Here is a 70,375-nt window from a genome sequence, read left to right as displayed (position 1 = left end):
TTACTTCTGTGTTTAAAATTGGATGTGCATTTTTAATTTTTTTTAGTTTGTGTTGCCACTGTGATCTACTGTTACTCTTTAGTACGGCTGGGTGAATATTAAAATGTTATAAAATTCAGTGAATCCCTTTTCTTTACAGCGGTGCACTTTTGCTTGTTTGTGCTGAGTTACTGACTGGAATATGTTGAATATACAGGTGCATCTCAATAACTTAGAATATCATAGAAAAGTTAATTTATGTCTGTAATTAAATTAAAAAAGAAATAGAAATAACACATTATATAGATCCATTACACCCAAAATGAAACATTTCATGTCTTAATTTATTTAATTTATTCTAATTATAATGATTATGGCTTACATTTAATGAAGACCTAAAATTCACTGTGTCAAAAAAAATGTAATATTACAAAAGACCAATTTAAAAAGCATGTTTAATATGTAAATGTTGCCACTGAAAAGTATGTCCATCTATATAACTCAATACTTGGTTGGGGCTGTTTGATTTGAACTGCTGGAAATGGACTTTTCATCATATTCTAATGTATTGAGATGCACCTGTATTTACCAAAATCTTAAATATATTGTTTATGAGTTCTCAATAGATTGTGGCAGGGTCCTACAACATGTTTGATCTTTTTTTATTTATTATTTTGATATATTGAACATATGATCACTCGTTTTCAATAGGTTATATGGACAATATAGATGTCCTTATTTATCTATTTATTTTTATTTGATATGATATTAATATATTTTTAATATTAAATATGGATCTTTATATAGTTTCTTTCTTTTTTTTGTCACAAAAACACATTTTTTAGCACGATATATTTTCCCAGAAACTATCACGATAAATATCACGTATTGTATCGATGTTTTAGTTTTATAACGATATTTGAGCCTAATAAGTTCATCTTTTTCCACAGCAATGGATTTTTATATCTCGAGAATATTAAAAATCGAAATGTGGAAAAGAAATATTAAAATATCCTAGATAAGTAAAAACATACATATAGAAACTACAACGAAAACAAATAAAATAGACTTTCAGGCTGTTAACTAAACATTGCACTGAGATAATCATTATGTATTATATTATTTTATTATTATAGTAAATATAGTATATAGTCTGTCAAACATTTGCAGCTTTAAACATAACACAAAAAAGCACAAAAAGGTACGCATGTTAATGACAATATATTGAGTCCAGAAAAAAAATTGTTGTGTCCATTTTTATATATTGAACGATAAGTGGATATAGTAATTATTGTGACAGGCCTAGTCTAGTCTAACACACTGCCGCTGTCTGTGTTTCCTGCAGAGGACCTTCTGGCGGACCTCCCTGAGGACGCCACCCTGGAGCTGGTGTGGAAGAACAACGAGCGGCTGAAGGAGTACGTCCTGGTGAGCTCCAAGGAGCTGGAGTATGAGGAGGACCCCGGCTCTCTGAGTGAGACAGCCAGAGCGGGACACTTTACCCTGGAGCAGTGCCTCAACCTCTTCACAAAGCCAGAGGTGCTGGCACCAGAGGAGGCATGGTAGGATCTTTATTGTGGGATTCAAATCTAAAGTCTTCTCTCTCTATTATTCTGCTTTCACACCACATTTGTGCAGTAGTATATAGAATTTTTTTCTGTTTTCAGTGGCCAAATACTTAGCATTTTGACTCGGCTACTCTCTAAATGATAATACCGAAACTCCTTAAAAATTTTTCTCCAAAACCTCAGTGTAGACTTCATATATCAGGTCACATAATATGAACCAACTATAATATATAAGCCCAAGATAGACTGTAGTGACATGTGATAGCAGCTGGCAGTTGTTCATGATTGCAGGTGAGACTCACTGAAAGAATGAGAGCAAACTGTAGTTTGGACTAATGTTCATATTACTTAATAATTATTTTTAATTATTAATTGCTCCCTAGATTATTTTCATGGTTACTTGGTCTATGAAATTGCTTCTGTGAGGCCGAACTCAATGTGACTTTCATGGTACCCTCTCTTTTTCTTTTTGAGATATTCAGCATTTTCGTCTCCCTGACGCTTCGCCATTTTTCTATTAGCTCTGTGTTTCTGTTGTTAGATGAGGTTACCACTAGGTGAGGTTACCACTAGGTGAGGTTTCCTCTAGGTGAGGTTTCCTCTAGGTGAGGTAACCACTAGGCGAGGTTACCACTAGGCGAGGTTACCACTAGGTGAGGTTTCCTCTAGGTGAGGATACCACTAGGTGAGGTTACCACTAGGTGAGGTTACCACTAGGTGAGGTTACCACTAGGTGAGGTTACTGCTAGGTGAGGTTACCGCTAGGTGAGGTTACCTGTGTATACTGCAGGAGGGATGTTACATGTCCTTATTCTTGCGATATAGCCTTTATTTTTAAACTTTTCTATGGTGATTTTTCTATTTAAATAAATGAATAAATGTTTAATGTAGCCCTTATTTAGTTGTTTTTGTCCCACTAATGAATTAAATGCTGACTCATCTATATTTAACACATTAGATTTATTACATCCCTTAAAATCAAGAGGGCTTCGTGACCCCCCATGGATCTTTGGCGGCTGTTGGGAATCACTGACCTAGTGTACACTTACTGTTTTGGATCCTTTTTTCACTGTGGGGTAGGTCAGTGTAGAGCAGTGGTTAAATCACCACTCTGTGTGTTTTTCAGGTACTGTCCAAAGTGCCAGCAGCACCGAGAGGCCTCCAAGCAGCTGCTGCTGTGGCGTCTGCCCAACGTTTTGATCATCCAGCTCAAACGCTTCTCCTTCAGGAGCTTCATCTGGAGGGACAAGATCAACGACATGGTTGACTTTCCTGTCAGGTAAATGCACAGTAAAAATGTTGGATTTCCACCACATATCAATCTGCAGCACATAACCTTCCTTTAATTTAATCCAAGGAAGTCTAAGCATTCACATTACTTAGCCCTTTTGAATTTGAGTCTCTTTTGTCGGTTTTGGGCTCCTTTTCATTCTGCCTGTATAAACCACTTAAATAAATCTTTATCATGACGTTGGTGTCATTGTTTTCAAGACAACCTCACCTATATGACCACAAAAAAATTACAAAAAACACACATAAAACATCAAAAACACACACAAAATTACAAAAAACACATACAAACACACTCAAAACACACCAAAAACATAATAAAAATACAAAAAACACACAAAAATTACAAAAAAACAGTAAACACAAAAATTGCATTACAAATGCAAAATGAACAAAGCTAAATTAGAAAAATCCCTGCAAAAAAAGTAATATGTTAATACACTTGGTCAAGGTGTTTTTTTTACCTCTGCTAAAAAAGGGTTAATGCATTAAATTGGACATGGAAACTTGTGGAAAAGCCAAAACTTTAGAGAAAAGCTGACACCAGAGCTCCATGCTGCTTCGTTTTTACGTTGTGACGTCATGAAGAAGTCGTGCTCCGGTGCTTTCGTGGACTCCAGAGGGTTAACAAGATGTGATTCTTTTCACATGCATAAGGACCAGTTCCATAACAAAGCCTTTATTATGGTCCTGTCTTCTAGGAATCTGGATCTCAGTAAGTTCTGTATTGGCCAGAAGGATGAGATGCAACAACCTCCTATATATGACTTGTATGCAGTCATCAACCACTATGGAGGGATGATAGGAGGCCACTACACGGCATACGCTCGCCTGCCAAGTGACAAGAACAGCCAGCGCAGTGATGTTGGTGAGTGTGCACTCCATTAAGTTTCTTCCATCTCTCTATAACAGTTGGAAATTCTGACAAGTGTTCTTTCTTTTGTTTTGTTTTTCTACCACCCTGTATCCAACATCTCCTCCCTTCCTCCTCCTCCACCCATCCATCCATCCCGTCTTACAGGCTGGCGTCTGTTTGATGACAGCACCGTGACAATGGTGGAGGAGAGCCAGGTGGTAACACGATACGCCTACGTCCTCTTCTACAGGCGACGAAACTCCCCCGTGGAAAGGCCGCCACGCTTCCTCAGGCCGCAAGGAGCTGAGTCGCCCACTGCTGCAGGAGCTACTGCCAGCCAGGTGAGGGCGCCACAGCAATAGGAGACAGGCTCATGACTAGACAAGGGCTCATCACATTGGAGTGTGATGGCCATGGTTGAGCTTTTATCCAAGGTTGAATTATCCCTTGGCTTACATTATTCACCTTTTTCTTTTTACGTTGGCCACTGAGAATGTATTTACTTTCTAGAATTTCATCATACTTGTGCACATCACATTTCTGGTGATCAGAATCCAATTGAATATGTTAATAAAACAGCACTAACTCTTTAATATGTCTGGTGGTTTAGTGCAGGGGTAAATGAAGGGTGTATAAATGGATTTACTTGGGCAAATATACTAACTGCAGCATCACAGTTAATAGGGAAACCTGGAAAAATGGGCTTGAAGTAGTTTGTATCCCAATAAAGGAGCAGTGTGTAGGATTTAGCGGCATGATGTTTACAAACAAAATACAAGTTGAAAAGCAAAATCCCATTTGCGTATTGAAGAAAACTTACAACTGGCTAGAGAATGATGACTGGTTTTATATGATTATACTATAGCTCAGTGTGTACTGTCTGGACATAGGGGTGGGCGATATGGCCCTAAAAGATTCTCACGATATTTTAGGGTATTTTGCGATAACGATATTCTTGACGATATTGAAAAATACTAAAAAAATATATAGAAAAATCTTAACAGTTGCCAGATACAAAAAAATTACTCTTGAGTATTAGCAAATAATAAAAAATAACTAGGGGGTTCGGCCATCTTATTTTGACAGTCTTCTTGTAAATTCTGTGGTGGATTACACACTGTGCTTTTTGTGATTAACACAACTTTAATTGTTAGCTAACGTTAGCTCGCAGCTAACGAACGGCATAATGCAACAGTGTGTTTGGAGCTGACGGCCCGAACAGGTTGATAGTATTTAGTTCGGCGTGTGAAGTTTTTATCTTGATGTCTCCACTTTGTGACTTCTGCTTCACTGAAGAGGACAGATGGGAATTAAACAAATGCTGTGTTCTGTTTATACAGTTTGTTTTCTATCACACAGGTTGTCAGTTATAACCTTGTAATGATGATAATGACATGTCTGTGATCTTATGCTTAGTTCACACTACCCGGCTTTTAGAGTTGTTGGATCGCTGTACTGTTCTTTGCACTGTGTTCAAACTGCACACCTTGTTGTCTTGTGATCAAGAGTCTTGACATCTTTAAAACATGACTGACTGTGACAAGGGGGCACGATCTACAAGATCTTTCTTTTTTTTTTTTGCTCTCCAGTACACACATAGACTTTCTTTTTTCTTAAACACGTACACCACCACGGTTCACAATATATCTGGAATGTGTCAGCAATGCATTGGCAAGCAACTTGGCAAGCAACAGCTAACACATGGCGAACATCGCTCACAGGTACGGCTGGGCGATATGGACCAAAAGTCATATCTCGATATATTTAGGCTGAATATCAATATACGATATATATCCCCATATTTTTATTGCAAAGATAGAGCAAATGTTCAGTCAAAGTCAAATATGACATGTCACAAGTAGTTTTATTGAAACCGTTTATTTAAGTGAACATTAATACTGTATAACAACAGGAGTACCTTAATGAAAGCTCCATAAAGTGCACATTTAAACAAAAAAAAGCCTTAAATAAAAAAAGTCTATGAAATAAAATAGGCCAATCTTTTTCTGAAATTAATATATTTATATGAAAAAAGAATAATGAACATTACAAAACAACTAAATATGACAAACCCTGGTGAGGGCAGCATTTACATATAAAGAGAGCTATATGCGATACAGTCTAATTCCATATCACATATAAAAATATATAAATATATCTTTTATATTGATGTATATCACCCAGCCCTAGACATTCGTCTCAAAAATTGTGGTTTTCAAGGGGACATTTTTCTCCTTGTAGAATTGTTATAGTAGCTGAGGTTGAACTTCACCAAACTTTATTTCACATTTAAAAATATATCGATATATCGGTATGTCACCCAGCCCTACTGGCAGGAGAGAGCTACGAGCCAACGCTGATTTGACTCTGATCTGGGTCTTTTGACGGTGAGCTCCAAAAACTTTCAGTGAGCGGCAAAACCAAGGCTTAAGTCATGTAGTGTGAACTATCCATTATTAGATAAAGGGAAGGGGAAGAACGGTTCTCCTGTTAAGTCCACTTTCGAGCTAAAACATACGCCGCAACCTTTTTAAGTGTTGTAGTGCGTATGGGTAAAACATACATTTCTTACCATGGGATTGGGACGGAAGTTAAAATGTTCTTTGTTCTGTGTGTTCACTTTACATCATACCGATATCCACAATACTTAACCATCAGATTTGAAAAATCCAAGCCTTTCAAACTGTCCAAGTTTGTTGCTAAACTACCAACAGAGAAGGCATGTCTTTAGCTTGTTACAAATCACTGTTGATCTCAAACTGTGGGGTAAATCTTTTCTAAATATCATCATAGTATTTGTTAGACAACGCCTTTTCCCAGAAGCTGACACCGGTTTCCGCCAATCGCAGGCCTCTCTAATTTGGCGGGAACTGGAGGAAGAAGAGGAGGGGCTGGAGGAAGGCCCCCGCGGACTGTTCCGCTCTGCGCTTCGGAGGCGACAAACACAGAGGAACCGGCAGGACGAAGACGAAGGCGCAACTGAAGGGTCGTTGCGACGGCACCGCAGGCACAGGATGTCTGATTATCCCGACGATGACTGTGTCCGCTATTTTGTTCTGGGAACTCTGGCAGCTGTGTTTGCTCTGGTCGTCAATTTGGTCTACCCTCTTCTTTACAAATCCAACTGGAGCTGAGCAGTAGCTAGTTGGGGACTGTTTGACTGTATGAATGTGAGGTAGATCAAACAAACAGAAGGTTGGATAGGAAACTTGGATAGAGGTAGTTTAAATTTTAAAGCCACTGGAAACCCAAATCCACAATAGTCTTCTCACTTTGCATTTAGGGTCTTAAATTCAATCTTAAGTTTACGGTCCAATGTTGAAACATTTTCATTTAGGTTTTAAATGTTTTCCTGCCGTTGGTTTTGAATTGGGCTTAGTTCATGCTCGACCATTTATCCATCCATCCATCCATTTTCCGCCGCTTATCCGGGGCCGGGTCGCGGGGGCAGCAGGCTAAGCCGGGCATTCCAGACGTCCCTCTCGACCATTTAGTTATGCAGTTATGCAGTAATCATGCCATTAATTCTGACAACCAATCATCCACATAAGTTGTCCCACCTAAACTGTTGGATTGTGCTGTCCCTGAGTGCACATCCACTGGGGAAGATGACAATGTGACATTCTTTTATTTGTTGGTAAACCATAGTGGAGTCATTGACAAAGACTTCCATATTTGCACAGCTTATTTCCAGACCGCTTCTGTTTTTGACCAGAAAGCTGTGAGTTATGCGAGAGACTACCTCTTGTAGCTGATGTATTCTTAAAATAATTGATTGTGGTCATCAGCCCTGGAGGTCAAACAACCAGACTGGCCGTCCCAAGCTGCAACCTCTGGGGCTGTAAAGTGAAGTAGAATGTAAAAAGTAGAAGTGGCAAAAACTGCAGTTCCTCATTGACACCCATGTTAAATGCCCAACCTTAGAGCATAAATAAACAGAAAAGAGAATTATTTACAGCCTCATACAGCTAATAGCTTATTCATGACAAGTGTGAGGGGTGAATTTTTATCTAACTTACTGTGTAATGTATATTAAGGCTGAAACGTATGCATAATTTAGGGCATGGCAGCTTTGAGTGACAGTGACACGCAACTGCCCTGGCAGGTGGCTTGCTGCTGCATTCAGCCAGCAATCACTTCACTCTGCTTGCAGATTTCTTAGATTAGCCTGGGAGTCAAGCAATGCCAAGATGGCGACGGCCAACATTAATTGATTTGGTCAGGTAATTACTGTTACGTAAATCATCTAAGATAACATATCAGGTAGTTTGGGTTACCTATGAAGACAAAGAACGAATGAAATGTCCGTCAAAATGTAATTTACCCTGCCTACACAGTCTTGAGAAATGGTCTTAACAGTGAGCTGATTTTTAAACAACATTTTTTATTACCTATAAATAGGGCTGGGTGATATGGACCAAAAGTCATATCCCAATATATTTAGGCTGAATATCGATAAACGATATATATCCCCATATTTTAAACACAAAGTGAGAGCTTATTCAGTCAAAGTCAAATATGACATGTCACAAAAATAGCCTATGAAATAAAATAGGCCAATCTTTCTGAAATTAATATATATTTATATGAGAAAAGAATAACGAATATTACAAAAGAATTAAAACAAACCCTAGTAAGGGCAGCATTTATATATAAAGAAAGACATTTTTTTTAACTATATCGATAAATGCGATATGGTCTAATTCCATATCACATTAAAAAATATATCAATATATTTTTTATGTCGCCCAGCCCTAGCTATAAATGTTTATTTTCACATAGGTTTTTGAGGATGATTAATAATACAGTCCAAACCAAATTTCCAGTGGCTTTAATACTTAAGAACTGAGTAAGTCATCAATTGGGCGCCAGCTAGTAGAATGGTTCTCCATTACACTAAAACCCTGATTCTACAAGTTTGGATACTGTGTTAATAAAGACACAAGGCGTCAAGTCTTTGTGCGGTACTCTATTGATTGTAGGTCGCTAAGGATCGGCAAGTCATCGCATTGTGTTTTCGTCTCCCAACCCTGTTGGAATCAGGCCTTACAACACTTAAAATTTATTATTCTTGTCTCAACCCTTTAAAATACTTTAGCCACTACTTTACACATCAGAAGACACTGAGGTGACAGCAAATATCCTGGTCATCATAACAAAATCTAGTTAAAGCTGCAGTAGAATGACACTATCAGCCCACAGTCCCAGTATATTGAGTTTATTCTCTACATTGCCTCTCTGAATTGTATTGACTCTTGCTTCCAATGAGTGTGCTGTTTTTTAGTGTCACGTTTTTGAAAACAGTTCTCAGATGATGACAGCCTTAATCACCCACACTATTGTTAAATCATGGAACCACAGGTGCATCTCAATATATTAGAATATCATAGAAAAGTTTATTTATGTCAGTAATTCAATTTAAAAAGTAGAAAGAACACATTATATAGATCCATTACACACAAAACATCTCATGTCTTTTATTTAATGTCTTCTAATTATAATGATTATGGCTTTACTATTACAAAAGACCAGTTTTAAAATGTGTGTTTAATATGAAAAATGGACTTTTCCATCATATTCTAATGTATTAAGACGCACCTGTAGATTCATTCTTCACCTTGGAAACAGTTTGACAAAAAGGACCAGGAATGTAAAGTATAATTCAAATCATCTTTTTTTTTTGTTGCAAAAGAAATGGATCAAGTTATTTATAAACTGAGAATTGAACAATTCTAGTACAAGAAGAGACTTAATCTGGAGCTACAGATGAAGTCTCTCTTGTTTTGATTGCACTACATTAAAAGCATTCTTTTTTGCAAATTCTTGCAGTACAAATATAAGAAAGATGAATGGAGTATGTGGGAAGAGGCAGTTCAACAGTGACTCATTTTAAATGGTATATCATGAAGCAAAGACAATGCTGTGTTTTTTGTCTGTGACTAATTGCTGTTGCCTTTTCTGTCCTTAAATTGAACTAATTAATTTATGGGCCTTAAAATTGCTCTTTGCCTCCAGCCACCATGTCTTTTGTGTTGTTGTTTTTTTACTGCAGTTCACTGTAATTCGATTTGTTTAAATTTTCCATGATTTTCTTGACTGTCAGTCTGTTTTAGTTGCTTTATATGTAATATTTTAAAGCCATAGCCAGGTGAGGATTTTACATTCTCAGGATGAATTGTAGTGAACGTGTTGCTCTGTCTATTTTTAAAGTCCTACAACACAAGATGAGAAATTTACTGACAATGTTGTCTTGTCACAGCCATGTTTAACTATGAGTGTGCAATTATTGAATAAGGAATTACCGCCCACCTGTGAATGTCATTTTTTTTCAATGTTTTACTATTTTGAGTGGAAATCTATTGATTATGGACAGTTTTGGAACACTCAATGCTTTATTTTATATAAAACTGTATAATACTCAATTACATTTACAATTATAATTCTTAATTTCTGTTCTTTAATTAAGCAAAACTACATAGAAGTGGTATTTTTTGTGAGTTAGCAGATTCAGGTCCTGCGGTCCATAGCTCCTGTGCAAGCGGTGTAAACACCATTTCTAGCAACTACAGAAAGAAGCAATTGGCTTTACTTTAGCAACAAATATAGCATTCTTTCCATCAAGGAAACACCATAAACCACATAGAGACGTGGCAGAGCAGCTGGAGGACATTCAGAATAGGGCTGTTTCCATTACCGCCCAACACCCGAATGAGGCGGGTCTCACTCGCCGAAACACCCCTAATTTGAATATGAGCCGTCCGGAGCAGAATTTTTTCGGGACTTTTTTCGTCCTTGTCGAATAGCATGGCCTTTTTTCTCCCCTGAAAAAAGTACTGTTGCTGATTGGATAGATCGCTAAGCAGGATTTGACGTAGTACTCTACGGCAGCCATTCTCAACCTTTGGGTCCCGACCCCAATTGGGGTCACGAGATGATTTCTGGGGGTCGCCAAATCATTTTGGAAAAAATATAAATGCACAAAATTAAAATTAAGTTACATAATTTCAGACAGGGAGATGTTTTAGTTGTTGTCTGCTTCATTATTTGTCCAAAATTCGTCGTATCAACTGATTTTGTATGATCTGAACTGTGCTCATGAGAATCTGTTCAGTGAGCACAGCAGAAAAAGGGGGTGGGAGGTCGGTGGGGGTTCTTGGGGTAACATGCATGTTAAATTGGGGGTCGCAACTCAAAAAGGTTGAGAACCACTGCTCTACGGGACAACAGCACGCGCCATTTGTAAAAGCTGGCCAACCAGTGCTGCCAACTTAGTGACTTTGTTGCTAAATTTAGCGACTTTTCAGACCCCCTTAGCGACCATTGTTCAAGAAAGCGACTGGAGACAAATACTACTACTAGTTTTTCTGGTGTTATTGGAGACTCCTTACTCTTCTTAACGAGCTGCGGGGCTGAGGACACCTCTGGAGTCTCTAAATCCCTCTGGGGACTAACTTGTAATGGAGACACGCAGAGTGAACGGACTTTTAAGAGGGCGTGGCCTGAGACTTTCCCGGTGGACACTTTTCCCCCTTGTGGAAACACGGCTAATATGAGAAAACTTTTTTGCCATAAAATTGCGGGAATAGGAATAAATGTGGCACCATTCTCCTCATTACAAGTCGGTGTAGCATCATAATGATTTTGAAGCTTTTATTTTTAAGGTAAAATGGTTCAAGCTCAATAATTAGACTCAACGGCTTAAAGCTTGCGAAATAATTTATTGCATCATGGTCAGCAGTTTGATATTGAATCTTAACCACTTTGACTCCAACCTGTCCATAGATCAATGGTTTTCTGTGCTGCTGCAGGCGTTGTGAGTGTGAGTGGGTCTCAGGGAAATCCTCCTGGCATCACGGCAGTGTAGAGTGACCTATGTTTGCCTTAAATGCTCGGCAAAGCTCAGAGCACCGTCAGACTGTGTATACTTGACTCTAATATATATGCAAGGAGCGGGATGTTAAACTCATATCAAGACAGTTGAATATTAACTCAAATATGTAAATGCTGTTGGCTTTTTGTTGAGTTGACTGGTTTAAATGGACTGTACTGAAAGATGAGACTGTATGTGTGTAGTATCTGCTATGAAATGTTAAATGGGAATAATCATGACTTGTATTTTATCAGGAAGTAATTTAAGGTCTATCTGTAATATATTTTGAATCAGAGTTGTTGATAATTGCAAGTGTTTAAGAGACACTTCTAACCTTTTAATTTCCCTGCAATAATGTATCTAGATACCTCCATCTAAATGCTGCTTTCTAATATATATATAAAGCATTGCACTCTTTTTGGAAATAAAATCTCCATCATTTCATAGTCTTCCTGCATGTTATTTAATGCACATCAACAGATCATAAACACTCTCCCAGATAACTAAAGCAGCCAAATGAATCGTTAACACTGGTTTATTTTACAGGCCTCTAGCCAGTCACTATTTGGGACAGACCTGGATCCTGAAGGACCACCCACGTTGACCCCAGAGGTTCCCTCTGACCTCTTCCCTCACTCAGGAGAGTGTGCAGCACCATCCTACAGCAACATGGAGGAGGTGGACTAGTCACAGAGAGGACTGAAGGAAAATCCAGAAGCTCCTTCTCATTAATAACACAGGCGTCTGAATCTCAGAATAACAACGGTGCAATGGAAGATCTGGAGGTGGTCTTTGAGGATTCCACTGCACTCACTGGTGACAGACCTTCAGATGCAGATATACAAGTGTACTAACTCGACACGTCATTGATATACTCACATGAATATACTCACCCATTGATAAACAAGCTGTACATGTAGTTCTAGCCATTCGGTGTATATAGAGACACACAGACGCTAACACACGTGTGTAATCTGAGCTGAGTCATCCTCAACCCACCTGACAGAGTTGAGTGGAGCCGACGGGGTCCCCACACCAACGCACCTTTGTGGTCTGGCTAAAAACCTCAACCTTGACCAGACCTGCTAATCCCTGGCTAAAGCTACGGTCGATTATTAGGGTACATTTGGGGAATTTGAGTGATTGTTGTAATGTGTGTACATTTTTTGTTTTGTTTTATGAGGTATTGCCTGGGTTGTTTTCTTTGTGGCAGGGTAACTTGGATTGGAATTGTAGCAACTGAAAAACAATGAGAAGGGTGCTGACATGCTACTTTTTCTTTTTTTTTTAATACAGAGGGCACACTTCTGCTTCTGTCTTTCGTCGCTTTATGAACTTCATTTGGCTTCCGTTGCTGTAGCGTATCTTCTTATTTTTTGTACTTGTTTAGATATTCGATCCTGTGGATGCAACTGTCAAAGGCTTCAGTATAAACTGAAATGTGCATGACTGCATGTTCAGGCTGTGACCCTGTTAAATACCCCCTCGCCCTCAAACTTTTTCATTTCATTATTTCAGTTCTGCGTGTGTTGTCCAGTCTCACCCTCCTCTCCTTTGTAATAGACTGCTTATATAAAGTGGGGATTGTTAAGAATGCTGCTGTGGATACATATAAATGGTTAATATAAATAAAACAATTTTGAGAACTGCTTACAATTGTTTTTTTTAAATTAGATTTTTAGCTTGTGTGTTTTAAACAAACAAGTATTTTTTTTACTTTTTGTCTTACTTTTGTATCTGTGGATTCTATTGTTTATTGTTTTATTTGGATCCCCATTAGCTGCAGCACAACTGCAGCTATTCTTCCTGGGGTCCGACATATATTATACAGTACATACAACTTACATTAAAACAAACAAAGAGTTAACAACGGGAATAGTGAAGCAAAAGAAAAGCAAAAATGAAACAAAGCTTCAAAATCAGGATCTTTTATACATTCTACATTGTTCTATTTTAGAATTTCATTCTTCATGTTTAATATCCATTACTTAAAGATAGATTTCCAAAATAGATGAATACACTATAGCTATATTTATTATACATACTTTTCTAGTCGATTTTTATGACCACTCAAAGCTCTTTACACTACAGACTGCGCTCATTCACCCGTTCACACACACATTCATACTGGTGGCAGAGGCTACCCTAAACGGTGCCACCTGCCACCATTGGGAATTCATTCACACACCGATGAACACAGCATCGGGAGCAATTTTGGGGTTTTTGCTCAAGGATACTTAGACATGTGGGCTGCGACGGTCAGGGATCGAACCACCAACCTGGGGGTTGGGGGGCAACACGCTCTACCAACTGAGCCGCAGTCCATACCAACAAGGCTGCTTAAAGAGGTTCTACCTTTAACTGGTACTTCTTTCTTAGATGGAATCAACCTGTCATTATTAACAGGCTATGTGCCACAATCCTTTAAAGTAGCTGTAATTAAACCTCTTCTCAAAAAGGTTAATTTAGATCCTGGCGTTTAGCATCTAACCTCCCCTTTATCTCTAAGATCCTGGAGAAAGCAGTCACAAATCAGCTTTGTGATTTTCTACAACACAATAGTTTATATGAGGACTTCCAGTCAGGATTTAGAACTCATCATAGCACAGAAACAGAATTGGTAAAAATTACAAATGACCTTTTAATTTCTTCGGACAAAGGACTTGTCTCTGTCCTCGTCTTACTAGATCTGAGTGCTGCATTTAATACAATTAAAATGTAATTTCAGTGTGCCACTCTTCCACAGTCTGTGCCCCGAGCGTGCCCCTACAGAAGAAAATCCTAGACACGCCCCTGGTGTTTCGGCAGCGGAGGAGGAAAGGATTGGACGAAGGTGTGCTTGTTTCATTCTGTGTGTAATAGATCTATATAATGTGTTATCCTCTATTATTATCCACTTTATTTACTATTGTTACTGAAAACAAATGATCATATGTTCAATGTATCAAAAATAATAAATAAAAACAAGATCAAACATGTTGTAGGACCCTGCCACAACCTATTGAGAACTCATAAACAATATATTCAGGATTTTGGTAAATAATAAAGTGCATCTCAAAACATTAGAGTATGATGTAAAAGTCAATTTCCAGTATTTCAAGTCAAACAGCTCCAACCAAGTATTGAGTCATATAGATTACATCATTTTCAGAGGCCAACATTTACATATTAAACATACTTTTTAAAATTGGTCTTTTGTAACATTAACATTTTTTTTAAAAGACACTGAATTTCATTAATTCATTAATGCTAATCTTATTAAATGTAAGCCATAATCATTATAATTAGAAGATATATAAATGAAGACATGAAATGTTTTATTGTGTGTGTAATGGATCTATATAATGTGTTATTTCCACTTTGTTAATTGAATTACTGACAAAAATAAACTTTCTATGATATTCTAATTCAGGGATGGGCAACTAGAGGCCCGGGGGCCGCATACGGCCCGCACCGTCACTTGACGTGGCCCTCAGTACAACTACATGCATTTGAGCATGAAATCTTAAAAGTGCAGTGTAAAAATGCACCAAACCACTTAAATTACTAGTAAGTGGTTATTTTTTATTTGCTTCAAACCTTTTGTATTCCTATTTATACTGTTATACATGCATTTGAGCATGAAATATGTTAAGTTACTGCACTGTAATAGCCTGGCTAACACCAGACTATTCTCAAATGAGGTCTAGTCTGGCAACGAGCAATGGATTTCTCCGTAGAGGAGGTGTGGTTTACGATCCTCCAGAGCCGTTTATTGGGCGCTTAGAATGTCTATCAAAGCGTCTGTAGGTAGCTCTTAGCCAATCAGATCAGTTATACCAGATGACGTAGTAGAGCAACAGAAATGGATGTTTGTTGTGTGTGTGTCTGTGAGAGAGTGTTGTTTGCTGCTTTGCTTCTCCAGTTCTCGCTTTCTGCAAGATTTATTTTCACGCTTTATTCCCCCTCATGTCATTCAGCCACACACATCCACTGATTTTATGGGCAATAATCAAGCTGCTGCGGGCCTCTCGGCGGCACCGCTGTCCCCCGGCTCGGAGCGAGATCACCGGCGGTGACCAGCGGTCTCGCCGGTACAGCGCTAATCACCGGCGCTACCGGTGATCTCGCTCCGAGCCGGGGGACAGCGGAGCCGCCGAGAGACCTTTCGCCTTACAACTTTCGCTCTAAACTATTTAAAACACCATCTACAGCTAAAGAGAGTTTCGTGTCTGCAGCAGCCATGTTGGATCCGGAAAACTACAAGCTTCCAAGTGCCGAGTAGTACGCGTCATCGTCTTGCCGTCCCTCCCCGCTCTGTGATTGGATCCCTAAAACAGGGCTAAGAAACGGTCCTGGATTCCAGACCCTTTCGCAGTTCGAAATTAAATTCGAGCAGGCAAGGCAGTCTGGGTATACCCAGGCTAGCACTGTAAACAAATAGACACAAAATAATCAAATAGACACAAAATGAACAAAAAAAGACAAAAAAAGACACAAAATGAATAAAAAAAAGACACAAAGGGACAAAAACACGCCAAAAAATTCCCCCAATGTCAGCCTATGGAGAGGCTAGAGTGAAGACATCACCAAAAAAAGACACAAAATGACCAAAAACATGAAATCTTAAGAAATGCAGTGTAAACATGCACAAAATTACTTCTTGCAATTAATGTTGGTCTGCTGTTCTTTCACTGAAAAAAAAAGAAATCACAGTAAGTAATGTGCTGCCCACTGCTCCTTGCATGGTGTGTTCACTTGTGTGTAAAAATGGATGGGTTAAATGCAGAGGTTGAATTTCCCCATTGTGGGATTAATAAAGTAATCTTCTTATTCTTCTTCTAAGTGGTTATAGTGAAGTGTAGCTACAATGAGGTGTTACTGCACTGTAAACATATTTAAAATTGCAGTTTCATCATATCTGGTTAAGTGCTCGCTCCTATATGTGGCCCTGTGGTAGTGACCATGAAAAATTGTGGCCCCTCCAGCATTTAAGTTGCCCATCCGTGTTCTAATGCAGCTATTCTCAACCTTGGGGTCGGGACCCCAGTTGGGGTCGCAAGATGATTTCTGGGGGTTGCCAAATCATTTTGGAAGTCAGCTCTGTGTTAAAGTGTTTATGTGTTAATGTGTTTTAGTCTTTTGGGTAATTTTGTGCCTTTTTTTTTAATAATCATTTTGTGTCTTTTTTTTAAAATCATTTTGTGGTCAATTTGTGCCTTTTTTGGTCATTTTGTGTCTTTTTTTTAATTTTGTTTACTTTTTTGGTCCTTTTTTTGTCTTTTTTGGGCTTTTTTTGTCTTTTTTGTGTAATTTTGTGTCTTTTTTTTTTTGTAATTTTGTGTCTTTTTTTGGTCATTTTGTGTCTTTTTTGCTCAATTTGTGTCTTTTTTTGGATAATTTTCTGTCATTTTGTGGTCAATTTGATTCTTTTTTGGGTAATTTTCTGTCTTTTCTGACAAATGCCAAAGTAGCAAGTTATTACTTTACAAAGAGTCTCTGGATTGAAGCTGACTGTTTTTAATTGTTGTCTGCTTCATTATTTGTCCAAAATACGTCATATCAACTGAGTTTGTATGATCTGAACTGTGAAATTCTGTTCAGTGAGCGGGGGTCGCAGACAACATGCATGTTAAATTGGGGGTCGCGACTCAAAAAGGTTGAGAACTACTGTTCTAATGTATTGAGATGCACCTGTAGCCTACTTATTTAAATGTTTCCAGCAGCGGTAGATGGCGCTCTCTCCTCTGCCAACAATTGAGCCGTAGAAGAAGAAGGAGACGGCATGGAGAAGGAGGAAGTACCGGTTAATAACAATGAGTCAGACAGCTGAGCCGGTTAGGTAGCAAGTTTTAGTTGAAACATTTTCCAACCTATAATCGTCTTTAGTTGTGTTAGAGTGATGGAGGAGCTGGGGGAGAACAGCGGCCGACAGGCGGAAGAACACGACGGGACAAACAGTAGAAATGTCCCGGAGCCTGTGTGTGGGACAGGTGAGCCGGCGGGGACGGTCCCTCTGGGGCTGAGCTCCTCCAACCAGGACCAGAGGAAGAAGTTAGTGCTGCATATCGACCTGAACAACACCATCCTGGTGTCGGACACTGTGATGGGTCAGGGTGTAGTAGCTGCCCTGGATTATTTCATCTCCACGGTGACCTGGGGGAAGATGAGCAGACAAGGTAACATCCACCTGAACTGACAACACTTTACTCACCACAAAAGAAGAAACTGTATTCGCTCAGTCAGCGGAGTTATTGTTCCTTTTTTTTTTGCCGAATCCCATTTAAGAGCCTAGTAGGGCTGGGCGATATGGACCAAAAGTCCTGTCTCGATATATTTAGGCTGAATATCGATATATCTGATATATATCCCGATATTTTTTTATCGCATGTGTTTATGTTTGTTATATGGTTAATGTAAGGATGTATGGAAGAAAAAAAACATTTGAAATTGCTTCAAAAAACAGTTCAACACTTCTGGGAATGTTTACTTTCACATTAGCCAAACGTTTATCATAAAAAATTAGTTTAAGGTACTTATAGGGCTGGGCAATAAGGACCAAAAGTCATATCCCAATATATTTAGACTGAATATTGATTTATGATATATATCCCGATATTTTTATTGCAAAGTGAGAGCAAATGTTCAGTCAAAGTCAAAGCCAAATATGACATGTCACAAGTAGTTTTATTGAAACCGTTTATTTAAGTGAACATAAATACTGTATAACAACAGGAGTACCTTTTAAAAAAAAAAAAAAAAAAAAAAAAAAATCAAAGTTCCATAAAGTGCACATTTAAATGAAAACCATATTAAATAAAAATAGCCTATTAAATGAAATAGGCCAATCTGGTTTCAAATTAAATATATTTATACGAGAAAAGAATAACGAACATTACAAAAGAACTAAATATGACAAACTCTAGTAGGGGCAGCATTTATATATAAAGAAAGAAAGAAAATTTGAACTATATCGATATATGCGATATGGTCTAATTCCATATCACATTATAAAATATATCGATGTGTCTTTTATATTGATATATCGCTCAGCCCTATGAACTTAAAATATAAAAATTGATGACCTGCTATTTGGCATAAAGTGCCATTTTTTTTTTGCAGTTGATTTCAATAACAGCAAATAAGGGCTGGCCGATATATTTAGGCTGATATTTTTATTGCAGAGTGAGAGCAAATGTTCAGTCAGAGCCAAATATGACATGTCACAAGTAATTTTATTGAAACCGTTTATTTAAGTGAACATAAATACTGTATAACAGCAGTAGTACCTTTTTAAAAAAAAAAAAAAAAATCAAAGTTCCATAAAGTGCACATTTAAATAAAAAACATCTTAAATAAAAATAGCCTATTAAATAAAATAGGCCAATCTATTTTCAAATTAAATATATTTATATGAGAAAAGAATAACAAACATTACAAAAGAACTAAATATGACAAACCCTAGTAAGGGCAGCATTTATATATAAAGAAAGAAAAAAAATTGAAGTATATCAATATATGCAATATGGTCTAATTCCATATGACATTTAAAAATATATCGTTATCTTTTTTTTATCATTGATACATACGTCCCTCGCCTCCTTTACTTTTCCTGGGGATATGATTAACGAAGAGCTATCAATCTATCCAACCAATAATATTTGCTGTTATTGAAATGAAAAGTGTACCTGGAATAGCAGGTCATCAATATTTTAATTATAAGTACCTAGGGCTGGGCAATATATCGATATAGCGATATATTTTTAAATGTGATATGGAATTAGACCATATCGCATACATTGATATACTTCAAATTTTCTTTCTTTATATATAAATGCTGCCCTTACTAGGGTTTGTCATATTTAGTTCTTTTGTAATGTTCGTTATTATTTTCTCGTATCAATATATTTATTTTGCAAAAAGATTGGCCTATTTTTTTTTTCCATTGGCTATTTTTATTTGGGATATTTTTTTATTTAAATGTGCACTTTATAGAGCTTCGATTTTTTTTTAAAAAGGTATTCCTGTTGTTATACAGTATTTATATTCACTTAAATAAACGGTTTCAATAAAACTACTTGTGACATGTCATATTTGGCTTTCACATTTGCTCTCACTTTGCGATAAAAATATCTGGATATATATCATAAATCAATATTCAGTCTAAATATATTGGGATATGACTTTTGGTCCATATTGCCCAGCCCTATAAGTACCTTAAACAAATTTTTTTATGATAAACGTTTTGCTAATGTGAAAGTAAACATTCACAGAAGTGTTGAACTGTTTTTTGAAGCAATTTCAAATGTTTTTTTTCTTCCATACATCCTTACATTAACCATATGACAAATTTACTTACTTTAACCCAAACCAGGATCTTTTTCCTAACCTTGACCCAGTAGTTTTGTTGCCTAAACATAACCAAGTAGTTTTTGTTTGGATTCACAACATTAAGTTGAACGTTCCAAGTGATTATAGTAGAGCGTCATAGCTTGACACGGAGGGCTACACAGTGACAAATCCTCCATATGTGACGAGGTGGGAATTAGAATCCACCACTCATTATATGCCATTTGTTCTGTCTTTATATAAAAGCTTTCACACAAACCCTCTTTCTCCTCACCTCCATGCAGGAAAGTGGGAATGGCTGAGTGACTCGGCCTCCCTGCTGCCACCGTGTGATGATGCTGTTAGTTACCAGTCTCACTTTGGGCGGATCCCGGGTTTTACCTCTGCTGCGGGGAGACGTTTCCGCGGGATTCTGGATGAGCATCTGGATCTGATGCGCTGGCCAGAGGGCACCAAGGCAAGCATCATATAAGAGAGAATGGATAAGAAGTAGGGGTGCACCGATTGCAATTTTTTGGCCGATCACCAATTTTTAAAAAGCCTGACATTCCGATTTTGGCCGATACCGATTTTTTTATAACTCACAGCATACACCTTCAATGTTTGAATCTTATTATATTGAAAAACAATAACACGGCAGTATTTTTCTTTAACAAATAAAGGAAAAGAGAACTGCAACCATAAATAAAGTGGATTTTGTTCTGTACAACATACAGACAACTAGGGAGGGCATCGATTTTCGAATATTGGAACAGTCATTAAATCATAAAAATAGTTCTTGAAAAATAGGGGGTCTGAAAAGTTGCTGAATTTAGCAACAAAGTTGGGAGCACTGCTTTGCCGGTGGGGGGTTATTATCTAGGTAGATAAGATCGCTAGATAAGATCGGTTTGACGTAAAGAAATCGGCCGATCGCCAATCCTGCAAAATTAAGGAAATCGGCGCTGATCAATCGGCCGGCCGATCGATCGGTGCACCCCTAATAAGAAGGCCATCTATGACACAACAACAAAAAACAACAGAGTGCTCACTTAGAGTGGCGTGGGTTTTGGGTAAACACAAGAAGCCACTCTCAGATGCAGAAATAATAAGAAAATGCATGACTGAAGTGATGGACACAATGTTTGAAGGCAAACAAAAAGAGGAAAAATAAAGCTCAATTTAAGCAAATCCCTCTCTCAGATTCCACGAGACCCCCGCTCACTGAACACAATCTCACACGCACAGTTCAGATCATACAAATAATGAAGCAGACAACATCTAAAACATTTCTCTGGCTGTGCATTTATATATTGTTTTATATTTTATTGTTATTTTTAATCTAAGTCCTTTGCTATAAGTTTAAAGGTCCATTCTGACCTCCTGAGTGTGTAACAGTCAGCTTCAAGCCAGAGACTCCTTGGAAAGTAAGAACTTGCTACTTTGGGATTTGTCAGAAAAGACACAAAATTACCCAAAAAAGAATCAAATTGACCACAAAATGACACAAAATGATTTTAAAAAAAGACACAAAATGACCAAAAAAATAACATAAAATTAAGCAAAAAAGGACTCAAATTGACCACAAAATGACAAAAAAAATGACCACAAAAAGACACAAATTGACCAAAAAAAGACACAAAATGACCCAAAAAACAAACAAAATGACCCCAAAAAGACACAAAATGACTAAAACAAGACACAAAATGACCAAAAAAAGGAAACAAAATGACCAAAAAAGACACAAATATAACACAAAATGTAAAAAAATAAGACACAAAATGTTAAAAAAAGACACAAAATGACCAAAAAAGATGCAAAATTACCAAAAAAAGACACAAAATGAGCTGACTTCCAATATGATTTGGCGACCCCCCAGAAATCATCTCGTGGCCCCAATTGGGGTTGGGACCCCATGTTTGAGAATGGCTGATCTAGTTAAGCAGCTGTGTGATGGAATAAAACATGCAGAGTGCATCGCCCTAGCTGTGGATGAGTCCACTGACACCACTTATAATGCTCAGTTGATGGTGTATATATATACAATATATATATATATATATATATATATATATATATATATATATATATATATATACATAAATAAATAATTATATTTAATTTTAGTTCATATTTTTGTTATTTTGAAGAAAAAGGACATTTTCTGTTGAAATGACTGGACCTTTGAGTCATTGAAAAAAAATCTGTGTGGCCCTTTAAGATTTGTATTTGAGTAGCCCTGCTATAAAGTGTCCTTGATCCCTGATGGAAGAAGGTGTGACTGACTGCTCCTTACTCTGTTCCCTGCAGGCAGACAGAGAGCTGACTGTTAAAGGAGAAGGTGGACGGCTGTACCACTGGATCCTCCCCTCCTTCTTCCAGCTGCTCAAAGACCTGGTGCAGGAAGGACGGGAGTTTGCCATCATTTTTCGTTCTTTTGGAACCGACCTACCTCGTGTGCTGAGTGCTGTGTCCAGAGCGCTGAATGAAGGAGTTCATCCACTGTTCCCTGACCTGCCTGATCTCAAGGTGAAATACAATCACACTTATACATTCAAGAAATTAAAACACTTATAATATTAGAGGGGCAATTCACCAAATTACGAGCTGATAGTCTGGGTTAATTTACCAGGGTAAATCATGTCTGGTGTACATGTATAATATAACCCAATAGGACACACATTGTTACTTTTAATCTAAGTCCTTTGCTATAAGTTTAAAGGTCCATTCTGACCTCCTGAGTGTGTAACAGTCAGCTTCAAGACAGAGACTCCTTGGAAAGTAATAACTTGATGCTTTGGGATTTGTCAGAAAAGACACAAAATTACCCAAAAAAGGACTCAAATTGACCACAAAATGACAAAAAAATGACCACAAAAAGACATAAATTGACCAATAAAGAGACAAAATGACCAAAAAAAGACACAAAATGACCCAAAAAAGACACAAAATGACTAAAACAAGACACAAAATGACCAAAAAAAGACACAAATTTACCACAAAATGTTCAAAAAAAGACACAAAATGACCAGAAAAGACACAAAATTACCAAAAATGCATGCACACTTAAGTAAGTAATATTATGCATAACCCCGATTCCAAAAAGATTTGGGGAGCTGTCAAATAAGTTAATAAAACTGAGTGTGAGAATTGAAGAATCCCTTTTTACATGTATTCTATTGAAAACTGTACAATACACTTCATGTTCAGACTGATAAACTTTATTGAAAACATATAGGGCTGGGCGATATGGACCAAAAGTCATATCTTGATATATTTAGGCTGAATATTGATATATATACGATATATATCCTGATATTTTTATCGCAAAGTGAGAGCAAATGTTCAGCGGATGAATGAAGAACACAGTCATCTACTCATTCCCCTTTGATATAGATAAGAACATTCACTACAAAACCTACACGGGTAGTAGAATGAACAGACTAAGGACACTTTCATTGAACTTTATCATTTTATTTTATTTTTATTTTGTTTTAAGAGCTCTATTTTTGTTTTGTTTTTTTCTAATTGAGTGCACTGCTAAATAATAATTGTTGGTAGGTAATAAAAGGATCATTGCTAACTTCCAGTCAGAGTCCAGCTTTCTGAACGTGAAATTATAATTATCTTGAAATAACATGATAAGATTGTGGCTAACATTAGCATGCTATTGATCGCGGCTAACATTTGCATGCTATCAATCGCGGCTAACATTAGCATGCTATCGATCGCGGCTAACGTTAGCATACTATCGATCGTATTTTAACGCTAGCATGCTATGAACGTTATAACGTTATAATGTGAAATATGAATTATCTTGAAATAACATGTTAATATCACAAGTGTGTGCAGCCGTGTGCATCACTTTTAAGTGTCCTCTGGAAACACTTCTGTTGTGTTCTGGTCTATTCGCAGCACTTTTTCTTATTGTGTTGTGTGTCTTTGCAGCACGTTTTCTAAATGCTGTGCTTGTGTTGTCAAATTGATGAAGATGTTTTCTCAATTTGCTTGTGTTTTGTGTATTTGCATGTGTTTCTTCTTATTCTTAAGTTGCAGCGCTGTGTTCAAGTTTTTCAAAAACAATTTTTCCTGAAGTACACAAGTGTGCATCAGTACAAAATCGTGCATCTAGAAGGGATGTTTTGCTCCTAAATTCATAGTGACACACATGAAAACTTGACTTTTACTGTTGATATCTTGGCAGCTTGGACATTTTACCTCAGGGGTGACAGACTGTGAATATGTTCTAACCCTAGACCCTCCCACCAACACACCCACTCACACACACATTCACAACCTTATGCATCTTCTTGACTTCCCTCCCGGAGGGTTTTGTACCTTGCTTGTTAGCTTGCGGGAGTGGAACACATGATTCTGAGAGAAGAGTGAAAGGGACAGATGACGGGCCGGGGGTGGAGGAGATGTCACAAAGTAAAGCTGTCAGGCTCAGTGAGCTGTCTGGATGAGAGCTCAGTGGAAGTCTGATTCAGACACTCTCTTGTCACATGCTTTCATATATTGTTTTAGACAGACAGAGCAGGGGCAATCAATCACAGGACATAATGTGATTGTTCAGTTTTTTAACTTGAGCTGTTTGTTTTCTTGACTCAATATTATTGTTGTCAGGTCTTGGAGATGGGTGCACTGGGACACATATCCAATTAAAGCTGAAGACTTAATCTTGTGGTAATTGTTTTTTTTTACCATTTAAGCTAAGAGATCACTGACTGAATCAATGGATGTGGACTGCTGCTGGACTCACATGATGATTATTTTCTCCAGGAATCGATTGATTGTTTGATTTGTAAAAAAAGTGCAATTTTTCATGTCCCGATTGTCTTTCCCAATATTATCCAGATCATCAGAATATGCTTTAAACTCTAAAACAAACATTATTTCAGCAATCAAAATAGTTTCCTCTAATTTTCTGTCAGTCAATTGGATTGCATTTTTGCTAGGTATAATATGAATAGATTAGAATAGAATAGCCTTTATTGTCATTGTATATAATATAACGAATTAGAGTGCAACTCCTATTGGTGCATAAAACAATAAAGAACAACAATACAAAAACAACTTAAGGACAATAAATGTATAAAGGCATACAAGGTATAAAAAATATCACAAACAAGAATAAATAATTGAAATGGCATGAAAATATTGGAATATAGAATAAAAAGCTGTGCACATGGAAAAGGAGGAGAATGAGGAGGGGTGGTAGCATACAGAGGTAATGTTATTAGATAATATGAATATAAATATTATTGCACTATAAATATTATTGCACTCAGACGGTAAATGCACATGGTGGACAGTAAGTGAACAATATTGCACTGGAGTGGTAATTGCACATAAAACAATAGAACAAGACGTAGCAGATACAGAAAACTGTAGTCACACTGAGTCACACACTAGAGCAGCTGGAGCCAAAAGCTGCTTCTCCTCCATTAAGTCAGTGTCTACTAAGAGCATGATGGGGAAAAAATGAATGGTAGGTAAAAAATGCTGAAAGAATCTAGTTGTAGTCTTGTAAATAGTGACCCTGAACGATTCACAGTCTGTCTAAAGTCTCAATGTGAGACTAGGCTGGGACTTTCCCTGGAGTCTTTTCACCAAAATGATTACAGTTCATTCTGACAGTGACATGAATAATATACCAATTATCATGGCAATCCATCCAGTAGTTGTTGAGAAATTTGAGTCTACATTTCCATCGTTAGAGCCACACCACAAGACCATGACTCAAAGTGTTTTTACCTTAAAAATAATTAATTTAACTGAAAGCACCATTTTACAACAGCTGATACCACTAGTTTTAAATTGTGCATTCAGTAGAAGTAGGTGTCTTATTAAGTTTAAACTGTTTGCCAGAAGGCTTTTTTTTAAATATCTGCCATAATACAGTCAAGTCCAGAATAATGTATTGCTTTCATGCTGTTTGATTGATTTATGGGTATCTGCAGGCACCCAAGCTATTAATAATAAAGCTACAGAGTTTTTTTAGTAGCTAGCGCAGACTCTCTTTTTGTAATTTTATGTCTGAGGAAGTTTAATGCTGATATCGCAATGAATTTAGGTCAGGTCTGCCAGAGGCCATGTATTAATAACAAAATAATTTCACAGGGCTTTGTTATGGTTTCTCTGCTTCCCCAAAAAGTTCAGAGCCGACTGTTTCTTTCTTTCATTCTCTGGCTCTTCTTGTCTCTCTTGGTTCAGTTAAATGTGAACACCACTACAGGCAAGATCCGCTGCAGCAAGAAGGGAGTGGTCCTGACCCGGGGCCAGGACCGCATGTCGAGTCGAGATGGAGAAAGAGGCCTGTACCAGTACTTGAGCTCAGCCCAGGGCCTGGGGGGCTTTCAGGACCACTTTGACTGGTATACATAACACTCTTCAAGTCCCAGTTAATGTGGCCTCTATCTAGGGCTGGGCGATATGGACCCAAAGTCATATCCCGATATATTTAGGCTAAATATCAATATATGATATACACTACCGGTCAAAAGTTTTAGAACACCCCAATTTTTCCAGTTTTTTATTGAAATTCAAGCAGTTCAAGTCAAATGAACAGCTTGAAAGGGTACAAAGGTAAGAACATAAATACTGTATAACAGGAGAACCTTTTTAAAAAAAATCAATGCTCCATAAAGTGCTCATTTAAGTAAAAAATATATTAAATAAAAATAGCCTATGAAATAAAATAGGCCAATCTTTTTCTGAAATAAATATATTTATATGAGAAAAGAATAACAAACATTACAAAAGAACTAAATATGACAAACCCTAGTAAGGCCAGCATTTATATACAAATAGTCTGGTCTAAATCCACTTTTATATCGATATATCGCCCAGCCCTATGTCTATCCCTCAATCTATCCTTTTCAAAAACATTCTCTGCCTTTTTTTCTCATTCAGGTGGGCCAGTAATACCTTCTCCATCCGAGGGGGGAAGCCGTTGTGGGTCGACCCCTTTGATCAACATGTTCAGCACATCTTCATAGACGACAACATACGACAGAACGATGAGAATACCATTGTTCATCCCAAGGTACCTGTCATTACATCAACATAAATACATCAACCACTGTTGGTATTCTTCAGGATTGTGACTACAATCGCAGGTTCTTAGCACACATTAATTCAAATTCAAATTCAAAATTACATTATTAGTCATTGCCATTAGAAGGATCTTTTGAATCTCTCCGTCCTGCAACAGAGAGAGAGGAGCCGTCCACTGCTGTTTTTTTGGTCCATAAAGGTTTTGTGTAGCTGATGAATACCTTCACTTGATAAGGGTTCCTGAACGATGCTTTTTTCGATACCAATTTTATAAGGTTAATTCTAACAAAAAGAAAATTACATTACTAGGGGTGCACCAATTTTCAAATTTTCTGGCCGATCACCGATTTTTAAAAAGCCTGACCTGCCGATTCCGATTTTGGCCGATACTGATTTTTCACAGCATACACCCTCAATGTTTGAATCTTATTATATTGAAAAACAATAACACAGCAGTATTTTTCTTTAACAAATAAAGGAAATCACAGTGTCTGAGGTAGTTAATAAAATATTGAACTTAAAATAAATAGCAGAACTGCAACCATAAATAAAGTGGTTTTTGTTCTGTACAACATACAGACAACTAGGGAGGGCATCGATTTTCGAATATTCGAATAGTCATTAAATCATAAAAAAATCGAATAGTTCATCATATCTGGAAAAAAAAAAAAGTTGTATTACTGGTGCCTTCCACACAGGGGCAGCGTAGCATTTGATGATACAGTGTGGCGGCTAGATGCCAAACTGTAGAAGAAGAAACAAACGGAGAGGGTTTTACCTATTTTATACAGTCTATGGGCGGGACAAGTTAGCCCCCAGAGGGATTTAGAGACTCTGGAGGTGACGTTTGGTTTTTGCCGTCGCTAACTGTGCACAACGTCAGCAGCTGAAAGCAGCATGGCTAATTATGCACAGTCTCCACTGATCATAAACGTAGTGATCGTGATTTAACCAGCGTCACTAACTGTGAACAGAGTGTCTGGTGCTTGTTGTAAACAAACAGAGATCGCTAAGTGAACACCTCCTGCAGCAGCAGCACATACACACTGTACTGCTACAGAGCTAGCTGTTAGCCTGTTAGCACATACACACTGTACTGCTACAGAGCTAACTGTTAGCCTGTTAGCACATACACACTGTACTGCTACAGAGCTAACTGTTAGCCTGTTAGCACATACACACTGTACTGCTACAGAGCTAACTGCTGCTAACGGCGGCTATTCTTAACAAGGCGGCCTCCGGCTTGTTAAGAAGAGTAAGAAGGAGTCGCTGGATTTGTCTCCAGTTGCTTTCTTGAAAAATAGTCGCTAAGGGGGTCTGAAAAGTCACTAAATTCAGCAACAAAGTCGCTAAGTTGGGAACGCTGCTTTGCCGGCTTTTACAAATGGGGTGTGATGTTGTTGTGTAGAGTACTACGTCACATCCTGCTTAGCGATCTACCCAATCAGTAACCAGGCTGTTTTCAGGGGAGAAAAAAGACCCTGCTCTTCTACAGGGACAAAAAAGGTCCTGGACTGCTCGTATTCAAATTAGGGGCGTTTCGGCGAGTGAGACCCGCCTCATTCTGGGTATTGCCCGTGGAAACAGCCCTGCTGATTCAGACTTGTTCAGGCAGAAAAATACAACTCATATTTACATTTCTGACTGTCCTCCACAGCCATCTTGCTGATGTAGTAGTAGTTATTGAAGGCGAAGCGGAGTTTAAATGGCGGGAAGGAGGGAATGTGGATGAATAACTTACATTTTTTTAACCTAACTTCTGTCATTTACGTAACTTCCGTGGTTCACGTCACGCTCGTAACTACTTCACTTTTGGCATTTACGTACATTTATTAAACTGTCTTTTATAACATCTTACCAGGGAGTTTTTTTGCCCTAAACCTAGGTCAGTGGTTTTGTTACCTAAATTCAAAGAAACTGCAGCCTTTTTTTTACAACCCCCAACTGTACATATGTGTATAATGATGTGTGCTATATTTAAATCTACTGTAAAAACATGGTGGTGCAACAATATCAGTTTCTGTGGAAGAGAGCCTGCCCCCTATGCAGATATGAGGGACTAATTTTAATTTAACAAAAACACAACAATTCTTAGCTTTAAGTGATTATACACTTATGAAAGCATAACTAACAGTGGGATATTTCATTTCTGCTAATTGAGCTCCCCAGTTCTTACACACTGGTCTTCTAAAGTGGCTTATTTTTCGAACAAGTGCTATTTTCCCTTTTTTCATTTTCCTAATTTTCTCAGCACTCTTTAAATGATTCAGCTTTTTAATTAGAGCCAGGAGTAATATGTAAACATGCTTAAAAACCTGCTGTGTCATTTTCTTTCATGCTCGAAGAACAAAATCTCAGCACATTGTTACATAACCACTGAGTTGATTGCATTGACCTGCAGCTCTAAGAAACTTTCATGCAGATTTAGGGTAATTGTGTTATGGAATTAGATCATATCGCATATGTATAGATTATGCATTGATATAGTTCAAATTTGCACTGTGATGCTTGCTTCAGGCAAGCTGCAGCTTTTATTTAAGATATTTTTTAATTTAATGTGCACTTTACAGAGCAATTTTATTTAAAAAAAAAGGTACTCCTGTTGTTATACAGTATACATGTTCACTTAAATAAACGGTTTCAATAAAACTACTTGTGACATGTTATATTTGACTTTGACTGAACATTTGCTCTCACTTTGCGATAAAAATATCAGGATATATATCATATATCGATATTCAGCCTAAATATATCGGGATATGACTTTTGGTCCATATCGCCCAGCACTAATCAGACCCTCACCTCCTACATGCATTCAATCTAATGATCCAGTTGTGCTTACATTCTCAACCATATTTTGTGTTATTTTTATCACTTGTCAGTCAGTGTATATTTTATGGCCTCTAAAGCAGTAGTTCTCAACCTTTTTGAGTCGCGACCCCCAATTTAACATGCATGTTGTCTGCGACCCCCGCTCACTGAACACAATCTCACACGCACAGTTAAGATCACGCAAAAAAGAAACAAAATGACCAAAAAAAGGAAACAAAATGACCAAAACAGACACAAATTGACCACAAAATTATCAAAAAAGACACAAAATGACCCCAAAAAGAAACAAAATGACCAAAAAAGACACAAAATGACCAGAAAAGACGCAAAAAAAGACAAAATGACCCCAAAAAGAAACAAAATTACCCAGAAAAGATACAAAATGACTAAAAAAAAGACACAAAATGACCTAAAAAGACACAAAATGACCAAAAAAGACACAAAATGACCCAAAAAAGAAACAAAATTACCCAAAAAAGATACAAAATGACAAAAAAAAAGACACAAAATGACCTAAAAAGACACAAAATGACTAAAAAAGACACAAAATGACTAAAAAAACCCCACAAAATGACCCAAAAAAGCCAATAAATGACCAAAAAGACTAAAACACATTAACATATGAACACCTTAACACAGTGGAGACAGAGCTGACTTCCAAAATGATTTGGCGACCCCCAGAAATCATCTCGCGACCCCAATTGGGGTCCCAACCCCAAGGTTGAGAACAGCTGCTCTAAAGGAACCTTTATGTGTATTATGTATTTGTTTTTTTGGACTTCCTCAGATACAATATTAATGAAGCTATTTCTCAATAAATGTGTTTGCGTTCAAAACTCCAGAAAGCTGCGCTGACTTGTTTCTCTCTGTGTTTCTCAGGTGTTCTTGGACCCGGGTGGCTCTGAGACCCGTACAGCGTTCACCTCTGAGCTCTTTGACATCACACTGGTCCAGACCGACCTCCTGCAGGCCATTTCTAACCCCAACTACTTCACTGAGCGCGTCCACATCTGCCTGGAAAACTATGAGAGGAACCTCCAGCAGGGGGCGGGCTAGAACACAGTTTGTCTGTGTGGCTCCATCCAGTTACAGGTTCCAAACCCAGCACAGTAGGCTGCAGGTAGCGCTATTAAACACAAAGGTTGATGACTTATTAAAGGTCCGGAGTTCATCAAACCACAAATTGAAGAAGGTTACGTAAGGAGGAAGGTTATTTTGTTAAATAAGGAAGGATATTATTAAGTGAAGATGGCAGCTTGATAAGTAGGATTTACATCAATCTCAAACATTTGCAACGCCCTGACTCATTGTGTGCTCCTCGAGGGCGGCAAAAGGGTAAAAGGGTGTCAGCTTAAACAAAGGGCACTTCACAAACAGATTGTAGTGTCTGCTGTCCCGAGGTGAACCGCAGCACAAAGAGTTTTTGACTTGATTTAGCACTTAAACGGCGATGCCAGACTCTTTGATTACATCAAAGGCCGTGTGACTAATAATCACTCCACGGGATAATTACCCTGACTCTCTGGAATTTGTGTCAGACAGCATAATTGGGGTCAGATATGATTTAAAAAAAAAAAAAAAAAAACCTTCAAGTGTTGTGTTAGTTGTCTAGCAAGTAGAATCCTCTGGGGTTTTGCTTCCTTTCATTTATCATCCTCAGGGTGTGATGATGCTTTCATGTAGCTTCTCTCTTAGGTTGTTTAGCTTCTATTGTTGGTCATCATCTACATTGTTTACATCCACTCTGAAAGATAATTATGGAAGAAATATTCTATCTTTATTCAAGAGTGTAGATTTTCAGTATGAGAGCATGATTGTATTCCTTTTCAGTGAAACAGCTCCTTCTCCTGCTCACATTTATTCTCCTCATCCACATTTTCTGCTGCTATCTTTCTAAATGTTATAGTTAATGAAAACTAACTAAATAACGAAAACTAGAATTGAAAAAACATTTCTGTTAACTGAAATAAAAATAAAAACAAGAGTTTTTTAAAAATATATTAGATAACTAACTGAAACTGTATTTTGTGGTTACAAAACTAACTCAAACTAACTAAATTATAGTGAAAATGTCCTTCGTTTTCGTCTTTGTCAACTTTTTTCATACGTAAACCTTTTTGGTTGATGTGAAATCTATTTCATCTATCTGGCTTTATGACTTAATAAACTTATTGGGACTGAGATGAATCAGACAAAGGAAATAAAGAAAACATTTATTGTGACTTTTCTGAATCTCTCACCCAACAAATACCCCATTACAAAAAACTAAAACTAATAAAAACTTAACTAAAACCAAGCATTTTCCAAAAAGTAAAAACTAATTAAAACTAACTGAATTTGAAAACAAAAATTGACAACGAAATTCAAACTAAAACTGATGAAAAATCCAAAACTATTATAACCTTGGTGCTCACACTCAGATTTCTGTTGCTTTCTTTCTAAATGTTTGCTTGAACTCAAAATCACATGCTTGTGCTCACATTTCTTCTTCTTGGCCGTTTTTGAACACTTTTGGTTTTGCCCTTCATGTACCACATAATACCCATATTTGGTATCCATTTTTTCTTCACCTATAAGGTCCGACAATTATTTTTTCAATTTCACCTACTTTATCAACATATTAAGCTCAAAAATCATGAAATCCGATTTGGAAAATTTTACTTTTTACTACAATAAAAACCACAAATATGCTCAATTAACCTCTTTTGAACATATAAAAAGGTAAAATTTAAATATAATAAAACTATACACAAAAAAGTCCCATAAAAACATGTGTATTTATAGGCTTTTTTTTCTTGTTAGCTGCAACTCTTCAAAACAAACTATGTGCAAAATTACATATTATCATTATTATCTATCTTATCATATATTTGGTTTTACATGACCTGGGAATGTCAATGTTGAATGTTTTTTTGTTTAACTTCACGTGATCTGGTCAGGACAGCACGATCATAGAGACTTGACTTCAAGCAAACTTTTTGAAAGAAAGCAGCAGAAATCTGAGTGGGAGCACAAAATGTGATCATGAGGAGAACAAATCTGAGCATGAGAAGGAGCTGTTTCACTAAAAAAGGAATAAAATCATGCTCTCTAACTAAAAATCTACACTCTTGAATAAAGAGAGGACATTTCTTCCATAGATAATACTTGAATGTGTCCAGATGACTGAAAAAGAATCTGATTACTGAGTATAACTTTGTAGCTGAAGGGTAATACTTTAAGGCACTCTATAAACACACTGTGAAGGCATTTAATCAGAAAATGACTTCAGGTACTGTCTAATGTTCTACATGGTAATATCTGAGACATATCATTAGGTTGAACATGGTTTTGGGATGTGGTTTTATTATTTGAAAGCATCATTGTACAGAAGCCCTTGGAGGCAAGTGAGGAAAGAAATCTGGTGATTAATTTTCTAAGTCTGTTCTAAAGAAGAGGAGCTTTTTATCTTTCTCCGTTCCTTAATTTATATATTTTTCACCTGTGGGGAAAAACAGATTGAAAACTGAAAAACATATGTTGATTGTGACAAAAAAAAGAAGTTTTTAACCACCAGTAACTTTTCTCGCCTGCCTCTTAGGGCTTCTGTACGTTTTTGTGACACACTGAATAAGTTGAATTTGTGTGGAAGGTATGGTAATTTTTTTGATTTTTAAGGGTTTTAGGATTTATTTATTGTTAAGCTTTCAGGGAGATTTTTAATTCTATTTTCTCAGGTCAAATTTTACAGAGACGGCTGAATGCAAACACTATCAGTAACATAAAGATAAGACGGAACTTTTACAGGATATATATTAGGGCTAGGCAATATGGACTAAAAGTCATATCCCAATATATTTAGGCTGAATATCAATATAAGATATATATCACGATATTTTTCTTTTTTATTGCAAAGTGAGAGCAAACATTCAGTCAAAGGCAAAGCGAAATATGACATGTCACAAGTAGTTTTATTGAAACTGTTTGTTTACGTGAATATAAATACCGTATAACAACAGGAGGATCTTTTTAAAAAAAAATCAAAGCTCCATAAAGTGCACATTTAAATAAAAAAATATCTTAAATAAAAGCCGCAGCTTGCCTGGAGCAAGGATCACAGTGCAAATTTGAACTATATCGATATATGCGACATGGTCTATTTCCATATCACATTTAAAATTTTTGCCCAGCCCTAATATGTATCGAGTATGGATTTCTTTAAATGGAGAACATGCAAGTGAATACATTGGTAAGAAAAAGGCAAAGGCAAAGCTTGGGGGTGGTTACAATACAGTATTTATTATTGCTTTGGCTTAGTTTCAGTGTGCAAAACACAAAATGCTCATCCTGGCCTCCTAAAAATTCTACTCCGTTATAATTAAACTGCATACTCAATTGGGTTCCAAGGAAACATATTCTGTTCCAGATTACATTTGTTGACCATTCACAAATATGTTTTCCAATAAAAGCCCCAACTCTGCATAGAGAGGAGCTTGGGGCGGATGTATGGGTCAAACCAACGGAGCTTTTACCCAAGAGGCCGCTATAGTCTTTATAAACCTAACCAAATAGCTTTGCTTTAATTCACAATGCTAACCATGTGTTTAAAACTGTAGCGGGAGAAAAAAGATTCCCTAGAAACCTTATTTAAAATGCAGTTAACAGGGACGTGATTGCTAAGAGACTCACTTGAAATGAAACAATCTGTTTCATTAGGTCATACAGTAGGTTTGTCAGAGCATAATCACAACATCAAATATGTAAGTCTTTGAAATGTAAACATTGTCTTTCATTGTATTTCAAAATAACGTGATCATTATGATAGTGCTGTCAAACCCTATCAGAACAGTCTGCAGTGCTCATTTTAGCATCATACTCTGAAAAGCCCACGTCAACTGGAGGGAAAAAATTCTGCACCACAATATGCAACCAAGGGCTGAAACTCTAACAAAATGCCTATAGCAACTAAAAACATCACATTTAAGCATGTCAAAGGATTATTTTAGCACCTTATTTGCAACAGAGAGGGCAAGCTAGCTGTTAGCAAGCTAATGTTAGCTACAGTCATTGAAAAAAAATGATAAGACCATTTTTTTCCTCTTATTTCTTGTTCATTTTAATGCCTGGTACAACTAAAGATACATTTTTTACATATATATTTGTCTAAACATAAGTACCTTTAGTTGTACCAGGCATTAAAATGAACAAGAAATAAGAGAAAACAATGGTCTTATCATTTTCAATGACTGTAGCTAACATTAGCTTGCTAACAGCTAGCTTGCCCTCTCTGTTGCAAATAAGGTGCTAAAATAATCCTTTGACATGCTTAAATGTGATGTTTAGTTGCTACAGGCATTTTGTTAAAGGATTATTTTAGCACCTTATTTGCGACAGAGAGGGCAAGCTAGCTGTTAGCAAGCTAATGATAGCTACAGTCATGGAAAAAATATTAGACCATCGTTTTTCTCTTATTTCTTGTTCATTTTAATGCCTGGTACAACTAAAGGTACTTATGTTTGGACAAATATATATAAAAAATGTATCTTTAAATGAACAAGAAATTGAAGAAAACAATGATTTTATATTTTTTTCCACGACTATGTGTTGGCATGCTAATGTTAGCTATGTGTTCACATAGCTTAATAAGTGCACCCAATTAGCTTAGCAAACTAATATTGCATATCTTTCTGATTTACCCACATTCCATCATAACACAAGTTACAAATTGTCAAAATGCTTGAGCTTAACCTACAAAAATATAGATATGGGACATGGGATATTTGACTTAAAATACTATATATAACAGCAGCATTCAGGCATATCTGTTGATTGCTAACAGATGGATTTCATACAATATAAAGTCAATGGAGAGACATTGATCGTTTTCGCCTCCGGTGGCAGTTCAGCTTAATTTCACTTTGTCTCTATACAAGTTATGAGGGAAAAAGAGTTATTTATGAATTAAATAGTGTTTTAAATGATTTAGAGCAAGTATGACTTTTACTGTTGCATATTATTAAAGACACCAAACCTTGGATATTTCAATTACTTGTAAAAGATCATCTGAATTACAGAAAGCTTAGTTTGATACAGTTTTTCCTGAAAAACAAGGAGAAATGCCTGCACACACACAGTATGTTGCATTGACTCAATGATCTCTGGGCTTGGTAATATGTAGTGTTGGGACAACGAAGCTTCAGGAAGCATTTGCTTTATTTTTAGACCCCACTAGATGACGGACTTGGCTTAAAAAAAAGGCTTCAGCATTGATAATTGGGTGGGTTTTTCAGCCCTTTGTTGAACAAAGCGCCATCTTTTAGGCTCCATTTAAAAAAAGCAAATGCTTCACAAAGCTTCGTTGTCCCAACACTAGTAATATATATTTAAACTAATAATAACTTTGTTAATCTGAGGCAGCAGTAGGAGTGGGGGTGAGTTTTGCACTCTTGAAAATCTCTTGTGAAAACTGAGCCGAGGCAATAGTAAAACACTTGAATGTTTTGCATTGAAATCTCATCCACATCACTTTGTTCTAATGCTGCCATGCATTTGAATGCACATCAAAAACTTGAAACACAACTTGAAAATGTCATCTATTTATTTTGGTATTATGGTAAATATTTCCATTCATTGTTAAATAAACCAGTGAGTTTTTTGTTAAACTGTTGGTGTTTTGTGTAACCTCATGTAAGTTAGTGTATTGGATGCAGTAGGTAAGGCTCCATTGATCTGGGGACATGGTTATGAGTCAATACATAACACAAAAACAATACTTTTTATACATGTATTTTATAGATTTTTAGGCACAGCTCATGTATAAATCATCAGTCGGTTGTTAATCAATAAATGTGTATGTGTGTGTGTGTGTGTGTGAGCAGGTCAGGTCCTCTGGGGATAAATTAAAGAAGCTGGTATGTTCAGGAATCACTGTGCTTTGGTATGTTTTAAAGAACTCAACTGCCATTATTTTTTATTTATTTTAAATTTGAAACACATGTACACAAAAGACATACAAGTAAACAAGGGTACTAAGGAAAAACAGAAAAAAAATGTGGGAAGAGCAAGTTGAGGAACCAGGCCTACAAAGAAAAGACAAACATAAAAAGGCATACATATCTTGAATGTTTAAATCAGCCATTTCCATATTTAATCTATTACTCCATGACAGCCGGAACAGAAAACTAGGAAATTTATGGATATATAGAAACTTTACTTTAATTTTAATGTTTAATAGATAAGAAAAAATATTGATCTTTATCCCAATCTTTTGTAATTGCTAATTTTTGCCAACCATCTGATTGTGGCTTTTTTTTAAATCATAAACTCGGTCAATAAATAATGATGTTTTAGGAACATAATTGACGGTTCCAATTTAATATATTTTTCTTTTTTGAAAATAAAAATTTTCCCCCAGAAGCGCAATGGTGTTTAACAACATATTTTGTTCTTCTTGCAAACCCCAAATTATATTGATTGGTGATCATTTTAAGACAAGTCCTTGCTCAGCCAGCCAAACTGTCACCTTGTACCAAAATAGAGCCACATCTGGACAAAACATGTAAGACACATATTTTCCTCAGTTAGGCCCCGTTTACACGAGGATGCTTGCGGGTAAAAACAACAAAATATTTTATCTGAAGTGCCTTTCGTTTGGACGGTGACGGCGTTTTTGGGGCTAAAAAGCGAAAAAATCTGAAACCAGCCTCCAGTGGAAAAGTTGAATACACTCCGCCGTAGCGTGTCCGTCTACACCAGGGATTCTCAACCTTGGGGTCGGGACCCCAATTGGGGTCGCGAGATGATTTCTGGGGGTCGCCAAATCATTTTGGATGTCAGCTCTGTCTCTACTGTGTTAAAGTGTTCATGTGTTTTAGTCTTTTTGGTCACTTAATGTCTTTTTTGGTCATGGTGTGTCTTTTTTTGGTCATTTTGTGTCTTTTTTTGGTCTTTTTGTGTTTTTTTTTTTATCATTTTGTGTCTTTTTTTTTGTCATTTTGTGTCTTTTTTTGTCATTTTGTGTCTTTTTTGGGTCATTTTGTGTCTTATTTTGGTTCTTTTTTGTCTTTTTTTGGTTATTTTGTGTCTTTTTTGGTCAATTTGTGTATTTTTTTTGTCATTTTCTTTCTTTTTTGGGTCATTTTGTGGGTTTTTTAATGTAATTTTGTGTCTTTTTTTTTGTCAATTTGTGTCTTTTTTTTGGTCATTTTGTGTCTTTTTTGGTCATTTTGTTTCCTTTTTTTGGTCATTTTGTTTCTTTTTTGGGTGACCTGAACTGTGCGTGTGAGATTGTGTTCAGTGAGCGGGGTTCGCGGACAACATGCATGTTAAATTGGGGGTCGCAACTCAAAAAGGTTGAGAACTACTGGTCTACACTGCCAAGACACAAAACTCTGCTCAGATCTGCTCACGTCATGTATGTGTTTACGTAACATACATGCTCCAGTACAGGGAAATAAACAAACATGTGGAATTATTTCCATGCGTCGGACCTTCAAGCTGCTCTGGCAGCTCTAATAAACTTACAGGAGTCTTTCCACCAAATGTACAGGATTAGGCCCCGTTCACACGAGGACGGTCTGAACAGAAGACGCAAAAGTGCCGTCGCGTCTTTTTCGGGAGGAAATCTGTGTGCATACGGTGACGAAATAGTGTGGAATTGGATTGTATGCATGCCAGGCGGCATCACTTAAAGCCATAAGAGCATCTTTGGGCATGCAGAAGTTTTCACGCCACACATTTTCATCAGCTACTCCTTCCACAAAGTTCTCCACCATCACTAGATCTCCCAGGTCTCGTTCACAGCCGTCTGGCTCGCCTCCGACGAATTGCTGCATCCAAAATGTGATGGAGGTAATTACAGATCCTTCTCTGTTCACTAATACTAGCTCTACATATCCTGTACATTTGGTGGAAAGACTCCTGTAAGTTTATTAGAGCTGTCAGAGAGCAGCTTGAAGGTCTGACGCATGGAAATAATCCCACGTTTGTTTATTTTCCTGTACTGGAGCATGTATGTGACGTAAACACATACGTGACGTGAGCAGATCTGAGCAGAGTTTTGCGTCTTGGCAGTGTAGACGGACACGCTACGGCAGAGCATATTTAACTTTTCCACTTTGGAGGGTGGTTTCAGATTTTTGCGTCTTTAAGCCCCCAAAACGCCGTCACCGTCTAAACGAAAGGCACTTCCGATAAAATATTTTGTCGTTTTTACCCGCGAGCGTCCTCATGTAAACGGGGCCTTAGTGAACAGAGAAGGATCTGTAATTACCTCCATCACATTCTGGATGCACCAATTGGTGGGAGGAGCCAGACGGCTTTGGAGGAGACCTGGGAGATCTAGTGATGGTGGAGAACTTTGTGGAAGGAGTAGCTGATGAAAATGCCCAAAGATGCTCTTATGGCTTTAAGTGATGCTGCCTTGCATGCATACAATCCAATTCCACACACTTTAGCGTCACCGTATGCAGCAGATTTCCTCCTGAAAACGCTCATCTAAACGCGGAATAAAAAGTGAAGATGTGACGCCACTTTTGCGTCTTCTGTTCAGACCGTCATAATGTAAACGTAGCCTTATTCTCCAAATTTTTTACATTTTCTTTGTTGGTAGAATCTTGTAGAAAATTTCGTCTGCTATTATTTGCCATGAAGCAAATATTCAACAAACAAATGTATCAGCTCCCCTGCAGCTACTCTGAGGTACTTGAAGGAGAACTAATGGAAGACTGAATGATAAGGGGAGTGCTTGTGAGATAGGATGTTTCCTCTTGTTGTTTGGCAGGGGATTAAACATGCAAAAGTGTGCTCGACACAAGGGTTTGAACAGGTAATTGCACTCTCCTAAAGCAGTGGTGTGATTGACTGGCTCAGCGTGGCAGAGGTCACACACATTAACGTCTGTCTCGGGCAGATTGTGATTGACGATAGCAGCGCTGCTGGTAATTGACTCAACATTTGATGATTTACTTCCAAAGCAGAGGGTACAACGGTGTCAGGAACCTGGATAGAAACTAAAAGATACAATAGCTTTTTGTGGAACTGTAATATAACATTTATATGTTTTATAGATCATTCTATTCATGTAGATGTAGACCAGGGGTGTCAAACTCAAATACACAATGGTCCAAAATTTAAAACTTGAATAAAATCCCGGGCCAACATTGAACGAATAAACCTTTTAATATATACCAAACATGTTTTGCTTTAACATTAAATATGGAACCAGCAACGCTTATAAACATACAATATATAACTAAATAGTGTAGAATGCAAAATCAAATTTCAAATAAAAAACACATCAATGTCATTAATTTATTAAATAAAAAAATCGTATACCTCTTTTCTATTTGCATCCTTCTGATTTAAATATCAAAATAAACTTTTTCAGCAGGTTAATAAATTCTGCCTTTCTTTTCGCTATTTTTGGGAAGGGGTAGCTCGGAGACAGCTCTAGCTTGAGGTTGCTATGACGACTGTCACAGAGGAGCTCGTTTCTGGATCCTGTCCTGATTGACGCGCCAAAACAACAGCAGGGCATTGTGGGATTTGTAGTATTAGCTGCAAATGTGCTGTATAATACCGGCGGGTCAGCTTTTATAGTACAATAATTATATAATAATTTGGTATTGCCTCGCAGACTAAATAAAATTACACTGCGGGCCAAATTTGGCCCGCGGGCCAGAGTTTGACACCCCTGATGTAGAGCATTCTCTTCTGCTTCTTTAGTTTTGTTATGTTCTCACCTGTCAATCATTAGGATTTATAGTGATACCACAGAGTCACATGTACAGTCATGGAAAAAAATGATTAGACCACCCTTGTTTTCTCCAATTTCTTGTTCGTTTTAATGCCTGGAATAACTAAAGGTACATTTGTTTGGACACTTATAATGATAACAAAAATGGCAGCTCATAAGAGTTTACTTTAAGGGCTGATATCTAGACATTTTCCATGGTTTTCTTGATGATACCCAAAATCATTAACAAGAAACCATAAGTCCACAGTCAACATAGCAGCCATCTAGCAGGACATGTTAGAGTCTTCATGCTTCCACAAGCTCCCAGGAGATGCTGCTTTCATTCTCCAGCAGGACTTGGCACCTGCCCACACTGGTAAAGGTACCAAAAGCTGCTTCAGTGACCATGGTGTTACTGGGCTGGACTGGCCAGAGAACTGGGCTGACCTGAAGCTCATAGGAGTCTATGGGCTGTTGTCAAGAGACACCAGATGAGCTGAAGGCTGCTATAAAAGCAACATGGTGCTGTAGGCTGATCTCCTCCATGCCACCAAGTATTAATGCACTAATTAATGTTTCAAAAGGAGCCCAACCAATTATTGATGTATAGAAATGAAGATTCTTTTCAGAAACATGACATTTGTGTTCAAAATATTGATCTTCTGTTATATTCTACTTTTCTGAGACACTGAGTTTTGTGTTTTCATTTTCTATAAGTCAGAATCATCAACATTATAAGAAAACAGGCTTGAAATATGTCACTCTATGTGTAATGAAACTATATAATGTATGAGTTTCACTTTCTGAAATAACTGACAAAAAATATTGAACCTCCTCACGATATTCTAATTTTTTGAGCTGTAGCTGTACTGCATGGGTTGCATGCTTTTGTGATGTGAAGTGTAGATCCCTGGTGGTTCCATAAGGCCACATGAGGGCAGCAGCCTCACCTTTAGCTGCAGCTTGCTTCCCTTCAGGTGAGTCTGGAGTTACCTGATAGTGCTGTTGCGCGCCGAGCAGCGTGAAACCAGCGGCTCACAACAGCACGACACCAGAAGCGGCAAGAGCCGGGTGTTGTCACTTGAGGATGGTGGAGGGACAGCTGGCACTGCGAGTGTTTCTGGATTGCATAAATGCGCACTGGTGAGTGAGGGGAGGAGACGAGAGGAGAGGGACGGGAAGAGGAGGCAGGAGGGGGAGAAATGTTGAGTCAATGGAAGGAGGACGGAGGTAACGCTGGATTGTGTCACTGAGCAGGAGCGATATCTCACCGCTGAGATGCTGGGTCCAAACATTTACGCGGAGCTACTCCGGCGAGCTCCGACGCACCGCTGACTGCGCCCGCAGTCCACCCACTGGACAGCAAGGTAAGGACTGCTGTTCCCAAACTTTCCACCTCTGTGCGCCTTATTTCATACAACCAAAATGACGCACATGCGCTCCTGCGGACTTTGAAGCTGCAAGAAAGACTTTGGGTTGATGCAGTGTGAGCGCTTCACCTCCGCGCACATGTGCTCTGTTGGCCGAGATTCTCTTTTGTTGTTGTTGGGCGTTGCGGAGCTTCTATTTGGCATTACATGTGTAAGAACAGGTGTGGATACTCATCATGTCCAAGTTTATTGATGCTGCGATAAAATGGTGGACGAGGATCGAGCTCAATATCGCCAGAAATCAGTTCGGACGCCACAATAATCCCGTCACGGCTTTGCATTGCAGGGGTGTTTATGTCAATCATGACTTGTAATGTAGTCGACACAAGTTTTCATTGCAGACGGCTATCATCTGCGATCATCTGCAGAGACTTTGCTGCTGTGCAGGGTTTAGTAAAGTGATGCCTCTGTGTTGCGTGATTTTTGGTGCAGATTCGGGGGTTTAAAAGCGGTTGCAGCAGGGCAAATCCATCCAGCTGTTTAGTGAGATGCGTCTTTTCTAAACAAGCCGGTACCATCTGCTGCGCTGCCCAACATCTGGATGCAGCTGTGAGTCACCAGCAGATAGTCTCTTATTCTGGTTTTAGAGCAACCTCAACTTTCTGCTCTCTTCTGACTGAGTTGAGTCTTGAAGTAGAGAAGTGTCCTCCTCCTCTGTTCTCTTGAGACCAGTTCTACTGTGGGGGCCAGTGTTTAATCAGAGGGGCACATTTAAAGGCAAAGATGATATTTAAGCATTCAAAACCTTTATTTTAGCTTATTTTAAAAAATCTAATTTAAGTTTATTTGGAAGATACAAATACACTGGTTGAAACAAAGATATTTATTTTTGTACAACAATGACATTTCTCGTTTTTGTGCACAATTCCTTTTTTTTAAAGTGCAGTCCAGTGAGAATGATCTGTATATGGGTGATTCTTCAATTAAGGGAGTTTTTCTGTCCCCAGGGTAGATTTTCAAGAAAAAAATGTTTTTTAGGAAAAACAATTATTGTATTTGTTAAGGTTAGGTTGTAGTAGCTATGAAAAAAATAACTGTGTCTCAATGATGACATTTTAATACTTTTTCAGTGTTTGAAAATTGAAATGGGCAAGAATCTCACTGCTTTGGGCTTGTCCCCAACCCAGACTTTTTGACATCCCCTCTTCAATAAAGCAATAAAAAGTGCTAAATTCATTAAAACTTTACTTTGCATTTCCTCATAACAACTTAAAAATACATTTTTTAAATTCATATAATATATATTTATTCAATTTACAATTTATTATTAATATTAATTATATAAATATCACTGTCCCTCATACATCTGTCATTACCATCACACTCAACATTTTAGAGAGCAATAAAGTTTTTACAAAAAGTTACTTACATTGTTGCATGCAAATTAGATGCTCCAGAGGACCAATCCCAGACATGAGGCAGTAGCCTGATTTTTTGATGCCCACATATGTAAGTAATTTGATGTTTTATACATCCTGATCTGAGCGTATGTTTATTAGGCGTCATTACCAAACAAGTTACTATTTGAGTATTTTAATTAATTAATAGGAAATTTCACTTTATTTACGTATATTTAGTGTAAATTGTATGCTAGCTAACCAGTCAGCTTAGTTTAGCGAAAACCTAGCCAACATTTTGTGCGGCAAGTGAAAATTGTCATTACCATCACGTGTCATTACCATCACACAAGTGGCTGTGATGGTAATGACAATCAGTGATGGTAATGACAATTTATCTGTTTATTACCTTATAACTAGAATATATTAGCTTAATTTACTATTTACTACTTTACTATGATACATAATTGAACAGTGACCAATTGTATTTACAAATATTTAGAATATGATTCTTAAAGAGCATGTTTTGTACTTACTGGAATGATTGTGAAAACTTTGCTTTTCAAATCATTTTGTATTAAAATCTGTGTTTTGTTTTCGTGATGGTAATGACATTTTGCTCTGACAACTTTGAAAAAATTATAAAAATATCAAAATCATCATGAAATACAATCAAAGCTATGCTAAGATCTTTGTTCCAGACCAATTGATAAACTTTTTGAAATAGAAAAAACAGAGATTAAAAAACATTATTTTTTCAAAATTTGGGGACAGAAAAACTCCCTTAATTGAATAATCACCCATATATATATATACACACACACAAGCTTTTATAATTAAATAATTAATAATAATTAAACTTCATTGTACACATTCTGGGTTCCTTTTGTGTGCAATAGGATATTGTTTGAACAAAAAATAGGTAAATACTTGTTCCATTGTTCATTGTTATAATCATAGATCATTTTATTATTAATTTTACACAGGGGCCACAGCAGGGGCCAAGGGCTTCTTCACAGGGTCAGTGGCCCCTGTAGGCCCCTGTGTAGAACCGCCACTGCTTCCACCTCCTGGGAATGCTGGGATCTCTCTCTCTCTCTCTCTCTCTCTCTCTCTCTCTCTCTCTCTCTCTCTCTCTCTCTCTCTCTCTCTCTCTCTCTCTCTCTCTCCATCCTCACTTTCTTTGAAGCAGTTTAAAGCCCTCCCTGCTCCTGCCAGGTCTGATAAAGAGCTGGTTTGCTCCTCTAAAGCTGTAACTTCTTCAGTACCTTCCACCTGCATTGGCAGCTTAAGGGGGGACGGTGCCCCCCTCTGCCCTCCCCTTACTAGACTGCATATCATAGGCTGTGGCGGACTGAGTTTTTAATATTTGAAATAAAAAGACATAAGGAACACTTAATAATGCTCCAAAGTTAGACTACATTTCCGGGAAGAAAAAACGTGCGTTGCAATTTTAAAACAGGTTTTTTAACCTCTTACCTCAAGATCATTGAAAAGGGCTCTATAAGTACTGACGAGTCTTCCCTTTACAAACATGTAGTACAAATGTATTATTTTAACCTGTATTTGAGTATTTGTGCCTACTGGGGTCACTAAACAGTTTTAGAATTGCATAAATTGGGTATGAATGGAAAGCTAAGACTTTTTTCGAACTTATGAGTAGGGCTGGGTGATATGGACCAAAAGTCATATCCTGATATATTAAGGCTGAATATCGATATACGATATATATCCCAATATTTTTATTGCAAAGTGAGAGCAAATGTTCAGTCAAAGTTAAATATGACATGTCACAAGTAGTTTTATTGAAACCGTTTATTTAAGTGAACATAAATACTGTATAACAACAGGAGTACCTTTTTTTCCAATCAAAGCTCCATAAAATGCACATTTAAATTAAAAAATATCTTAAATAAAGCCGCAGCTTGCCTGGAGCAAGAAACTAAAATTTTAACTATATCTATATCTGCAATATGGTTTAATTCCATATCACATTTAAAAAATATATCGATATATCTTTTATATCGATATATCGCCCAGCCCTACTTATGAGCCCAATTTAATTAATGTGTGATGTTTGTCCCAGACTAGCCATTTCACTGTAATGAAACTTGGCATGACTGAAAAAAAAACCTTCTGAGACATCTGTTGAACAGGTTTCCATAACAGAAGTAATCGCTATCCAAATGTGGACAAATCAAACTCTTACTGAAATCAAAATGTCAAAAGTTTTTGATACCAAACCACAACTAGGATTTTTCTATGGTGTTCCTCAGGGTCTTGGTGTCGTAATTTGATATTTTGAATAGGTTTTTGACATTTTTTTAATCAATTCTTGAGCGTTAAAGCGGTAAAATTGGTATATTTGGTACGCACAGATGACACGTAGCACCAGCCTAGCCAAACGTTCTGAAACGGTCTAGAACCACCCAACCTTCCCTCCTTCTTCTCCTTTTCCCATCTGACCTGCAATGATTGCTGCTAACGCGGTGTGAGTTAATTTGCATAATGAGGATTACAGCTGACATGCAGCGTCTGGGCCTGTCTCGCTGCATCCAGCAGAGAAGCGTAGTGCTTTGGCAGATCTCATTGTGCCAGCGAAATGCCAGCCTCAATCAGGACTCACCAGGACGGCTGCTCTGACACACCGGGCTCTGCCTCTTTGCCATCATCGGAGCAGAAGCACCGAGGGACAGTGACAAATAGACTGTCTGAGTATAAAATTATCCATGTATGAAATTAGCTATTGATGTTGTAGTTGGCACAACGGCTTGTTAGATATCGATGAATTAAAATGCATGACGTTTTTAAGTAGTACAAATTGATTTTCTTTATCCATTAATAGTTTTAATTTGAATCAGATCTGTCTGGAGGAGGAAATTAATTTCTTCGTGTCAGTGTTTGTTGAATTTTTAAATCTTGCTGTCTCTTGCTGCATAAACAATGGAGCCGCCCACTTTACAGCTAAATTTATCCTAAAGTTCAAACCATGGCTAAGAGCCCACAAGAGGACACACGGTCCTGACGCTTGTCGGCCTTCACCTGACAAAAGCAGAGATGTTTTTTTGATGAGGCTGTTTCCCAGGGCAAATGGTTGCATTTCTCATCTTCTCTGCCCGTTTCATCTGTTTTTTTCTTGGCTTTTATTATATTTTTCTAGCATATCCCTCTCATTTTCTGCTTATTTCAAGGTGGCAGTGAAAGCAGTGTGGCTATAACCCTTATATTATCTGTTATTTGTTGCCTGGGATGTTTGTGAATAGAAGCCTGTCCTCCTGTTGAACTCACTGTAATTTGTGCTGGAAAAGCAATACATGAAAACATTTGACATAAACCTGGGGCCTCATTTTAAACCATGCAAATGTATACACATAGAATCTGATTGATAGATTTGACTAGACCATGCTCATTTTCTTTTGTGCTGAAACTGATAAAAAATAAAAAATAAGAATCTATGGATTACTCCGAAGTAGGGCTGGGCAATATATCGACATAAAAAGTATATCGATATATTCTTAAATGTGATATGGAATTAGACCATATTGCATACATCAATATAGTTCAAATTTGCACTGTGATCCTTGCTCCAGGCAGTAGAAACATTAAAAAATAGCATAAATACTAAGAACAACAACAAGAATAAACCATGACTAAATGTACATACAGTATAGTCATCGTTTATACATTTTTACAAAAATAACAAATAAAAATCACTTACAGAATTAAAATTCAGAAAATCAACAAATATAATATTTGATACTTATGATTAGGACTGTGAACTATGAAACGAGAAAATAATATTAATGTAGAATATTTCTAAAGCTTGGTTTTGCACTTGAGTGCGTTTAAGTGAAACCAGAGTCAAATTAATTTTTTTAAAAGATAAAAAGAGATAAATGTTACATGTCATATTTGACTTTGACTGAACATTTGCTCTAACTTTGAGATAAAAAATATCAGGATATATATTGTATATCGATATTCAGCGTAAATATATATAACGGGATATGACTTTTGGTCCATATCACCCAGCCCTACTCTGAAGTGGTACAGATGTCTACCGTAATTCACTATTTGACCATCACATAAAGTATTTTCTCCCCCATTCTGTTCCTTCCTTTATTTACCCTGTAGCCACTTGTACTAGTGTCAAGAAAAATAAAACCCTTGCTGAATTTCATTTAGTACTGTGGTAGTCGAGGGTTCTCAGCAATGACTCTCTAATACTGTGACTGCTTGACATCGTACAGTATTTTCAGTGGGGTAGCAACAGGCTTAGCAACATTTGGGCACACCACAATGTAACAGCAAGTCATTGTCTGACTATCGCATCACATTGGACACTCTTGGTCCACACTTCATCCATTAAATATGCATGTTTCTTATGTAAGGTAAACATACTACACAGTCATGGAAAAAATCATTAGACCAGCCTTGTTTTTTCCAATTTATTGTTCATTTTAATGCCTGGTACATGCTAAAGGTACATTTGTTTGGACAAATATAATGATAACAACAAAACTTATTAGAGTTTAATTTAAGAGCTGATATCTAGACATTTTCCATGGTTTTCTTGATAATGATTTTGGTTATTAAAATGAACTAGAAACTGAAGAAAACACTGGTCTAATATTTTTTTTCCATGACTGTACATATGTACCTGTATTATGTATCAGCTGTGTGCTTGAGACTTGATAAAGATGGGTTATTAGCCTATTCTGCTATCTTGCTTCATTGTAATTTTAGTCAGCAATCACACATTAAGCACCGCCCCCACTGGAGGGGAAAACAATCCATTGCTCTCTATGGACTTTGTATTGACTGTTAGCAAACTTCATAAATTCTGACAAACCTAAAAACTGAACTTTTAAAAGTGGATACAGACTTAAGCAGTTACAAATGGGAAAACTGTGCGTTCCTGAAACTCAGTATAGCTAATTTTAACTTGGTATGCAGTGCATTTTAAGATATATCTATATTCAAAGTCAGTGTCAGATGCTTTAGCTTGAAGTACAAAAATGTTAGCCTAAAACTATGTAACAAATGTTGTGCTGAAATGTGGATAATTAAGAAAGCTATGCAGTATATAAAGTTCCTTAGTTTGCTAACACATAGCTAACATTAGCTTGCTAACATATAGCTAACATTAGCTTGCTAACAGCTAACTTGTCCTTTCTGTAAAACGGGGTAATCCCTATGTTCCCCGGGTCCTATGTTCCCCGTTTTTCCGAAAAAAGGGTCCTATGTTCCCTTGTAGCAGTATACCGGGGAGCATAGGACCTATGTTCCCCGCAATCTGTCAATCTTTACGGTAGACTCTCAGCATGGCCAGCAGGCCTACCGTCGCATGGCCCACCTTAGCTCAAGCAGCCCAAAAACTAAACTAAATTTGCACAGCAGCTACTTTCTGGTTACTTTGCAGTTCATTTTTTGGCTTTTTAAATAGGGTTAGGGTTAGGGTTAATAATAATGGCCTATTTGCCATGGAATTTGGCAGTAATGGTGGAAAAAGTAATAGACCGGGGAAAATAGGACCCTTTTTGGGAAAAGCGAGGGGAAAGGGTCCTATGTTCCTCAGCCTCATACAAAGAGGGGAACATAGGACCCGGGGAACATAGACACACTCCCCTGTTAGACACAGAGTGCTAAAATAATCATATGATATATAAAGGCTACAAGTACTTTTAGAGAGATGTCATGGCCTGTACAGGCACATGGAGATGGAAGTGGAGTAGGTGGATATACGTATCATTGTTCTTTGCCTACAAGTTTGAGGATGCATTTTTAAAATACCAATTTCATGCATCCATTTCCTACGCACACAATTAGAATTTGTTCTATGCCTGCTTTGATAAATGAGGCGCTTGAACCCTGCAAGAAAGCATTGCTGTATGAGTGTACAGTACAAAATATCTTTATATTTGTCTCTCTCTCACTCACTCACTCACACACACACACACACACACACACACACACACACACACACACCAGCCAGCCAGCTACAAACATTAACCCGGGCAGATGATTGTGGAACTGAGCCAATATTCCCATCAGAGGATTAAGTGGGATGGTAACAGTGGACAGGTTGGACACCCAGCCTGCCAGCACAGGGGACATCTAGGCATGGATGACATGTCTGAGGGAGGAAAGAGAGAGAAATGGAGAAAGGAATAAAACGGGTGGTGCATGTAGATAAAATAAACACTGCAGCTCAAGCTGGCAGAAAACTGAATCAGTGTCCATTTCGACATGAAGAAAATTCGTAAAGCACCATTGTCAAATTCAGCCGGTCAGAATTCCCTTATAAAAGCTCACCATCCAATAGAGCTCCAATAATGACATCTTGCTATCCCTCATTCAAGAGTCAATTTTCAAAACACGGACATATTGGCAGGAAACAAGGGTATTGCACGGAAAATTACTGTTAGCCTCTTTGTTGTGCACAGAACCACAGAACAATCAAGGACAAAGGGAGAGTAGATTGTTGTTTATGACTGAGGGTCATGCAGTCTTGGGAATAATTCACCTGTAATAAAAATGTCACGGCACTTGTGTGACAACTTCTGTTTATCATTTAGGTATACTTTCATGTATGAGGTGGTACATTTAGTAATGTATTCAGACATTAATAATGTTCTTAACTCTTGGTAAATTCAAAATTACTTTACAAGCTAAAGTTAGCTAATGCTACATACAAGTTAGCACATCGCTGAAATTACACTCCCCGTTGATTATGTGAACATTCATTGAAGTGACCCTCACAGTGACGACAAAGCAATTTTTAGCTGGTCTACTCCAAGATGAATATTTTTCACCAATCCTGATTTCTTCAATTTATACCCCTACAGGTTTTTGTATGCGTTCAAACACTCTCCAAGGGAAAGTAGATCAGGTAATTGTAGATGATTGGCTGCTGCAGGTCTGGAACTTTCAGTACTCGTGAAGATTACCATGGTGAAACTTTATCCCAAGGTTCAGTATAGCTTTGCAATATAGTGTTCCCTGACCTTGGTATAAAAGTACACAGTGAACTCTGACAGCTCAAAATTGATGCTGATGGTTCATTTTCACTCATGCTTTTACTGCCAACATGGCAGTGTAAACAAAATGAGAAATCTAACGCCCATACAGTTCATACAGTGTTGCCAACTCCTCAGTAAGGAAAGAAGTAGTGTTGGGACAGCAAAGCTTCATGAAGCATTTGCTTTATTTATGGAGCCCACTAGATGGCGCTCTTTGTTTAACAAAGGGCTGAAAACACACTGAATTATCAATGCTGAAGCCTTTTTTTTAAGCCATGTCTGCCATGTAGTGGCATAAAAAAATAAAGCAAATGCTTCACGAAGCCTCATTGTCCCAACACTAGAAAGTAGCTACTGGCTGTCCTAAAAGTTGCTAGAAGTCGCTAAATGATGTCATCATCTAATTTGCATAATTTACCATGTGCATGGTTGTAATGGACACTGTAGGAGACAGGAATAACATTGTGGGAAAGACAAAAAGTGAGTAAAAACACCCTAAATATGTTTAGAAATGCAAGTACACTGTCATCTGTCACAATTCCAACCTTCCTCCTTAATCTGGCCTCGGGACTGGCAAAAGTGACCCAAAACACTCACTGACTGTAAACCAGCCAGTAGCAACTGGACGCTAAGGGGTTAACGTCCCCTCCGGCTGTCTGACTGCCATTGGGAGAGACTCCTGCGGGAGGACTGGGCCGCTTGTGAGTGCTTTAGGACGGCAGCCCCCACGGCTCGTTAAGAAGAGTAAGAACGAGTCTCCAAAAGTCTCCAGTAACACCAGGAAAAGTCGCTGGATTTGTCGCTAGACGCTCTTTTGAAAAATAGTCACTAGGGGGGTCTGAAAAGTCACTAAATCTAGCGACAAAAAAATTGGCAACACTGCTTTCATAGGAATTAGCAGAGCCCCGCCTCCAACGATATAGGGTAACACTTAGCATACAGACACAAGACTGGCATCAATCTACTTATCTAACTTTCAACAACAAAGCAAATTACTTCATTACCAAAAACACCAAACTATTACTATAATCATCATATTTTCGATTAATATGACGAGATAAGGTAAGGAAAAGAGGGAAAAAAAACAATCTAGTGATAAGAAAGTAGAGTTGTCAACTCCTTTCTGTTTTTCTTCCCTCCACCTGTGAAAATGCAGATGTAACCCAGTGTGTGAGCCCGTTTGTCTTCCAGGCTGGTCCACATGTCAGCAGGTCGCCGCCATGCTAATTAAAACAGCTTGTCACATGTGGAGTCAGGTTTCTTTTAAGCGCACATAACAGCAGCTCAGGGAAACACATTTGTATTTTGTGTGTAGGTGTGTGTCTGTGTGACAGGAGCTGCCTTTTTGTTTAATTACATTTTATTGTTTACATGATTCCCCTCATTAGACCCATTGACCCGGTTCAACTGAGGCGGTGGTAGTGGGATCATTATTAGAGAGACGGTGAGGGACAATAGAGCTATGGGAAAAGTGTTGGCAGGTAGATTACTCTTTTTTTTTTTTTTTTTGTCCCGTTCATATAATAGGAACAGAAGTAGGTCCTCTGGGAATAAAACCAATGCTTTGTTTCCAGCAGCAACAACAGCAGCAGAGTGTTTGGAATAACAAGCATGAGCACACATGGGTACATTTAGAACTGTGGCTTATTCCCAGCTCATTGCAGCAAATGGTGTAATTGGGCTGAACAGTTTGGCCAAGTTTTATTAATTTTAGTACTATTAGTTTTTATAAGAAACTTCATACATATTTATGTTTATTACAGGTTTTTAGTTTTTCCACAGCTGATGATGATGAGGCAGAATAGGCCTTTTTCCTCATGCAGCATTTTGACAGGTCACAGTAGGAAAAGCGCAGCTGTGCTTAATAATGATGGCTGGATTCTATTTAGCTCAGATGGTTTCAGGGCCCTGTATAATGCCTGCTGGCTCGCTGTCACGGCTCACTGGGGCGCTTAAATTGAATGATTGTTAATGTTATTAGTTACACCTGTGTCTTTTCTGTGAAGACGTGCCTAAATGTCAGCTGTCTGCTTGGTGTATGATGTCAGGTTCTGGCTAAACGGCTGCATGGCTCCCACATGCAACAATTACAAATACAATTTCAGTAATCGTATTACGGTCCCTTGCAAATCAAATAATTTGTTACAACCTTATTTTAATATTTTCATTTTTAACATTTTAACCCTTTATGGCACACATTATGATGCCAGTTAGAAAAAAAATGTCTGGAGTTTTTTTTTTGTCTTAAAAAAGACTAAATAAACATAATCTGAAAGAAAAAAAAAACAAGATTTTTTGGGGGTTTGTTGTCCGTAGGCAACATTGTGCCATAACAGTACACAAGTGAAAAAAATTAAATTTATTATAATCTATTCAATAAACATGTGTAAACGATTCAAGGTACAATACATAACATTTTACATTTAAAAACATTATAAAAGGAACTTTTTAACCGGTTTCTTGTCTGAATGTTGCCTGTAGGAAACATTGTACCATTGTACCATTGAACCAACGACCCACTGAAATTAATATCTTGAACAGTCTAAGTGTATGAAACTATCATAAATGAAGGTTTACTCACCTATCCGTAGGATTTTTTTTTCCAGATGAAAAGGACCAAATTGGAAAGCTGAAATTGCAATTTGGAAAGCTGTTTCCTTTAGAAAAGTCTGCAAAATAGGGGTTCAATATGGCCTCCTGGAGGTCATGTGACAAATTAAAGCATTGCTATTGGTTCCCTATACTTTTCCATCGTTTTTAAAGTATTGCATCACTCAAAAACATGCATTATAGAAATTTGACAGGCCAAATATGGGAATGAGGGCAACACTGTACCATAGAAGGTTAAAATATACTCAAGTTGTAGTTTCCATGGTGTTTGTGTTTGACCAATCAGTAACATGAGCAGGGACTTTTTTATACATTGACACAATGACCAATTATGTGGGGTGTAACAGAAAAGTATGGTAACAGTATGGTAATTAATTACTGTTGCTGAAATGAAGTAAAACAAAAGTAATAAAATTCATTTTGAAAAGCGTAACGATTAATGAGTAATACATTATTTATTTTTTTAGTAATGAGCCAAACATTTCACCAAGAAACAACCTCCAGGCCTGAAAAGTGAAGCTGATGCAGAAGTACCTTAAACCTGCATTCTTTCTAATGACCAGAAGGGGCCGACTCCACTGGTTGGGAAAATTGGTCAATTAATAGAAGTCTATAAGAAATGACCCGACTAACATGATTTATTACCTCAGTAAACATTTTCCTAATGAGTGTATGCTCTTAATCTCTAGTTTCAATTCTTCTTCAACACAGCATGATGTTCATTTTGTTCATTCTTCAGATTTGACCCTGACATAAGTCACATTATAGCCACAAAAGTTATGCAATGTTTTTCATATTTGCAAACAGGAAGTCAGCTCTAACAAGTTAATCCTGCAAATTTGGGCCTCTATTTTACAATAATAGTATACCTTACCAGCTACATTTCAGCTATCAATGCCAAGAATTTACAGCTGATTATGGTCAGTTACAATAAAAATGAAACAAAATTGACCATAAAAACACCAGCACCAGTAAAACCTGGACAGCTGTGATCACTTAGCACCAAAGTAATTTGAATTTTGGCATTAAAATTAAAAAGTTTTAGTTCCAGGCTGATCATGTGTTGTGGACCTTTGTATATCAACAGTATTTTTATTTTTTACATTTAAAAAAAAAAATGAAAATAACTCTGAGGCTGAAATGAGTTCAAATATTACAGGCCCATTAATGCAGGGAGAAAATGAGAGCAAGGAGGAAGGTTTGATTGAATAATTACTGTAATGGCTTAAAGTATGAGTTCAGTACTAAGACAATCTAACTCAGTGGAGACATAGCTATTTGATTATTTGCTATGATTGCTTCCACTTTTAGATTTGCCAGAAGCAAAGACTCCGACTGGAGGGAAACAAGTGGCTGTGTGATTGCTTTGTGTGACTGCCACATGGAGTAGTGGATTTTATTTCAGTGTTGCCAGAGGCACGCAGATACAGCAGCTCCTGGAAACGGATTGCTCTTTGATCGCTCTGTGTGATTGCAACCACCAGAAACATTGGCTTTTGATACTAGCTCTTAGTGGTCAGGTTAAACCCGTCCATCAAGAAAAAAGCTTGGATTTATCATGAAAAGGTGGACACAACACGACAACTATGGCTGCAATTTATTATTTTTATGACTCAACTCGTTGTTTAGTGTGAGCTCAACCGATATATCGATCAGCCGACATTATCCACATACACAGACATATTGGTGCTGATATGTAAACCTTTTTTGATGATACTGACAATACGGTATGTTTATTTAGCAATTTATTTTTTATTTTTTGTTTTGCTTTTGTTATTAGAATTGGTTCATACAATGTATAACAATGTTAAATGTTCTTCAGAAAGTTATTCCTTTCAGAAAACAACTTTCTAAGTATCTTTGTTTGCAATATACAACGGGGTATTAGGGCCAAGTATGAAAAAGCACAAAACACTATTTTTCCGACTTTTATTTCTCATAAATCTGCAACTTTATTCTCGCAAATTTGCCACTTTAAATCTTGTAAATCTACAACTTTTTTCTCACAAATTTGCTATTTTTAATCTCATAAATCTGCGACTTTATTCTTGCAAATTTGCCACTTTAAATCTTGTAAATCTGCAACTTTTTTTCTCACAAATTTGCTATTTTTAATCTTGTAAATCTGTGACTTTTTTTCTCATAGATTTGCCAATTTAATCTTGTAAATTTGCAATTTTTTTTTGAGAAATATTACCCCCCTCCCCCAGATCCGTGTTATTATTATTTTTTAAATTTGCCCTAATACGCTGTCGTAACAATAAGGTCTATTTTCTATCCACCTAAAAAAAAAAGAATCCCTATATTTGCCATATTTGTTGAATATTTCCCCTTTAAAATCTGTATTGGCCTCAAAAATCCCATATTGGTTGGATTCTAAAAATAGTGCAAAATGCACATCCGTCATTCCTGGAGCCCTTGGCTTCATTTAGACACTCTGATGGATTCTCCCGTTTGACCTGTCGCATCTATTTATCGGGAACACGCCATCTTTCAGTGTAATGATTGTAATGCAGATGGCATAATTCACTGCAGATTAATGATACTCTGCAAAGAAGTGTTAGAGGAAAATCTCTTTGGCATTCAGCCACGGAGCCATTCTTTATGCAGTGAGCAAAGTTCTGGTTTCCTCACTTTCATTAACACCATGGGCTGTTTCCTTGACATTACGCTACCTCTATCTCCTTATTTAGCTCTCTTACTCATAATGTCACTATCCTCCTTGACACTTCATTAGTGGCCCTTGAGGTCCTGTTCTTTCCCGCTCGTTGGAAGCCATGTTGGGGCTGATCAGCAGGATTAGCAGGACTCTGAAATGGAGGGCCAGGGGAAGAAGGTCGTGGTACAACAGCTGGTGTTTGATGGTGCTTCAGGCCTTGATTGCACCACTGCTTTTATAAATGCACCTTTGCCGTTTTGTCACTTGTTTGCGATGGTTTGATGGTCACAGCAGGATTCTATCTTCTCTAAACAATACACCATGTTCTGGGCTCATGTCCAAGTGTCAACCGTGCCATGTGCAACATTACTGCCAGAAAAAAAAAACCCATTTCAAACCACTTTGGTAATTCACCACTTTGGTCCAAAATGAAATATCTCATCTGCTGATTGGATTGCCATGAAAATTTGTGCAGACATTCATGGTTTTTGACAGGAGTAAAATTCTGTGCAGACATAATGTTCTGCAGAGGAGCAATCCTAATGACTTTTCCTCTAGTGGTGAGTCAATTTTTCCAGGTCTTTGGTTTTTTAACAAAATACCTGCAAAACTAATGACATTCCCATCAACATCCCATCACCCAATGCTAATTAGCAACTGTTAGCATACTATTACACTACACTGATAGTGAGTGCAGCTAAGCTAAAGTAAGGTAAAACTTTAATGTCCCAGAGGGGCAATTTTATTTGCAGACAGTAGTATAAGACAAAAGACATAAAATGCGAGTACAACATACACACAAGTGCAATAGTACAAACAACACAGTTCCAAATTGTCGCTCACGGTTAAATCTAGTAGGATTATGAGAATTATAACGTCCTGACATCACTGTTGTTTAGAGCGGCCATAGCAGATGGGACTAAAGAGAACCTGGACCTGTTGCTGCTGCATTTAGGGAAACTAAACCTTCGTCCTGAAGGAAGCAGCCGGAAGTCAGCATGCAAGGGGTTAATAGAGAACAATTTGGTGGCTGTGGCTCGGCTGGTAGAGCTTTCATCCAGTAACCGGAAGGTTGGTGGTTCAATCCCCGACCATGGCAGCTACATGTCGAAGTATCCTGAATCCCAAATTGCTCCTGATGGTGTGAATGAATTTCCAACGGTGGCAGGTGGCACCAGTATGAATGTGTGTCTGAATAGGTGAATGAGTGTAGTGTGTAGTGTAACACTTTGGATAAAACCGCTATATAAGTGCACCCCCAATGGTACATGATGGTTTACAATGGTCTGAGCCTTTTTTTAAAGAAAGATTTTTAAGGCAAACACCAGTTATTTTACACCACAGCCTGAACATTTTTCCCAGTTTGTTTTTTGTTTTTAAGACTGAGATGTCCAAACCAACAGAGAACATTAAAGGAACATACAGACTCAATAAAACATTATTCCTCCTATTCCTTAAAAAGAACAGATGCTGGTTCACCTTTTTACATATACCGTCAGTGTTTGCATCAAATTTCAGCTAGTCATCCAGGACAGTGCCCAGATATTTGATATCTATTGTTGCTCAAAAAAGAAATTAAATTACTATTAATGTTTGTCCAATTAAAAACCAAAGCTCTGAAACGAATGGCAAGGCAAGGCAAGGCAAGGCAAGGCAAGTTTATTTGTATAGCACAATTCAACACAAGGTAATTTAAAGTGCTTTACATAAACATTAAAAACAGCAAGACACAATTGAAAACAGTAAAAACAGTCAATTAAAACAGGGAGCTAGAAATAGAAATAAGATAAAACAAGATAAAATAAAAAGCAAAATAATAAAAAGCACAAGTCAAACATTGCGTAGTTTAAAAGTAAGGGCAGTAGAGCAGATAAGTGTTAAAGTTAAGAGTACACTGCAGTAAACAATAGTTTTTTTAGTCCTGATTTAAAGGAGCTGAGCGTTTGGGCAGACCTCAGATCAACTAATGTGTAAAAGGTGGACTTTTTTCAGCAAAGGTTGAACAATTGCATGCCTAAAACTAAAAAGGACAGAAAACTGGTAATTATGGTGTGAAAACAGATTTTAAATAGGAGTTCAATTTCATGAAGGCGACTGTTGACAGACCAATGTGTGAAAACGAGGCAGATTTCACAATATTGCGAAGAAATTTGTTGCCTCTTGTCCTTTTTTTATTGAAGTGATTTATAAACTGGTCACATTTTGCTGTGGTAACTTCAGGGTAATTGGAGGGCAAATCATTAAGTCAGTGGTCTGAAAAAAACAAACCCTGGGACTGTTGCTATTAGAGGCAATCAGGTGGAAAAAAATATATATTCAGTGCTTGTTTTAAACTAGATTGAAAGGTTTTCATTGGACTTCTGAGAGTACATCAGGAGTCATTAACTTAATCTTTTTTCCAAATGATTTCTGCCTTCCTGTGCTTTCCTTTAATGTCCCTAATGTGATCATTTAGCCAGAAACTGGGTTTGTGTTGTAATGGCTTGCCGTTAAAAGAGGCCGTTTTATCTCGTAAGCTGAAATATATACTATTGAAACCAGAAACTAGATCCTCAATGGAAGGTTGGGGAAGAATTAAGAGATTTGAACAAACCTCCTGAAAAGACCTGTAGTCTGGAGGGACGCCTAGATTGATGGTGATATGCCTACTACAGGTATATCTAAAGAAAATTAGAATATTGTGAAAAAAAGTTCAATATTTTTTTCCAATTATTTGAGAAAGTGAAACTTGTATATTATATAGATTCATTACACAGATATTGAAACATTTCAAGCCTGTTTTTCTTGTAATTTTGATGATTCTGGCTTAGAGATAATGAAAACACAAAACACATAAGATCAATAAAGAAAAAGGATATTTAAACACAAATGTCATGCTTCTGTAAAGTCTGTTCATTTATATCCATCAATAGTTGGTTGGGCTCCTTTTGAATCATGAATTAGTGCATTAATACTTGGTGGCATGGAGGAGATCAGCCTACAGCACCATGTTGCTTTTATAGCAGCCTTCAGCTCATCTGGTGTCTCTCACCTTCCTCGACAACAGCCCATAGACTCCTATGGGCTTCAGGTCAGCAGTGTTTGCTTGTGGAAGCAGGAAGAGTTCTAAAATTTCCTGGTAGATGGTCCACTGTGTTTTTGTTTATTTATTTATTTTGTATTATTTTACTTTGTTTATAATTAATACTTTTTTTTTTCACAATAGAATTTTTTCACATCAGAAGTGTGGCTTTGGGAAAATCTCCTGAACTGTTAGAAGTGTCATTATAGAGAGCGGCTACCACCTCCTTGTACTGTCACCATATGGTCATAAATAGTGTGGGAAGCCTTCACTAAGTGGTATAAAATCACCAGGTTAGCCATGATTCAGTGATCTGAAAAAAGTCACTTTTGTTGGATGTGAGCTCTTGACACAAGGAGGACTTATTAATTGAGGATCAAGGATCAGACTTGCGTAATACTGTCAGTCAAAAAGTTTCACTCCCTTGTGATTAGGGTGAATGCCAACTCTGTTGAACAGATCCTATTATTGAAAAAATCAATATGATTATGAAACATTTAAAACTTTTTGCAGTACAAAACTTCCCGTAGGAAAAACAAGTCCCTCATGTGTTGATCAATCTCGTCTCTGGAGATCAGTTTGAGCTTCTCATATTGGAATCATTCTGTGATCATTTGTTTCTGAATGACTTCTTCTAAGGCAGCTATTCTCAACCTTGGGGTCCCGACCCCAAATTGAGGTCGCAAGATGATTTCTGGGGGGTCAGCTCTGTCTCCACTGTGTTTAAGTGTTCATGTGTTAATGTGTTTTAGTCTTTTTGGTCATTTAATGTTTTTTTCTTGGTCATTTTGTGTTGTTTTTTTTGGTAATTTTGTCTCTTCTTGGTAATTTTGTGTCTTTTCTGGTAATTTTGTGTCTTTTCTGGTCATTTTGTGTTGGTTTTTTTGGTAATTTTGTGTCTTTTCTGGTCATTTTGTGTTGGTTTTTTTTGGTAATTTTGTCTCTTTTTTGGTCATTTTGTGTCTTTTCTGGTAATTTTGTGTCTTTTTGTTCATTTTGTGTCTGTTTTTGACCATTTTGTGATCAAATTGTGTCTGTTTTTGACCATTTTGTCTTCAAATTGTGTCTTTTTTGGTTATTTTGTTTCCTTTTTTTGGGTAATTTTTTGTCTTTTTGGGTCATTTTGTGTCTTTTTGGTCATTTTGTGTCTTTTTTGATCATTTTATTTCCTTTTTTTAGTCATTTTGTGTTTTTTTTGTTAATTTTGTTTCTTTTTTGGGTGAGCTGAACTGAGCGTGTGAGATTGTGTTCAGTGAGCGGGGGTCACGGACAACATGCATGTTAAATTGGGGGTCGCGACTCAAAAAGGTTTAGAACTACTGTTCTAAGGGACCCTTAGGAGCAAGAGATGAGCTGAAAAGAGACAAGACCTCACTAAGACAAAGGTGGTTGAGTTGAGAAAAACATTTGAGCAAATACTTGAGAAGTGGATAAACTGAGGAGATCTCATAGTTGTATATGCCTCTGATCTCTATTACGTCTCAATTCAATTCTCCTTCAAAATAACCGAAACATAATTGATTGATTGATTGATTGATTGAGAATTTATTTGAACACAAAATAAAAGATGAACATTTAAAAACAAACGAACAACAATAAATACAAGATAACAACACAAATGAAACAACAACAAGACTCAACACTTATTTGTGTTCAAAAGGAGTGGGAAGAAGCCAAAGCTTATTAAATCCCACCCCTTCTCCCTATGTTAATTTACTATATTCAGTTACGTAACAATAATATTTATATATATGTATGTATAACACATAGTAATGTAGTTTATAAACTCATTAATTAATTAAGATCAGGGGCATGAGATCTCTTGTTTATTTAATTTGTACAAACTAGGGCCGGGACTTTAACGCGTCAATTAAGATTAATTAATTACACAAAAATGTGTGTTAAATGAATTGACGCATTTTAATCGCACTTATTTTTGCACCGCGGAACGTTTCTCACTGGGTGAGTTTCAGGCGGACCGATTATACTGGAGCACCAACTAGCGTTGATGAGTTGAAACAACAACAAACCACAGTGAACATGAAGGAAGAAGCTGATGAGACGCTTTGGTTGGCCCCGTGGATGATGGGACATTTAGTTACTAAAAACCAACGGATGGAAGCGTCGATAAGAGCATGGTTGTGTTGCTATGCAACAAGGAATTCACATATCAGTGCAGCACATCCAGCCTCAAGTATCACCTCAATGCTAAACATATAGCAACTAGCGTGGACGTTAGCCCGACTTGCTATTGCTACACTGCACTGGTCTGTTGGACTTGAAGAAAATTAAACAATATTTTTGTTGCTTAAGCTTATGTATTCAGTCATTATTCAATGGTATACTAGAAAATCCATGTGAAAAAAATTACTTCTCACTGTTCTCAGGTCAAATATTTATATGCGATTAAAATGCGATTAATTTTGATTAATTAATTACAAAGCCTTTAATTAATTAGATTAATTTTTTTAATCGAGTCCCGGCCCTAGTACAAAAACAGAGGGGTAAAAATGACAACTGTGTTATGGGGGTGATGTGCTGTTCTATTGCCAGGCAACCAGCTGAGACTCCAAGAAATTGCTGCTCCCAGCTAAGAAATGTCCGCCACATTACCCCTCCTGAAACCATGTGCTGGCAGGAGGAGTTTCTTTTTGACAGAGCCAGCCTAGCTGTTTTCCTCCTATTCCAGCTTTGTGCTAAGCTAGCCTGGCTGCTGGCTCCAACTTCATATTACATGACAGTGGTATCGATCGTTTCATCCTCTCATCTTGGCAAAAACAGCAAAGTGTTGGGTTGGTGCTCACTCTAAACACAGAGGATGAAGAGGACACTCTAAAATGAGGAGAGCCTTTGAAATAGCTCTCTTTCTGAAGATCAGGAAGTAGGACATCAATGCTAGCAAGTGCTCTCTGCAGCCGCTGTCTGTACTCAACCAAAGATCAAGAATCTCCACTCTGTAGTGTGACTCACTGCATGTAGACTGTGGTCTCCTCTCTCCTGTAACACTCTCCTCCCCTTCTGCTATCTAAACTATCTATTTTGCATGGACACCATGCTGCATCCTGGACTAAGTGACCAAGATTGTGATTGGTTTAAAGAAATACAAACAAGCCAGAGCATTTTTATTTCTTTGATAATGGGTGCAGCCTAGGGCTGGGCGATATATCATATAAAAGAAAAATAACACCAGGATGCCAGGGTCGAGGGGGTCAGGTGACAATTCTCATATATATATATATGAGATATATATATATATATATATATATATATATATATATATATATATATAAAGGGATTGCAAAGAGATTGGCCTATTTTATTTCATAGGCTATTTTTTTTAAGATTTTTTATTTATTTAAATGTGTACTTTATGGAGCTTTGATTTTAAAAACAAGAAGGTTCTCCTGTTGTTATACAGCATTTATGTTCAACGGTTTCAACAAAACTACTTGTGACATGTCATATTATTTTTTTGTAATACAATATAATATCTATAAATATATTTCTTTTGCAAAGAGATTTAATTTCATAGGGTATTTTTATTTAAGATATTGTTTTATTTAAATGTGCACTTTATGGAGCTTTACATTTTTCAAAAAAGTACTCCTGTTGTTATACAGTATTTATGTTCACTTAAATAAAAGGTTTCAATAAAACTGCTTGTGACATGTCATATTTGGCTTTGACTTTGACTGAACATTTGCTCTCACTTTGCGATAAAAATATCAGGATATATATCGTATATTGATATTCAGCCTAAATATATCAGGATATGACTTTTGGTCCATATCGTCCAGGTCCATATAGTGCTGTGGAGATAAGACTATCCAGCCCTCATGTCACTACTCTGAGCTCTCTGGCTTCCCCCCACAGACCAAAGACATGCATGTGGCAGGTTAAGTGTTGACTCTAAACTGCCTGTACGTGTTAATGTGAGCTGAAATGGGTGTTTGTCTCTACGGTCCTGTTCAGACCTGGCATTAAAATGTCTATTGGGTGATCCAATCACAAGTCGACAGCTCTAAGTACAGGTGTGAATACACCCAAGAACTATTGTGATCCGATCGCTCAGACTACATCTGGAGGTGGTCTGGGCTGCATTTGACCATATTCTTCCAGCTGTGGAAGCAGGGCCACATTGACCCTGTTCCCATTTAGCAGTAACATGTGGTCTGAGTGATCTGAACACAAGTGGACATCTCTCAGTCTGTGGTTTCTCACCTGGCAGTAGCAGCGTCTCCACATGCGTCTTCAGCGACCACTTGTGATCTGATTGCTAGAAAAAAAGCAGAATACAGCACAGCTCTTGTGCTGCAGAAGTTGCTTTTGAAACCTCAACACAGTAGTGAGGTTAAAAGTATGTATAACTGGATATTATTACGCAAGTGCAGTGGTTTGAAATGTTTGACATGGCATCACAGCTGAATACAAAATATAAAACTCAAGTGTTTAAAGGCTATGAACAAAATACATTTGAAGAATAACAAAGGCCTTTTTGTTTCATTCTGAAGAGTCAGCTTTTTCAAAACCAACATGGCTCAGTTCAAAATTTTGTTTCAAAACAAAACTTCTCATCTCTTCTCCGCATGCTTCTTCAGTGACCACTTGTGATCTGATTCCACTTCCCAGCTTTGTATGTAAATGAACGCATACATTTCCGGCAAACACTTTCGCTGCACTGACTCATTGGCCCAATTTGTGGTGCAATTGGTGTTTTTGGTCTTCTGTTGTTTGTTTACCTGCAACTATGCGCTTTTATGACGCCATTGTCGCAAGAGTCACATACCCGTTCTCACGACTACCTGAATGTGGACACATGTGGCCTGAACCACCTCAGAATGTGGTTTTTGACATCTGATCTCAATGCGTCCTCAATGCATCCTGACAGTGTTTTCACCTGTATTTAGAGCTGTCCACTTGTGTTCGGATCACTCAGACCATGTTACTGCTAAATGGGAACAGGGTCGTTGAAGGATTGCAACTGATGTTACGGGTCTCACTAGTCGTAATAAAATATTTTACACTCACTTGAGGTGGCTTTTGTTTTTTTTAACAAAAAGCTAAACAGGAGATGGAAGGACTTCTTCTGAATAAGTTCTGATTTAGCGAACATTTAGCTCACATGACTGATCAGCTGTTTTCACTCTGTCAGAAACATCAAAAAAAGTTGCCCAATTAAATCCGATTCTTGAAGACATCTCTCCATTTTCTCTCATTGGGGGTTAGGGTAAGTTGTCCGATTAGCAACTTATTTATTACTGTTGTTTTTCTCTCTACTTCTTCTACTGTTTACAGACGGATTAGCCAACAGCAATGCATTACACTGCCATCTTCTGACCAACATACGTTCATGCAGCTTTGTTTATTCGCTCTAAACCAGTTGATGGAAACACCCTTAATTCACTTTTTAATGCAACATTTCAAAATCGCAAATTTGCTTTGACTTTAATGGAAACACGGCTAGTGCAGCAATAAGTTTTGATTTTTAGGTCATGAATTGTACCCATTATTTTGGGTCCAATTCATGACCTACATATTTATGTAGGTCATTCTTCCAGACATCCCTGTAATCCTGGTTGCGACAGCCACTGTATCAGCCACTTGTTTAATCCATGTTTATTTGCATATGAGGAATGAGTGGGCTAAGAGGTAGTACTGAAAAGCAAAAATATATTTGGCTGGCACAGCTTTGTTGTGCACAGTGGCAGTAAAAGCACAATGTGATAAAGAAACTAATGTGAGGTGAGAGAAGAATAGTAGCTTTCAGACAGGAGACAAGATGGTAAAATGGTAAATGGACTGCACTTATAAACAGGGACGGCGCTTCTATCCAAAGCACTTTACACTACAGACTGCGCTCATTCACCCATTCACACACATTCATACTTGTGGCAGAGGCTACCAGGGCACACTGGTGCCACCGGCCACCATTGGGAATTAATTCACACATCGATGACACAGCATTGGTGGGCCATTTCGGGGTTCAGTATCTTGCCCAAGGATACTTCGTAGGCTGCTATGGTCAGGGATCAAACCACCAACTTTCTGATCAGTGGGCGACCGCTCTACCAACCGAGCCAAGAAGAAGGAGACAGACAACAAGAACACAAGAAGAAAATCAGAATGAAAGGGATGATAAAGTTCACAGTACACTTGTCCATGTGGGCTTAAGAGTGGGCACACAAAGGCTATAAGGGGAATTAGTCCGGTTTAAAACTAGGTTGATTTACATTTACATTTAGTCATTTAGCAGACGCTTTTATCCAAAGTGACTTACAGGAAAAAAGGGGAACAATCAAGGTATGGTGCAATAAGAGCCGTTCGTGCAGCAATAAGGTCTAGTGAGGATTCTTTAAGGAGTAGAGTTGTGGTGTGGTGCTAGGAGAGAAGATGCTCTCTGAAGAGCTGGGTCTTCAGGAGGTTTTTAAAGGTCGAGGGAACTGGTAGTGGTTCCACCAGCGGGGAACAAGAAACACAAAGAGTCTGGATTGCCTTGGACCAACGGGGGGCAGAGCCAGGCGCCGTTCACTGGAAGAGCGCAACGGTCCTGAGGTAGCATATGTCTGAATCAGGGCGTTCAGGTAGCTGGCTGCAGTACCGTAGACAACTTTGTAGGCAGCATTAGAGATTTGAATTTGATGCTGCAACAGGTAGCCAGTGGAGCTCAATGAGCAGCGGTGGGACATGTGACTTTTTTGGCTGGTTGTAGACCAGGCACACCACCGCGTTCTGGATCATCTGAATCGGTTTTACTGTGCAGTCAGGAGGGTGATTTGCTGAAATTAGCCGATTTGCATATATAACAGAAAACTGAGAGCCAATGAATGCTCACTCAGGATGCACATGCGATGCTCGGTGCAAAAAGGGCTCATGTGTCAGCCCTGCTGTCCTCTCGCCCAGCTGGGATCGGCCCCGGTCCCTTACGCCCCTAATTAGGATAAGTGGTTACAGATAATAGACAGATGGACAGTTCCCCAGTTAGACTTTTATCCATATCAGATTGATGATTTAAGCAAATCAACCTAGTTTTAAACCGGACTAATTCTCCTTATACCCTTTGTGTGCTCACTCTTAAGCCCACATGGACAAGTGTGTCTTCTTCCTGTGTCCTTGTTGTCTGTCTCCTTCTTCATCTTGTCTCCTGTCTGAAAGCTACTATTCTTTTCTCACCTGACATTAGTTTCTTTATCACATTGTGCTTTTACTGCCACTGTGCACAACAAAACTGTGCCAGCCAAATATATTTTTGCCTTTCAGTACTACCTCTGAGCCCACTCATTCCTCCAGCTCTTCTTATTTTAGTCTTAGCACCCTCCCTCACTGGCTTTTTCCTTGTTTATCCTCTCTTCTCTCATCTACTCTCCCTCCCTCTGTCCCTCTCTCCCGCCCTCTCCTGCGTCTTCTCTTAATTCGGCCTTACATCCTATCTATTTAAGGAAGAAAGCAGCATCTGCTGGGAAACTGCTGGGTGGGGTGGAGAGATTTCGCTGAATGGCACAGCAAGTCCCCAGATGCCCCGTAGTGGCTCATGCTGCAGAGGAAGAGAGAAAAACAGAGGGCGATGCACTGTGGCAGATAGACAGATATGGACAAGGCAGCAGCAGGAATAAGAGAAAACAACTGCTCGGACTGAGGGAGAGTCGACAGAGCAGAAGATTTACAATAGAAGCAGGGAGTAGAAAAGAGAAACAGTACGCTGCGACCTGGCCTGCTGCGAAAGCCTCTGAATGTTTCTGCTCCACCATTACACAGGGAGGGTTGCTGGTGGCCACAAATGCTGCACAACCATCCTGCACACTCTTAAACATACACACCAACAGCACAGGACCTTATCTCTACGAACCCCAGAGGTCTGCTGATCATATAAAAGACTGTTAAAGAAGCCAAATTGCTATTTTATTTAAGAATTTACCTTCATTTGGGACCTTCATGGAGAAATAAAGGCTGTTACAACTGACCCTTCACTAAGCACTTCTCTAGAACAAACACTGTTCAACCCTATGTTAACAGTAACTAGGCATGACAAACCTGTCCAGCTTTTTGTCCAGGGTTTTGTCAAACGCTTGTATTTAGAATGGACATGCTAACCCTGAATTTGCAAGAATCCCCCCCCCCCCCCCCCCAGGGGGTTGTTCAAAAATGCCAGTTTCCCAAGTAGAGAAAGGCTTCTCCACTTGTTTATTAGGACTTATAGGTCAACCGGAAAGGGGGCCGTATTAACCCGCTGAAAAGATGCATATCGCCATCTAGTGTTGAGGAGGAGGACACGTTCCCGTCAGTTATTCGATGTTCTCAGTTGCATGTAAACTGGGACAAGGACAGAAGTCCAATTAGACGGCAAAATAAAATTTTTTAAGCATAGCTCGATTCAACTGTGTGTGACAGGTGGAGAGTTCCTGCAGACTCCTACCTGTGGGACACGCCCCTCTGTTCAGACTCAAAACTAGTAAGGCAAAACAGCAGGGGCCAGCCCTACAATGAAAGCAAATCACAAAATTAGTCAATAAAAAAAAAATCAAAATGATGATAACTAAAGTATAGAACTCAAAAGAAATACCTTCGGGCATCACAAAGCCACCTGGTAACTGCCAGTCAAGCACTGGAGGCGATCTGGGGCTTCTCTCAAGCCTTGAGTGTGAGAACAGCCATTAGTAATGCTCAAAGAAAACTGAACAAGAAACAAGGCAAGTAAACAAAGTAAAATTAACAAAAGTTAGCTTGAGGATGGATACATTCGCTGTAACCCAAAGTCAAGGTCAAGTCAAGTCCTTCCTTGATAGGATCCTTCCTTTGGAGTCGGGTCCTCCGGAGGCGAGGCCAGAGTCCTTCCTTTCACTGATGTAACGCACAAATGGGACAGCCTTCAGAGTGTGCAGCTGTGTGTCATTGCGTAATTGGACGTCCTGCTTAAATTCAGCGCCGCAATTTCAAAATCAGTTCACGACATGGATGTGTCTTTGGCATCAGCACTCTGACACATATTTGTGAAAATGGAAGAAGATGCTTTAATGTTGAATCTCCACGATTTAGTAAGTAAAAGCCACAAAGTGGATTAAGCCTGAATATTTAACTGATCCTGGCTGAATTCGCCCGCTACCGGAAATGCACACCAGGTATGTCTGGTTGCCAATTAACCTAGTTTTGAGTCTGAACAGAGGTCTGCAGGAACTCTCCACCTGTCACATGTGCATGTAAACACACTGACTGTTTTTATTATCATTATTTTTTTTTTGTTCCTTTCATGAAGGTGGACAACAAAATGTGTACAGAGACACACTCTACACCTTCATGATTGTAAAGGAGCAGCAAGAAGAAAACATTTCTTATATTTGTCTGCCCCCTTCAGTAGCCTACACCAACAAAACTTTGTTTTTTGTCTTGTTTGTTTGTTTTTGTTGTTTTAAGTGTTTTGTAATAATCACACAAAAACCCATACAAGTGCATGTTTACATCTCAAAAACAAAAGACCAAAAAACAACTGATCATAAACAATCAGTAAGTTTCAAGTACATATTGACATTTTTTTCTGCATTTGTACATTTTTTAAATCTATTAATATCTGTACAACCTTTTATATCCTGTAGTTGGGAATTCCATATTTCTAACATGTTCAACCCTATGTTAGCAGTAACTAGGCATGACAAACCTGTTACATTACATTACATTACATTACATGCCATTTAGCAGCCTGTCCCTTTAGAATGGTCATGCTAACCTTGGATTTGCCACAAAAAAAGCTTAAACAATGAGCATATTGAACCAGAAAGTCTGACAGCAGTCTACAGGCTGCTTTAAAACAGCATCTTATAACAGTGGACACTGTTGAGAGTGTTTCCATTCACATAATGTCAACTAACACCCACACATTGTCCTGGTCTCACACACATCTCTCTCTCTGTTTCTGTTGTAGCTGACTAAAGGTCTTCCAGCTCTGTCGTTGCTTTGCTGCTCCTAATAATATGACTGACTCCTGAGCGTTTCCTTGAAAAACAATAAATTGACTTCCCCTGTAGTGCACGAATGTTGTTATGTGTCCTTCACATGAATTGTCATGATGTGGGGTGCACTTGATTTTACTGTCCTCTTCAGTGACAATACTCCACCGACAAGTTATATTGTAAGTAATTAAAGTGTATTTATAGAGTAATTTTCAGATAAAATCACAAAAGATAGAACTTTATTTATCCAGAAGGAAATTATTGTTCCAGTTTGTTACAAAGTTACAAAACAGTTATAAAAACAATCACACTATAGGATAATATAAGAAAACAATGAACAAAATATTAATAATTAAAATAAAATAAAATTAAATAAAATTAAATAAAATTAAATAAAATTAAATAAAATTAAATAAAATTAAATAAAAATAAAAAATAAAAATAAAAATTGCAGATGTGCAATTGCAGATTGCAGATTAAAGTGTAGATGTCATGGCAGGATGTAGTAGACAGATATATTGGACATGATGATGAAAAAATACTATATATAAAATATATAAAAAAATATATATATAAAAATACTGTATAGTCTGTGGTATTGAATATTGTATTGCACATTATCTTAATTAGTCAGTTTGATATATTAGCTTCCCTCCCTGTAGAAAAGAGAACATAACACAGAATTAAAAACACAACAATTAAAACACAATACACAATTAAAATGACAAAATAATATGTAAAATGCTGACGGGTCATCCGCACGCCTGTCTAAAAAGAAAGGTCTTTATCTAGCTGATTTGTTCCTAGATTGCATTTCAGCCAATGTGTCCCATCTCTTTTGATCTCCACGTTAACTGTTAACCCTCTATGGTAAGCATTATAATGCCAGTTAGTTTTTTTGTCTTAAAATAGACTAAATAAACATAATCTGAACAAATTTGATATATATTTTTGGGGTTTGTTGCCTGTTGCCATGTGTGGAAATAAAAAGCAATTAAGACATAAAGGTGACTATAATGGTAGATTATGGCCTTCAGGGTATAGTAATAGCCTGAACTTTACTTTACTGCAACCAACATCAAATATATCTTTGTTAAATTGTAAAGATCAAAACAAAATTATGGTGAATGGTATGCTTTTGAACACACTACCAATATCTCATGCTGCCATGTTGATTCCATAATGCCACGTTGCTGCCTCAGGGCAAGAGTTGCATTTTAACAAGTTTCCATTATTTCATATTTAAATAAATTGCACGAAACTATTGAAAATGAAGGTTTACTCACCTATTAGTAGGAATTTTTTTTCCAGATGGAAAAGGGCCACAAAATTAAGTTTTGAGTGCTTTTTTTGTGGCGCAAAATGGCAAGGCCGTTTACTTTGGAAAAAAAATGGTTTCAATATGGCCTCCTGGAGGTCATGTGACAAATGTCAAACCAAAAGCATTGCTATTGGTTCCCTATATTCTCCCTTCTTTTTTAAAGTATTGCATCACTCAAAAACATGCATTGTAGAATTTGACAGGCCAAAAATGGGGCAACACCGTACTATAGAGCAGTAGTTCTCAACCTTGGGGTCGGGACCCCAATTGGGGTCGCGAGATGATATCTGGGGGTCGCCAAATCATTTTGGAAGTCAGCTCTGTCTCCACTGTGTTAAAGTGTTCATGTGTTAATGTGTTTTAGTCTTTTTGGTCATTTAATGTCTTTTTTTGGTCATTTTGTGATTCTTTTTAGTCATTTTTTGTCTTTTTTGGTCAATTTGTGTCTTTTTTTGATCATTTTGTGGTCAATTTGTGTCTTTTTTTGATCATTTTGTGGTCAATTTGTGTCTTTTTTTGGTC

The 70,375-nt window shown here is 37.7% G+C and overlaps 2 protein-coding genes across 3 annotated transcripts in view; both read left to right on the top strand.

Moving 5' to 3' along the window:
- The window catches only part of usp19 (ubiquitin specific peptidase 19), a 55,219-nt gene extending 42,006 nt beyond the window's left edge, over nucleotides 1-13,213 (top strand). For both annotated transcript variants that reach the window (XM_059333797.1, XM_059333796.1), the window contains exons 22-26: nucleotides 1,325-1,541; nucleotides 2,674-2,826; nucleotides 3,539-3,705; nucleotides 3,859-4,034; nucleotides 12,110-13,213. In XM_059333797.1, the coding sequence (XP_059189780.1) occupies nucleotides 1,325-1,541; nucleotides 2,674-2,826; nucleotides 3,539-3,705; nucleotides 3,859-4,034; nucleotides 12,110-12,250 (854 nt within the window). In that variant the 3' untranslated portion in view covers nucleotides 12,251-13,213. The remainder of the gene's footprint in view (nucleotides 1-1,324; nucleotides 1,542-2,673; nucleotides 2,827-3,538; nucleotides 3,706-3,858; nucleotides 4,035-12,109) is intronic.
- A 4,130-nt stretch (nucleotides 13,214-17,343) lies between these two features.
- Nucleotides 17,344-34,809, top strand: si:dkey-32e6.3 (uncharacterized). Its single transcript, XM_059334027.1, has 6 exons — nucleotides 17,344-17,721; nucleotides 20,176-20,348; nucleotides 22,181-22,399; nucleotides 26,087-26,247; nucleotides 26,786-26,918; nucleotides 30,641-34,809. Exons 1-6 carry the CDS (start codon nucleotides 17,445-17,447, stop codon nucleotides 30,815-30,817), a joined length of 1,140 nt encoding a protein of 379 aa, XP_059190010.1. The 5' UTR covers nucleotides 17,344-17,444; the 3' UTR covers nucleotides 30,818-34,809.
- The last annotated feature ends 35,566 nt before the right edge of the window (nucleotides 34,810-70,375 follow it).

The sequence above is a fragment of the Centropristis striata genome, chromosome 5, assembly GCF_030273125.1.
Source record: "Centropristis striata isolate RG_2023a ecotype Rhode Island chromosome 5, C.striata_1.0, whole genome shotgun sequence".
Classification (NCBI taxonomy): Eukaryota; Metazoa; Chordata; class Actinopteri; order Perciformes; family Serranidae; genus Centropristis; species Centropristis striata.
The sequence above is the reverse complement of the archived record's forward strand: the minus strand, read 5'-3'. Positions and strand labels throughout refer to the sequence as shown.

Excerpts from the sequence above, each read along its gene's own strand:
- si:dkey-32e6.3 (XM_059334027.1), top strand. The coding sequence starts at position 17,445 with ATGGAGGAGCTGGGGGAGAACAGCGGCCGACAGGCGGAAGAACACGAC. Across the intron at positions 17,722-20,175 it reads GGGGAAGATGAGCAGACAAG|GAAAGTGGGAATGGCTGAGT; the intron begins GTAACATCCACC and ends ACCTCCATGCAG. Across the intron at positions 20,349-22,180 it reads GCTGGCCAGAGGGCACCAAG|GCAGACAGAGAGCTGACTGT; the intron begins GCAAGCATCATA and ends TGTTCCCTGCAG.